This window comes from Humulus lupulus, chromosome 2 (assembly GCF_963169125.1).
Source record: "Humulus lupulus chromosome 2, drHumLupu1.1, whole genome shotgun sequence".
Lineage (NCBI taxonomy): Eukaryota > Viridiplantae > Streptophyta > Magnoliopsida > Rosales > Cannabaceae > Humulus > Humulus lupulus.
Window position 1 is genome coordinate 94,795,003 of NC_084794.1, and position 72,089 is coordinate 94,867,091.

Here is a 72,089-nt window from a genome sequence, read left to right on the forward strand (position 1 = left end):
TTTAATGCAATAATAACAATTATTAAAGCATAAGAATGAATCACTCTAGGAATCATAACTAGAATGAGATCTTTCTCATGCGATATGAATCTGAATAAAAGAAAAATACAAATATCGTTTTGTAGATGTAGAACACCTGTAGATCAAATAGCGTCTTAGCCTCCTAAGGCACCTTCTTCCATACTATGGCTCACACAATGAGAAGGAGACAGGTGGATGTCTATGCTATTTGGTAGGATATACAATAACACATTTTTTAATCTCAACACATGAGAGAGTGTTCTTCTCACAATTCAGAGAGAAAAAGTTCTCTATTGTTCTCTCTTGACAAATAACAAGAAATGGATCTGATGTCTTCTTTTTCTCTTGATGTTATGTTCTATTTATATAACAATAGAAAGAACACCTCATTGGGCCTTATTGTTGGGGTTTTATTAAGACTCAATTTCTTTGTAATCTCATTTATTATCAATAAAAGAATAGAAATCATTTTTTGACTTTGTCATTCATTTTGCTCACATGTTTTATTTTTGTGATTATTTGTTTAATATAAACTTCTACTAAATCCCGAGCATATACCTAATTGTATTTATAGTGATGTAATCACAATGGAATATAAGTATGATTATATGTTCAAATATAAGTTAGTCCTAAGATTAGTCAGTGCACAGGATTTACACTGACTTGCCAATCTACAATATGATCTACTTACACATAATAGTGTTATATTCTTTCGAGAACATTAGCAAAGTGGATAAGATCGGATTTATTTGTTACATCAGACTGGACCGATATTGACAGTAGATGGAATAAGTAAACAAACCATTATTATCTATTCTTGTCAAATCATACAGTTGACCATATGTCAATTCAATCTCAATTCTGAGTGTTTAGTATTCTAACTAAATATATTATTTGAGTTCTTTGACTTGTTCGTTACCAGTTTACCCTACGGACTAGCCCATACTAACATCTTGGGAACTCGGTAGTGTAATTGAGTGGGAGTGTTAATCATAGATATGAACATCTATAGCTTCTGATGAAGAAGTGAAACAATGGTTTCCTTTTAGTTTGGTTCAAGGTGCTAAATGATAGAGATCTTATTTCAGTAATTAATATTAGTTTACTAAAATATCATTTCCAAGGAGCTAAGTGTTTTAAGGATAAAATACAATGAGTGGTAAAAACAGTATTTTATTCCCAAATCATTGTAGACCATCTATAGAGGATTGAATGACAATCATGGTTGTAACAATGAATAATTAATAGCGTATCTATATTTGTTATAGAGTGTTCTATGAATTCAAGGGTGCAATTCTGAGTCTTTAGTGGAGTCACGAGGAATTAATAAGTTAGTAAATTTATTTGTTAGATATGATAACTTATTGGAGCTTGATTTCATAGGCCCATGGTCCCCACTGTACCTTGGATAAAATCATCTAGACAGTCTCAATTAATTGATTTAATTATCCATTAGAATTATCAAAGTTGACCTTGATAGTTTCACAGAGTTATACAATTAATTTGATAAAGGATTTGAATAATTATTTAATTAATTAAATCAATATAAAATAATACAGGCCTTGATTTTAAGTCCAATGGGCTTATAATCAAATGGGAAATTTCACGGGCCTAAAGCCCATGATAATTTTGACCTAGGACTGATTATTGGATATTATTTTATTGATTTGTTAATTAAATAAATGACCTAATTAAGTCTATAAAAGGAATGCTAAGAGAGAGTTGAAATCATAAGTTGAATCACAAGTTTCTGATAGGTTTTAGATTCTCTCTAAACATAAGTCATTTTCTAAGCCTCATTGTTCTTTTCTCTCATTCTCTCTGTATCTATCCCATGTGTTGAGAATTACCCACCCTAGTCTAGGTGATTCTAAGGATACTTTGGAAGGCTGTGAAGAAAATTGAAGATCGGTTCAGTTTCTTGGTAATACTCTGTCGCAGAAAGGATACAGGGGTTAGAGAAACTGAAGGAAGGACTCTTCTGTTCCGCTGCGTATAATGTAAGTATTCTTATCATTATTTCTCTTTGAATTCAATTTTAGAAACATGTTCTAGGCTGTCTCATATTAATTTGTTTAATAATAAATCTACATGAAAATAAATAAAGATCCTGTATAAGTTTTCCTAACACTTATGTCGTGGTCCACAGTCCATTTGGAATGTGGTTGGCGCCAACTGCAGGGCTATGGGCCCTATGGTATTTTATCTCATTAAAATTATGTTTTTTGGGTCTCTATCATATTATTTATGTAGTATACAATTATACAACAAAATTAAATATGATGAAATTAATTTTCAATAAAAAAAATAATTTCATAAAATTATCAATATAATTTTATTTTCCATTAAATATTATCTCATAAATAATAATTCAAATATTATTTCACAAATAATATTAATTTGTAAGATTAAAACTAATACTTTATTATTTTTAATTATTTCCTTTTAATACCAAAATCCAACATCTGTGTTATCGAGCTAGTACGGAGACAGTATGGACTCATAGTTCTAAGCTCCAATAATTTAATTTATTTCACTAACTCTTAGTTTCATTAATTAATTTACTAAATATGAATTATTCCACTAAAAATTCAAAGTTGAACTATCAAAACTATAGTCTTATATTATTAGAAGCTATGACAATAAATTCGTCCATTGATTTAGTCATTGCATGAGTTATGACCATCTGCTAGTTGTTCATAATTAAAGCAAGGCCTTAATGTCTATTAACCTCTCTATTATGTCTTTATCAATTAGTTTCATTGATCCTCTAATGAACATTATTCTATAAATTTAATTACATAATTACATTTTTGTTCTCTAACTGAAATTGAGTGCTCTATGTTCAAGCCCCAAATCATCATAAAAAGGAACAATTAAGTTACTTTCATTTAATTAAGGAGTAGATTCCATATTGTAAAGTATGTTCCCGACAACTTTTCGTTCTATGATTCCAAGTTCTTTCTTTCATCGTGTCCTAGTCCAATACAATCTATATTTTATACAGTACCTCTATCTCTTTATGTCGCTACACTTAACAGTCTAGATGAACTGCTCTGTCTTAAACACAAGATAGATCATACTCATAATCTTTATTAAATAAAGCTCCCTCTTTATTTAGCAATTACGGACAATTTTTATATTATTCTCTTGAATTAAATCATCTTGTGTATATATCGTTATACATATACTTAATTCAAGACCACATCAATAATATCAGATCTTCATGATAAATGACATGTATAATTAAATACAAACATGAGTGCAAAATATTACCTTTATTTAATTAACAATCATCGTTCATACAGAAATACGCTTTAAGGGCACAAATCCCAACACGATAAGACATCGTTCATATCAAAACTCGTAGTAGGCAACGTCTTCGTAAATGGACCAACATCATTGTTTGCTGATTTATTCTTCTGAAAGATTACATCCCCTCTATGTACTGTCTCTCTTATGAGATGGTACTTAAGCTCTGTATGCATGGCTCTCTTATGGCTTCTGTAATGTCCCAAAATTCTTTATGAGGTTTATTGCCTTGATTAGCGTGCCAGGAGGGCACGTGGAGTAATGTTGTGATAATTAAATTGAATAAATATGTGATTATGTGGATTATATGAGTTAGATTATGATATGACTATATATGCATGTTTTATGTGTATTAAATATGCTTAAAGACCCGCTTTTATTTAAAATGGGCATTTTCGTAATTTTGACCCGTTGAGGGTATATTTGTATTTTTATTGTGTTATAGCTTAAGACCACATGATTATGTGGATACCATGAGTCTATTTGTTTGAGCAACGTAGCGGGAAAGTCACAACAGAGATTTATACTCGACTCGGGGTGAGCCAATGGGTATTTTTTGTAATTTTACATATTTTGGGAAAATTCTTGGTAAATGAAATTTATTGGGGGGAAATATTAGTATTTGGAAGATTAGCGAGTTAACTCGGAATTATGTGTAAATTGAGGTTTAGTGAAATTGAGAAAAATTACTAAAATGACCTAGGGTTTCGGTAATGGGGGCTTATGAAGGTAAGGGCATATTGGTCATTTGGGCTTGGGAATAGACCAAAATTCAGCTAAGTGTTGGGTAGCCATCATTCACGTTTATCCTTTCCACCTCTCTTTGCTCTTCAAGTGACCAAGACTCACACACACACATAGGCAAATTGAGAAAAAAAAAATTGGTGGATATGGGGACTTTGAAGGAGATTTAAGTTGTTGGGAAGAGGAATGAATTGCCAAGAATATTTGCTTGCACTTGGGATTTCGAAATTCAGAGGTAAAACTCCTTGTTCTTCCTCTTTAATGCTATTGATAGAAAGTTTACAAATTTTATGGCAATTTTGATTTTCTTGCTTGTATGGGGTGTTTAGGTGGGATAAACGGGTATAGAAATAAGTTTATAAACATTATTGATACTTGGTTGCTATTGGGATCCATAATTGTGAGATGTGATTCTCGGATTTTAGGGATCCATAATTGGGTTTGAGACCCATAAATGCAATTTAGTGATTTGCTGGGTATTTGGTGTTTTTGTGTTATATTGCAATTATATTTAGGTTGTACAAGCTATACTAGGGATTATTATGGCAAAAAACTGTTGGAAAATATGGTTAGATCGAGGTTTTGAGGCCTGATATGCTGGGAAAAGTCGTAACTTTTTAATTAGGGGAAGAACACTTTGAATTCTTGGTAATTTTGGGTTTCTAGCGACCTAGCGCGACTATGCTAGGGTGTGTTGCGACCGCGCTAGTGTCCCAGAAAGTGAGGGATATGAGTTTGATTTTGGGTTTTAAGGCCATTAGCACGACCGCGCCAGGGGTAGACGCGACCACGCTAGTGCCCCAGAAACCAAATATTTCTATGGGCGCGACCATGCTAGGTGTCCCAAATATTTTTTGAATTAAGGCTCGAGGTGTTGGGAATCTATTTTGGCGGCCCACTTGGGGTTTTGAGGGACGTCTTAGTGCCCCGATAATTGGGAACACTAGTTCCAATGGCTAGAGTTTAGATTGGAACTCGAGATCTAGAGTTGATTTCTGATAAGTGTATACTTATGTTGTGATTAGGGTTTCCGCGATGCTCGGGATAGGGATCGCACTCAAGGTCATTTCACTATTCGCGCGGGACGCGAGGTAAGAAAAGTTGACATAGCACATATAGCGGGAATTAGCCCTATTGCATCTTGAAGTGATTATGACTGGACTAACTAAATGAGTTAGATGGTGTATGGTTATTATATACCTTGATTGTTTATGAGTATGCAGTTATTACCGTAATCCTAGTGCTGGGTGACGCACTCTATTAGGCATCGACCCTACTCGTGGTGTTGGTGATGCAGATCACTTGATATTGGTTGTTATACAATGTTATGATGATTATCGATTATATGTGCGGCCATGATTTTTAAATTATGTGAACTGTTATCTATGTTAGTTGTTATATGTTCATGTTGTAATTGTTATGAATGTCTTATGAAACTTTTCTTGCTGGGCGTCAGCTCACGGGTGCTCTATGGTTTAGGTAAGGGCAAGCTAGACATAATTCACCATGAGTTGGAGAGCTTTGGAGCGACGCGTACATATTTAACCAGTTCGGCCACCACAGTCGAGTAGTATGAGGGGCTTAGGTTACCAACCTGATTTCGCCGCTTAGGCTGGCTACTTTTCTAAATTTGAGTGTAATTACATTTCATTTAAAAACTCTTATTAGGATCCCTATAATCGTTTTAAGTTTTAATGGAGAAAGTTTTATCCTTTTTACTGAAACTTTTAATACCTAACCTTTGATTAGTCTTAATTACACTTTTGAGTCCAAATGACTCGCTTAACGAGTTAAGCACTATTTTAAACACACAGTGTTGGATTAATAGGGCATTACAGGTTTTTATTCTCTTGAGTTGGAAACCGCTCTGACATTGTCACAGTGGAGTACGATTGCTTTATCCATATCTAGAACAATTTCCAGGTCACCCAAAAACTTCCTAAGCCATGCAGCCTCCTTAGCTGCTTTGTTTGCAGCTATGTATTCTGCTTACATGGGGGAGTTAGCAATGCAAGCTTGCTTTATACTCCTCCATATTATTGCTCCATCCCTAAGTGTTAAAACAGATCCAGACGTATATTTTCAGGAATCATTGTCAGATTGGAAGTCAGAATTTGAATATCCAATTGAGAATGTGTTTGACTGTTGTTCAGTGATCAAATCCTAGATTTGATTGGTACCTACTAACTATACCCACAACGTAGCAAATGTCCAGTCTAGTACATAACATTGCATACATCAAGCTTTCTACTATGGAGGCATAGGGTATCCTTCTGATTTCCTCTTCCTCTTGGGGTGTCTGAGGACATTGGTTCTTGGAGAGGTGAACACCATGACGAGATGGAAGGTGTCCCTTCTTGGAGTTCTGTATCGCATACTTTTCAAGTATTTTATCTATATAAGATGCTTGAGACAGTGCCAAAACTTCTTATTGCGATCACAAATTAATCGTACCCCAAGGACGTAGCTTGCCTCTTCTAAGTCTTTCATTTGGAATCGATTGGCTAGCCAGAATATTATGTCAGATAATTTATTCACATCATTCCCAATGACTAATATATCACCTACATATAAAACTAGAAAAACCACTTTGTCCTTGTCACTTTTCTTGTATACACAAGGCTCATCGATATTTTGATCAAAACCATAAGATTTAACAACTTGGTCAAATCTTATGTTCCATGATGTGGACACTTACTAAAGTCCATAAATTGAACTTTGATGTTTGTAAAGCTTTTTCTCTTTGTCTTGTTCTATGAAACTCTCTAGTTGTATCATAAAGATACTTTCATTAAGGTTGCCAGTCAAACAAGTCATTTTGACATCCATTTGTCAAATGTCATAGTCAAAATGATTGGCAACGTATAAGAGGATCCAGATGGTTTTTAGGCCACAGGAGAAAATGTTTCTTCATAATCCACACCATCTTTCTGTGTGTAGCCTTTAGCTACTAGCCTCGCGTTGAAAGTCTCTACTTTCCCATTAACTCCTCACTTTCTCTTGTATATCCATTTGCACCCAATGGTTTTTATATCTTGAGGTTGATCTACAAAAGTTCCCAGACTAAGTTGAGTACATTGACTCCATCTCAAGTTTCATAGCTTCAATGTATTGTTCCTTATCAGAATCATTCATCGCTTGACCGAAAGTCAATGAGTTGTCAACATTGTCATCAGATATTACAACTTGTCCTTCTTCGAATCTAGTGTAACGAATGGGTTTTCTTACAACCCTCCCACTATGACAGACTATTGTAGTATCTTGGTTTGGAATTGTGGTATATTTTGTTCCAACTTCTAAATTCAGTTGTGGTGTGATCTTATCATCAAGTAACTCCTCGAGTACAACTTTACTTCGAGATTTGAAGTCCCTCATATAGTCTTCTTCCAAAAAAGTAGCATTTGTCGATACAAATATTTTATTTTTTGTTGGACTACAAAGGTAACCTCCTTTAGTGCCTCTAGGGTATCCAACAAATAAACATACTTTAGATATAGGTTCCAACACCCCGATCTTAACCTTTAGCACATGTGTTGTACATACTCATATATGCACATACCTCAAACTAGGTTTGCAACCTGTCCACAATTCTGAGGGTGTCTTAGCTACATACTTAGAAGGAACTAGGTTTAAGATGTATGCAGTTGTTTGAAAAGCATATCCCCAAAATGATACGGGAAACAATGAGTTACTAAACATTGGTCTCACCATGTCTAGCAAAGTCTTATTCCTCATTTTTGCAGCACCATTTTGTTGCGGAGTACCTGATGCGGTGAACTAAGAAACAGTTTCATGCTCCATCAAGAAATCTTCAAATTCTTTATCAAGGAATTCCCCGACTCGATCTAATTGTAGCATTTTAAGGGTTTTGCCTAACTGATTTTTCAACTTCGGCTCAGAATTCTTGGAACTTTTCAAAGGTTTCTAATTTCCTTTACATCAGGTATACGTAATTGTATCGAGTAGGTGACACAATACTCATAATCACTTCGAGCTTGTACATTCATTGGACCGCAAACTTCTATGTGAATTAACTAGAGAGGTTCTTTGGCTCTAACACCTTTAGAGGAGCTCTTTTGGTCATTTTTTCTTCTACATAAGATTCGCAAACCTGTAGAGTTCCGACCATTAACTTACTTAGAGGAGAAATGTCTTCTGGTCATTTTTCTTCTGAAGTAGTCTTTGAATCTTAAGTTAATTTGACCTAGTCTTAGGTGCCAAAGATACTGTTGACGCAGTTTTTCACCAATAGTAGATTTAGAAATCTAATAAGATATTAGTGCTTAGAACCCTCTCGTACACACACAATTTTATGTGGTTCAGTTGTTAAAATCCACCTAGTTAACAAGACATTATTATTGCCTTTCTCTCATAATTTCTGCAGAGTTTCAGTAATACAAAAAGGTCGTCCCCTTCCCTGTCCATTATCCCTGATATTTATAGTGGAATTTTCTAGACAGGTTTGGGTAACCGTTTGCATAAATATGGTATACATTTAATATAGATAATTCCCATTTATATTGGGATATGATTGAATAAAAGAATATATTCATGCTATCTCAGATAGCAAATGATAAATTAGCAATACAGCCTGGGCATTAATGTGCGTATAAAAAGCTTCCAAGTCTCTCGGGATCCTTCAGTATGCGTTCTGACCAGGTTTCCACAAGCTGACTATCTTCACTGAGCTGGTGATCAAAGATTATCCAATCCTTAGCTCGGATTAACTTCAGAGCGCCCAGAGGAGGATCTGGCCACTATATGTCTCGTACAAGATCGTTATCCTAAGAGGATGCCTGATAATAACCTGAATGTTGTATTTCCAAGTCCCAACTTGAGCTGCTCACATCATCATTAACCAGAGGTTCTACTTGGCTTCTTTTTCATATATTCATCTGCCAACTGTACCCCTAGCTGAGTGAATAAACTCGTGCTAATTTTTAGGGTTCAACATTTTCCCCCCAAGCTCCTACTCGTGCTTGATGTCATCACTTTTTGACACCCACAGTAGGGGCTTTTAGACTTCTGTCATGAAAAATCGTGCCTTCCTACTACTCGAGTGTTGGACACGTGGTCGTCTGTAATTGGCATTTGTTAGGGTTACGAGGAATGTGACAACTGTCCGAAAAGGCTCAAATAGGCTAAAGGAAAATGGCCAGAAGAATTACCACAAGTCCTATGGGTTCTAGGACAATAGCTTGAACCTCAACAGGCCACACTCGAAGCTATGCTATTTGTTGAGGTCAAAATCCCAACAATCAGACGCGAGGCATACGACCAGACCTCAAACCAATCCCAGCTCGAAGAAACTCTGGACCAAATTGAAGAAAGACAAGACGACGCCCAACTTAAAAATGTTGCATATCAGTAAAGATCTACAAGGTACTTCAATAAAAGGGTTCAAGACAGAAAATTTAGATTGGGAGACTTGGTGCTCAGGCGTGTGTTCTTGGCCACATAAGACCCCTCTGCAGGCATGCTCGGGCCTAATTTGGAGGGACACTACAAAATTGAATCCATTACTTGACCTGGTGTTTATAAACTAGCAGTATTAAATGGAGAATTGGTCCCATGAGCTTGGAATGGTGAACATATATGACTTTATTATCAGTAATGTATGAATGATGTTTATTCAGTTGTAACCAAGCTTGTACTTAATTATTGCTTTTCATTAATAAAGCACTAATTTGTATTCCAATTTTATATTTTTATCATTATATTTTTGCAAGCTCTCAAGATTCAATAACCTAAGATTACAGACCATAAGCTCGAAAAAATAACATCAATAAAAATAAAAACAATAGTAGTGTATGGAATGTTAACCAAGCATGAATTAAACAATAGCAGTGTATGGATTGTTAACCAAGCACGAATTAAGCAATAGCAGTGTATGGACTATTAGCCAAACATGGATTAAACAAGTCTGGAACAAACCAGCAAACTCTAATCGACGCGATTGAAAGTTGGAATTATAGATAAACCAACAAAAGTCATGAGACGAGGTAGGAAATTTTGCCAAAAAAGATTCAACCTCGTAACTTCGAGATCATACTTGATAATAAGGAAAAGTTACTATAGTGGAGCAAAATTAACTAGACTAACGAGGTTACATAGCAAATAAGTATCTTTTAAACAAACATACGTTGTAAAAGTAACATTCGATCTTGATAATAACGAAGTAAAAAAAAAGTGCAATTGAATGAACTATGTATGAATACATGGAAGCTCGAGCTTAATCACAACAGTATTTGTATAGATAAACAAATATAAACGCAAGTACTTTGTAGTATGCCAGAAATATTTCGAGCTTGAAATATGACATGCTATTAAGTAAAAATGATAAAGGTAGATAAAATGCATAAAGATTTTGAGAAAGAAATTTGGGCATAAAAAACTACCATTAAAATATAAACCTATCAAATAACTCATACTTCAAGTTATAATTATCTTTGCCCCAAGGGCATTATAAAAAAAAAAAGAAAAAAAGATAATTACAGAGGAAATAAAAAACTATGAGTCACAGCCCATGTGTTGGCCCTCAAGGGTTGGTAGCTCCACCAACAACAATCCCAGTTTACTCAGTGGCTTTCATTGCTTCTTGAGCCTCGAGCCTGGCCGCTTTTTGAGCCTTGAGCCTGGCCTTTTCCTCCAGTCGAGCTTGCCATCTATTAACAAACTCAGTCTCCTTGAAGGACAGGAATCTGGTGTCGAGGTCGGGATGAACTTGATAGTCATCTTCTTGTCCTCTTCCAGCTTTGCATTCAGCTCTTGGATTCTCGTGATCTCCTTTTCCTTGGCCTCCACCCCATGCCGTACCATTTTCAACACCCGCTGGGCTGCTTCCTGCTCTTGCCGAGCATTTTTTTGGTCATCTTCAGCCCTGAGTTGTGCAACCCTAACATGTTGGGCATGCACCTTGCTCGTTGTGACCTCGTAGTTTAGGATATAATTGTGATGAATGAAGGTTTATCCTCGTGAAGAAGGTAATTGAGGGACCGACGACCGTATGGGAGCTTGAGAATTGCTTCCTTGTGGTCTTTCATGTCCTTAGTAGGTTGAGGACAATGATAGTTGGCTAAAAACTCAAATGGAAGGGACAATGTAAGCTCAAAGTATAAAAGTTTTGTTACTAAAGGAGATCAAAACAAATTATGATAAAATACTTACAAATTCTTTGGAAGAAATGAAATCGATCCCGTTAGTCTAGAAAAAGATGGTATTGAAGTTGGGAGGATGGTTTGGGATGTCCTCCCACAACCTCTTCTCCTTCGGGTAGCTCGACATATAATATAACCCGTCCCCGCCATGGGCCTGAGTAGGGTTACTCTTAAGGGAGAAGAGATATAGAATCTTGCGCGCTGAAGGTCTAACACACTTCATCTCGTGGTAGAGCGACCTTAGTACTACCAAGACCCTATAAGAGTTGGACTAGAGTTTGAGCGGGGAAATGTCGACATAGTCGGTGAAGCTCCAGAAGTAGTCCCTCAGAGGTAATAATTTCCCAGCTCGCATATGCTCACGACTTCAGGCCGTGAGTTTGACCTTCCTCTCAGGATTGTTTTCACCCGGAGCGAAGCAACTCCTCTCATTAGAGCTTCCGGGCCGACACACTAGTGTGTCTAATAAATTTAACCCGTGATTGGACAGTGTGTACCCTAATTTCATCACAAGTCTTTCACTCAGCTCGGGTAAACTGGCAAATAAATATGTGGGGGAAATAAACAAGGAATCCATTTATTATCCACGTGGATAACTCAGTTTTCATGGTGATTATGCAAGCTAGTGATGCATAGGTAGTGAAGCACGAGCTTGTGATATTCATACGGCCTCCATAGTACGAGCTCAGAGATATATCCATTTCGTGGTAACTCAAATATATTGCGTACCCACAAATCCCCAAAGACTCGGATATTTTTATACTATTATTTATGGCCAGCCTGTAATATTTAATGTCCTAGATATTAGGAGACCATTTATTTCATGATCAAATCATATCCTAGTATAAATAGGAATATTTTACATTAACTGTAATAAATATTTAAATCTGTGATTAACTCACGCGGTTACCCAAACCTGTCCAAGGAATTTCTCTATAAATACTAAGAATATTGGACAGGGAAGGGGACAATTATTCTGTATTACCGAAACTCTGCCAAAATAGAGAGAGAGAAAAACAGTAATAATATAAACTCGTGGACTAGGTGGATTTTAACCACTGAACCATGTAAAAAGATCTGTCTTTGAGAGTTAATTTCTTATTTCGGTTTATTATCAAGCACTAATCAACCTTGTCATTTTCTTAATTCACTAGTTATTGGATGGAAATTCATCGAAGTGGTAGGTCCGGTATGTCCGAGGGCGATCTAAGGAACCATCTGAGTTTAGCTCAAAGCCATTGGTATAATCCACAGCCTGATCTGCATGATTGCCTAAATTCGCAGAGAAGAAATTCAGCTTGGGATGAAGGAGTCAGTTACACTCGTCAAGAGAGAGCTCCTTCTGAAGTACGTGATAACGAGAATGTCCCACAAAACCAAGCCCGAACTTGGAGGGACAACAACCTGCCAAATGCGTACGATAGGATGGGAGCTGTTTAATAGCCCCATAATAACCTAGGGACCAAGGACCAAACCCTGGAAAGGTTGGCCCATATGGAGGAGCTAATGAAGAAACTTCTATCAGAGAAAGAGAAAGATGAATGTTACTCAGAGGATGAGCATGAGCTTTTCGCCCCGAATATTGCAGCGGCCGCATATCCAGTGGGTTTCATGATGCCACTTTTATCCAAATTTGACAGAGATGGGGATCCGTCTGATCACCCGGGGATATTCAATACCATAATGATGGCCCACAATGTTGAACCCGATCTAAGTTGCCTTATATTCCCCTCGACTCTGATTGGTCCAGCAAGGCACTGGTTCAAACAATACAAGAGGCATTCAATCAGCTCATGAAAGATTTTTTCCACTGATTTTAAGAGAGCATTCAAGGCTTCCTAGGCAGCTCGAATTAAGGCTGACTCATTGGCTAATGTAAAGCAGCAGCCCGGTGAATCATTGAAAGCATATTTAAGTAGGTTTGCCAATGTCGCTGCGCAAGCTAGAGATGCCGACGAAAGCTCCAAGCTCATGGCAATGAGGATGGGAATTCTTGTTGGAGGTGACCTGTGGCAAGAGTTACAGAGGAAAGGAGTTAATACTGTGGACGAGCTCTTGACACGAGCTCAAAGATGGGTTAACCTGGAAGAGGCGCGAGCTTCTGTCGCAGGAACCAACCAAGTCCTTGTGCAGCCCGTTGGAGCAGTAACAGATGTTGCAGCTACGGCTCAAACTGTTGCCCAGAATAACCAAGGGGAAATAATAACAAGAAGGGAAATGGTGAGGGTGACCAGAGCGGAACAAAGAAAAACAAGTCTGCAGAGAAATTTAAACTGGTCTACGCAACATATACCGATCTCACGGGTACAAGAGAGTGCATCTTCTTAGCTAATTCTACTCGCCTTCCATGGAAGAAGCTAGAACCGTTAAAAAAACAAAGAGCGAAGAGAGATCCTTCGAAGTTTGTTGATTCCACAATGATATCAGTCATAATACTGATGGCTGTAGACAGCTGAATGATGAGATAGAGACTCTCATCAGGGCAGTACCTTTGGCCCAATATGCCCGGAATCGAGCGACTCCCAGTCAGTCTATTGGAAAAAACCCTCTATCAGCTCCTGAAGCTCCAATGAATCAAGTCGAAGCTCAGGTAAATCAGGACAATCCTCCTCCAATAATAGGAGGAGATATAGCTACCATTTCGGGAGGACCTCACCTGTCAGGCACGAGCAGAGGTGCCCAGAAGAGGTACATCAACGAACTGAAGTCCCATAACGGAATAGAGTTTATCCCGAAACAACGGTTATCAAAGTAGCAGCGATTGGAGAAGCAACCAATCATTTTTATAGAGAAAGATGCCATTCATGTCTAGTTCTCACATAATGATCCTCTGGTCGTAACTGTTCATCTCGCCAATCGGAGAGTTCGGAGGACACTAGTAGACAACGGGAGTTCTATGAATCTACTTTTTAGGTCCACCTTAGAAAAAATGGGATTTTCTGTAACCGAGCTAAAGGAAACCTCAATGATTCTATATGGGTTTTCTGGTGAAGGATCGGCTGCCATCGGAATGATCATGAGTGAAGATCCATGAACTATCTCCAAGCTACTTGAGTTCGTGGTCATCGATTGTCCAGCCGCGTACAATGCGATTCTGGGCTGACCTGCGTTGATGGCATTTGAAGCCATAACCTCTATCCACCACCTAGCAGTCAAATTCCCCTTATCTGCAGGAATATGCACCATTAGAGGTGATAAGCTCGCTGCCAGGGAATGCTATAGCATTTCTATGAAGGGAAAATCACAACCCGAGCAGCAAGCAATGTCCATAAATGACAAAGGTGAGAAGTCCCAGGAAGTGGAAGTTGCTTGCGGGATGGAAGAACTCAAGAAACAAAGGATAGTGACGTCGCCCCAAGTGATGATATCGACCCACGAATGGGCGAGGACAAATCAGAGCTCCAAGCTATTAAGGAGCTCGAGGAAGTAAACATAGATCCCAAAGACGCTTCAAGAGTCATAAAGATTGGGAAAAATCTTGATGATGAAAGGAAAAAGGACCTGGTTAAATTTTTACAAGGGAATCTAGATGTTTTCACCTGGTCACATGAAGACATGGTGTGAATAAGCCCGAGTGTGATCATGCACACTCTAAACTTGGACAAAAGTGTGCCTGCAAAATCCAAAAAACAGATACATTTGGGAACAATTCAAGCTGAAGCACTGGAGGAAGAAGTAGCTCAGCTATTAAAGTGTGGGTTTATTCGTGAGGCAAAATACCCGATCTGGTTCACGAATCCTGTACTGGTCACGAAGCCAAATGGAAAGTAGAGGACCTGCATCAATTTCTCGGACCTGAGCAAAGCTTGTCCTAAAGATTGCTTTCCACTACCGAGGATTGATTAGTTGGTAGATGCCACCGCGGGACACGAGCTCATGTCCTTCATGGATGCGTATTCTGGATATAACCAGATCGTGATGAATCCTGCGGACCAAGAGCATACTAGCTTCATGACTCCAACTAATGTATATTGTTATAAAGTTATGCCCTTCTGGCTGAAAAATTCCAGAGCTACCTACCAACGGTTAGTCAACAAAATGTTTATTGGTCAAATTGGGAAAAATATGGAAGTGTATGTCAACGATATGCTAGTCAAATCCAAGACTGCCGATAACCATGTATCCGAACTGAATGAATGTTTTGAGATCTTGAGGAGGTATAATATGAGACTGAATCCTCATAAGTGTACTTTCGGAGTGGCATCGGGAAAATTTCTTGGATTCATAGTCAATACAAGGGGGATAGAGGCAAACCCTGATAAAATCATATCATTGTTGGAAATGCCCTCACCTAGGTCGTGTAAAGAAGTTTAGAGTCTGAATGGAAAGGTGGCAGCCCTGAACCGTTTTATTTCAAAGTCCACTGACAAGTGCTTGCCGTTCTACAACTTGCTCAGAGGAAACAAGAAATTTTAGTGGACTGAGGAGTGGGAGCAGGCATTCCTCAACCTAAAAATGCACTTAGCTGAGCCCCCAGTATTGTCTAAGCCTATGTCTAGAGAACCTCTGTTCCTTTATTTGGCTGTGACAGAAAGTGAAGACAGTGTCGTGTTAGTTCGAGAAGAAGATTGCGCGCAAAAACCGATGTATTATATAAGCAAGAGATTTCTCAGAGATGAATCATGGTATCCACTAATAGAAAAGATGACATTCTGTCTAATATTGGCTTCCAAGAAACTCATACCATATTTCCAATCCCATTCAATCCACGTCATGACCGACCAACCTTTAAGGTAGGTACTGCAAAAACCTGAAACGTCGGGACGTCTTTTAAAATGGGCGATTGAACTCAGCCAGTTCGAGATACTGTACGTACCATGGACATTAATAAAAGTTAGGCCCTTGCTGATTTTATGGCTGAATGCACCAGATTTCAAGAGGAGCTTTTGATGGAATCGGTGCAGGAGTTGTGGAAAATATTCATAGATGGGTCATCAAACGAGAACAGATATGGAGCTGGGATCATATTAATCTCGCCAGAAGGGCATCGATTCCATACAGCTCTGAGATTCAGATTCGAAGCATCCAACAATGAAGCTGAATATGAGGCCTTGCTAGCCGGACTTAGAGTGGCAAAGGAGCTGAAAGCAAAGGCCGTCGAGTGCTATAGCGATTCTCAGCTCGTGGTTAATCAGGTGTTGGGAGAGTATCATGCTCGAGGCACCAGGATGGCAGCTTACCTATCTAAAGTGAAGCAGAGCTATCCGAATTCAAGTACAGTACAGTCGAAAAAATACCCCACAAGCAGAATTCCAATGCAGATGCCTTGGCACGACTTGCCACTACCAGGGAAGTAGAGACCTTGAATGTAGTGCCAATAGAGTTCTTGGAGAATCCGAGCATGGCAGAAAAAATGGTAGAGGTCGAGATGATCGATACAAGACCGACCTGGATGACCCCTATAATTGAATACCTCACAACGGGAAGGCTACCTAAGGAGAGAAAGCAAGAAAGTTACTATATCAAGCCCCGAAGTATGTGATAGTGGATGGGACATTATACTGACGTGTTCATTCATTGCCCCTCCTATGTTGTGCTCTGCCTGAAGAGGCTAAAACCATGCCGAAAGAAGTGCATGAAGGCTTTTATGGAGATCATGCTGGGGGGGCAAAACCTAGCACTGAAAATATTGAGGCAGGGCTATTTTTGGCCCACTTTAACAAAATATTCCATCTCGTATTTCCAGAATTACGACAAATGCCAAAGCTTTGCCACAGTTTCCCGAGCTTCTCCGGTCGAGCTAACGATGATCTCATCCCCGTGGCCATTTGCAGCCTGGGGGAATTGACCTAATAGAATCCTTACCTATGGGAAAGGGAGGAGTTCGTTACGTGGTGGTGGCAATCGACTATTTCACGAAGTGGGTAGAGGCTGAGCCTTTGGCAACCATCACTTCAAAGAGGGTCCTGGACTTTGTGGTGAAAAATATTGTCTGTCAGTTTGGACTTCCTAAAAGGATTGTGTCGGATAATTGGAGCCAGTTTGTCAGTGATCTCTTCACTAACTTCTGCGAAAAATACGGGGTTATTAAGAGTTTCTCCTCAGTAGTGTATCCACAAGCCAATGGGCAGGTCGAGGCTGTGAATAAGACCCTAAAGGAGAGCCTTAAAAAAAGGTTAGATGAGGCCAAAGGAGTCTGGCCTGAGCAGCTCCCACAAGTACTTTGGGCATACCAAACTTCCCACAGGACCTCCACATGACACACTCATTTTTCCTTAACTTTTGGAAGTGAGGTCGTCCTTCCAGTCGAAGCTAGGGTGGCAACTCACAGGTAAAAGACATTCAGCCAGGAACGGAATGATGAATTACTTAACGCATCACTCAACCTGATTGATGAGAAACAAGGGGATTCGCAGTTACAGCTCGCCCATTATCAACATAAAATCACTCATTACTTTAATTCTAAGGTCAAGAGACGTAGTTTTGAATTGGGCGACCTAGTTCTTCAAAGGGTCTTTTTGGCAAGCAAGGATTCCAAGGATGGCGTTTTAGGCCCGAACTGGGAAGGACCATATCAGATCGTGGAAGTTTCGCGTGAAGGAACTTTCTGTAATATTATTTTAAATAATATAATGTTAGATTAAATAATGTGACATAATGTGATTTGTCACACCTTGTAACATATTATTGAGAGTCACAAAAATTGGACACATGTGTGTGGCAAATGTGACATATTTTGGAGTTACAGAAAAACAAACTTGTAACTCCTAAATATTACCCAATAATGTGTAGATTAGATATTACACATTTTGATTTGAATTTCTCAAAAGCCATAAGAGATATGGTTGTTAGAGATGTGATTTTAACTCCCATAATGTGTATGGAAGTTACAAAATCAAGTGGGAATGAATTTGGAACGTTTTGGCAAATTTGGAAAATTGGTTGCTTAAAAAATGACTTGAGCCGCTGCCTATGTTTTTCAGGTCGCGGCCCAAGAGGCAGAAAAAATCGTGGGCCGCGACTCATGTTTTTCATGCCGCGGCCTGAGCGGCTGACAGCATTTTCCAAACTTTGGTTTTATCCAAATTTGAACGTTTCCAACAGCTAAGTAACTGCCAACTCTCTATTTTAATTCCATAAACATCCAATTAATCATTGGTAACAGCCATGGGGGTTGGTGGAATTTGAAATTCAAAGGGTGTCTCAAAACTCTATAAATAGGAGTCTAATGCTCACTTATAAGATACACCATTTTCCATCCACAAATCACTTGGCTGGAAAATACACCATAGAGGCTTGATAATTCTAGAGAGCTATTTTCTAGAGAGATCCCTTAGTGCTTAGAGAATATGGGGAAATAAGATTTTGGACAAAGGTTTTGAACCTTGTTCAAGTTGGTGATCCCCACTACTCTACACTTTGGTTGTGTGAGAGTTTGTTCTTTTTATTGGTTTTATTTTCATTCTTTTGATCTTGTTGATCTTATTTACTTGTATTATTATTGTTTTGAGTTTGTAATCTTCTTCTTCTACCTCTTTTATATTTACTTGTATTTTGAGCAGTTGAGTTGTAATGTTTATTTAATCAATTACCTTGCCTATTGTATTTTTTACATAGAGTTGTATTTTGGTTTTTCCATGTTTCCATTGAGTATAAGTATATATTCTCTAACACTTTTAAGTTAGCTCGGCTTAGTGGAGAAACAGTCCCACGGTCCTGGAACGCCATGCACCTAAAAAAGTATTATCAGTAGTACAATCATCCATGTAAGGCTTAATTATAAAAGCCATTTAATTAAATAACAGGGGATTATTGTGTCATTTTTCTTGTTAAAGTGATTTTAACTAATTCTTCTTTATAATTTTTCCTTCTTAGCTCGTGTATTGATGTTTGTAAAAGCAACCAAGAAAGTCTCTACATTCTGGTTTCTTGGGGGGCATATACCCCGAGGTGGATCAGAATAAGGTTTCCATATGAGTTTAAATTACTTAAAATCTTGGATAAAACCAAGTACAAAACTATCCTCGATACAACCAGGTCAGAAACTTAGAAGCTTGGAAAATTGATTATTCGACTGCTTTTTAAAAGCTTGAGATGTCAATAAACCTAGCACGAACTAAGTTTAAATCATTTAAAACCCTGGATACAACTAGGTCCCAAAACTTGGAATTTAGAAAAATTGGATATTCGATGGATTTTTTTAAGAGCTCGAGATGTCAATAGACCTAGCATAAACTCAGTTTTGATCATTTAAAACTCTGGATGCAACCATGTACAAAACTTTGAAAGTTGGGGAAAATTGTTAAAACCAAGGATTTTTTTTTAAAAAAAAAAAAAGCTCGAGATGGCAATAAATCTAACACTAACTAAGTTTAAAATATTTAAAATCCCGGATATAAATGGGTCCAAGGCCTGATTCTTAACAGGTATGATATATATCAACACATTAAGTTTTGATATAACCGAGCTTAAAAAATCTATCCCAATCTAAAAACCGATTCCTAAAATCTCAAATGTGCAAGTCTAAGAAGTCATAAACATGAGAGATAATCAAGGAAAAACAAATAGATTAAAAGCTAGATATATAAATTAAAATTAAATTTTTCCCAAGGAGAAAAACCTCGAACTAAGCCTAAGGGCAATTGTTTACAAAAAAAATATAAAAAACAAAAAAGACTGTCATGGAGCCCCTCCAGGATGCTCTGAGGACGTGACCTCCTTGACTTCATGCTCACCTGCTGTAGAAGCATCCCGCGTTTTTGGTGTATCTAACAGGATCTAGGCCTTGAATTTCTCAAGGTACGGTTCCCACAGCACGGGAGCCATGAAGGAAAAGTTGTCATCCTGGTTAAAAGCCCAGTTATGGTACAACATATCTTCCATGGAGGACAGTGAGGCCGCCTTTTCTTCTTTGACTGCAGCCTCGGCCTCGAGTAGCTTTGCCTTGGCTTCATCAGCCTTGGCTTGGAGCTGAGCATTTTGGGCCTGAAGAGAAGCCAAGGCAATTTTTGCAGCCTGCTCACTTTCCTGAGATGGGGCAAGGGCGAACTTGGCATCATACTCGCTCTTTTGAGCAGCCGGAAAGGCAGCTTTGGTGGCCTGCTCGCCTTCTTGAGCAGCAGTCAGGGCGGTCTTGGCGGCATTGATCTCAGCCTGGAGCTCATCGTTTCTGGCCCTAGCCCGGGTTATGCTGCGGTGTTGAGCCAAGGCAAACTGCAAAATAACAAGGAAAGTTAGGTATATCCTTTGACAATATAAAGAGAAAAATGTCCCCAAGGAATGATAACGTACTGTGAAGGTCATCCCTAAGGCCGACTCCATGACGTTCTTCGGGCTCCTCTCCTCGATCGCCCTCAAGTCCCTCGAGCAGGCTCTGTAAGCATGCCCCACCATGTGGCTCGCCGTCTCGTAGAGGATTCCCCAAAAGGCTTCGGGGATTTCCAGATCCTGAGGATCAACTGGTATGTGACCAGTAGCAGCTGAGGCAGGAGGAGCTGGGGGATCAACTTGTATTACCTGATCCCGAGAAGGCACAAACCGAGGTGGAGGCGGAGGAGGAGGAATCCTCTTCTGGGTAATGGAAGACACCGGAGCTGTCGAGCTCATGATTTTCCCCTTAGCAAGGGATTTTGAGACATTTCCCCCTGCCAGGGAAGCCTTCTTTGTGAATCGGGGCCTCTTCACGACAGGGTCCGAGCCGGATTTCCCGCCCTGGAAAGTCGTACGGAGGTCAGGAGCTCGGGTTGTTCCATCTCATCGCCTGAAAAGAACAAAAAGGGGATTAGTTCACAAGTAAAGTAAAAAACATATACAAAGAAAATAAATAAAGATCCTACCCTCCGGGCTGGGGGAGGAGTCTATTATCACGACCTCCCGCCTGGGGACTACTGGAGGAGAAGGAGAATCTAAGTCTAATATTTCTTGAACCCAAGGAGGTTCGGCCTCAGGTTCTACCTTGAGGCTAGACTTGTCTACATACTGCCTAAATCCCGGGGCAAAGGTGCCCTGGAGTAGGGAAGGCCAGCTCCTACGATTGGTCCCATACACCTCAAAGATGGCGGACCTAAAATTTAAGGTGTTATCTACAACAATGGTGCCCTTAGGTTAGCTGTTGTCATGACGCAACACTAAGTGGTCCACACACTGAAGCAGGGTGACATTACGGTCTGGATTGTTAGGGTGATGATGGGTGAGCTGATTGGGGTTAAATCTAACTAACCTAAAATCGGCAACAACCCTATCTAATGCCCTATAGGGGTATGGGTTACCTTGGCCGGAAGGACCGGCTGCTGCCCCCGATGCAACTTGTTCTAAATTGGGTTCCAAATCAGCCTGGGGAATCCGCCTCTTCCGCACAAGAGGCACCTCGTCCTCTTCCTGCTCCTCGTCTTCGGTGGCCGGTGAGTCCACTTCTTGAGAGTTTGGGAGCTCATGGATTACCAGAAGAGTAGCCCGGGTCCTCTTTAAGGCCAACATCTAACCTGGGCTAATCAAATTACACACCAGCATCATGACATTATTCACGAGCTGACGGTAATCCTTCTTGCTGGGTGGGAGCCCAGACAATGTTTCATACTAACTCCCAAGGGTCACTGACTTCCCTGTCCTCACAAATATGACTGCACAAAAAAATAAACTTAATTAGCACATGCACAAGGAAAATGTCTTGAAAAGAGAAAAATTTTACAAGCTGAGATCAGAGAAAGAAAAACTTATGAGGACGGTTGAAGTATCAGTGCTCACAGTTTCGGAACCCGTTCAACATAAAGAACTGATCTTTGTAGTCGTTGGGGTGGCTTGGGTGCTCGATGACCGAGGCAGAGTTTGGGAATCTGGTGAGGTAGTAGAATCCGTCACCTCGCCCTTTTTGTTCGAGGCTGGCTTTGAGGCAGAAAAAATATAGTATATCTACCGGAGTGGGGACCTCCCACTCATGCTTCAAAAATAAGTATTTCAACCCCGCCAAAAGCCTGTAAGAATTTGGGGGGAGCTGAAAAGGTGCCAACTTCACATAATTTAGAAAGTCGGCAAAATACTGGTCCAGGGGAAAGAAGGCCCTCGCCTTCAAATGTTCATCACTCTAGGCCGCAAAGTCATCCTGGAGAGGGGAACAACTTCGTTCCCCGTTGAACGGAGGTCAGGCAATAAGGACTCCGGTCCCAGCCTCGATGTTATGGCTCAACATAATTTTGTTGACCCTTCCTTGGGTCGTAATCTTGGAAGCGATTGTTTCTGCCTCAAAGAAAGCATTGGGGTCAACCACAACTTCCCTCTCCACCACTGGGCTGAAGTGAGGAAGGGGAGATTCTGAGGCGATCTCTTTCCCTTTGTTCGTTTATTGAGCAGACGAGCTGGGTGTAATCTTTTTTGGTGCGTTCTTCTTGGGAGCCATCAGATCACCTAATGAACAAGAATGACGAGTTAGTTAGTAGGCGACCTAAGAGTTTGTAAAGGTTATGGCACGGAAGTAAGAAGGGGAATGTTGCCTCTGATATACGAGCTGAGTTAGTCTTAGTCCATTGTGTGATGCCACGCGCTACCCTACGCTACGCGCCTCGGTTTCCTAACAGACCCCTGATGTTTAGGGAACCATGTGTCAGAAAATCAAGCCACTACTCTCCTTGGGGGGCCGTTTAGAGCAAAACCACCCAAGAAGCGTGTCCCATAAGAAACTTGGTTTCAAACCCTAAAAACTTTTCATCTTCTATATCCCGAATGGTTATTTCTTAAATTTTTCCATGAATTACCCAGAATTACCCATAAATTACCCAGTTTTATGAAAATCATAGTTCTAGAGATATTTTAAGACCTACTCAGTAAACTTAAGTCGAAGCTTATGTGCCGAAAAATTTTAGAGAACAGCCTAATATCAACTATGGTGAAGTGCGGATGAGAATGATATAAAAAAAACACAGAAATCAGTAAAAGAAAAGTTTCTTCAAAACCAAAAGACTTACAGTGTGTTCTTCGATAAAAGAAGTAGACTTTGTAGGGGAGAGTTCCTGGAAGACTCCCGAGTAACTGGGTTTCTGAGGGTTTTTGCAACATATGGTTTTTGGGTTTTTCTGAGAAAGAAGAAGGGTTTGAAAATGCAGAAGAGAGAAGATGTAGAAAGATTTAGAATAAAAGGTGGTCAACCATAGAAATTGCCTACCCTATTTATACGTAAACGACATAAATTAATTTGCGCCATCCGATTTGGTCAGTACAAAATCCAAGGGCTATGTTTCAAAAGAAAAAACAGAGGCAAAAAGATGACAAGACAATTATTGTAAGTCTCGAAACCCGAACAGACGCCAATTGTAATGTACCACGTGCCCATTACTTAAGTAGTGGACAGGCATGGCTTAATGCATCAGAAGCCTAAAAGTCCCTACTGTGTAGGTCAGAAGGTGACATCATGAACCACGAGCAGGGACTTGGGGGGCAAATGTGTACCCTAATTTCAGCACGAGTCCTTCACTCAGCTTGGGTACATTTGGCAAATAAATATGTGGGGGAAATAACCAAGGAATCCATTTATTATCCACGTGGACAGCTCAGTTTTCATGGTGATTATGCGAGCTAGTGATGCATAGGTTGCGAAGCACGAGCTCATGATATTCATACGACCTCCATAGTACGAGCTCCGAGATATATCAATTTCGTGGTAACTCAAATATATTGCGTACCCACGAATCTCCAAAGACTCGGGTATTTTTATACGATCATTTATGGCCACCCTGTAATATTTAATGTCTGAGATATTAGGAGACCATTTATTTCATGATCAGATCATATCCTAGTATAAACAGGAATATTTTACATTAAATGTAATAAATATGTAGATCCGTGATTGACTCATGCAATTACCCAAACCTGTCCAAGGAATTTCTCTATAAATACTGAGAATATTGGACAGGGAAGGGGACAATTATTTTGTAATACCGAAACTCTGCCAAAATAGAGAGAGAAAAACAATAATAATATAGACTTGTGGACTAGGTGGGATTTAACCACTGAATCACGTAAAAAGATCTATGTATTTGAGAGTTAATTTCTTGTTTCGGTTTATTATCAAGCACTAATCAACCTTGTCATTTTCTTAATTCATTGTTGGCAAAAAACCGCGTCAACAGACAGTAACTCTTAAATCTGCCCACTAGAGGTGACAACACTTTGATAATGTTCAGCCTCGAAGAAAGAACTCTCCGAAACTGGGATGGACAGGGATTTGGTGGCGGTGTGTATGATGAGATGGTTTGAAGTGATCTCCATGAATTCAAATGAGACCTTGCCTGGGGAATAGGCAATGGTGACCCTACACTTGGGATCTAATGGAATTTGCTGGATTTCGAGGTCTGTGTCAAGAAACACGGAAAATCAAAGCCTCTTCCTTTTTTCCTCTTCGACCTCGTCGATCTGACGTCGACAGTGGGCACGGATATCTTCCTATTCGAGACGTTCCTTGTGCTCCTGGATTAACTGATGGTTTTGAGAAAACAGTGACTCAGGTTGAGGAGACGGTGGGTGATAAGGGATCGCAAGATCGGGCCCCCACCGATTCCCTGAAGACTGTGACATCTAACAAGAAAGAAAAAGGTGAGAGCCCATTCTTTAAAAAAGTGGAAAAAATCAAGATTCGATAACTCGAGTTTGCAACCTCAAGATAACGATATCGCATTATCAAGCCTGAAGGCTCGTAATAGCGAGATTAACTTAAGTGTCAAAACCGAGTTATTAAAAGTTTGAGGCATCGAGAGTGAACCCACGCGGGAGTGGGGCGATTACTGTTAGTTAGGAGTATCCTAAGTTTCTAGGAAAAAGTGGAAAGTTACCCAAAAAGAAGATATTATCGGGATACATGCATAAAACCCTAATCCATAACCATTTTTCTTAAGCTACACGAAACCTACTACCTATTACCCCATAACCTAAAAAAATGTTCCATTTTTATCTGTTTTAACCAAACCGTTTGTCTAAACTCATTCCCGATCACTACAAATATACACAAACCAAAAAACTACTTCTTGAAAAAAAAATTCCAATAATGTATTAAGAACGAGAAGAGTTTTCTTATGAACATAAACGTATAAAAAAATGAGAAGCAAAGATCAGAAGACTTACACAAAGATGTTCTTGGAAAAGTTGAAATCGTCGACTGAAGAAGAGGAAGTAGAAATGATCCAATGGAACCAAAGGTGTGAGAGAGCCTTTCATTTTTGGGCTTAGGGAACATATGAAGGAGGAAGAACTGGTCTGAGAGTTTTCTCTAAAGGTTTGGAAAATGAAAAGTGAAAGATGGGGAAGAAGAGATGATGTATACATATAGGTGAGAGGAATGGTAAAAGATGAATAGATCTAGGTCGTTGCACTCGAAATTATAAAGATCTGACTGACTCATTTCAATCATCAAGATGGCGGCAAAAAGAGAATAGGAAAGGACGTGTGCAAATAAAAGGGTACTCGAGTACTCTTGGTAAGCAATCCCCTAGTGATCTGTGTCCACACTCGAGTGTGGTAGGTGGGCACGTTTTCCAAAACTGAAGTTCAAAAGTTCCCTTCTTAGATGATTCGAACCAACACTTTTGAGGAGGCAAAATGTTACACACCCAGATTTTGAGATTAAATAGATAGCCTCGAAATGTAGGCTCGGAAAGGTTAAGCTTGGGATTGACAAGTATTAGCAATACACTTGTACAAATTTTCGAATGGTTCTGGATCTGCTATCATCGCTCGAGCATGAGTTGCAAGCTTGAAGATACCAACCTTCTGCGATGAATGAGTTCGACCAAATTAGTGGATGAGGAGGCAACCGCTGGAATGATGAGCTCAAAGCTTGGCTAGTCTCGAAAGCATGTTAAGAAAACGATCGAGCTCAATGACGTGTCTACCACACGGAAAAACTGTTAGGAAATCCCTATTCCGTAGGGATTCGGTAAAACTGTCTTGAATCCCTATTTTCATGGGATTGTTATTTTAATTAATGCATTTGATTGTATTATTTAATCAGATTTGTATGTTAAATTTAAATATTTGATTGTAACTTCCTTGAATTGGGGGAAGATATTCCTACAACCAGATCTATAAATAGCCTGGAATGAATCATTTGTATTCACGCACAAATTGGTACTAGAAAGAAACTCTGCTGAATTGCTTTCATTTGAAGCTTTGAGAGAGTATTCATAATATCAGTGACTCGTGGACGTAGACAGATTTTAACTGCTGAACCACGTAAAAATCTCTGATTTCTTTTATTCTTTCTATATATATTGTTTATTGTTCTACATAATTAAGTTGACGAAAAAAACATCAACATCTATTAGAAAAGAAATTATTGAACAATTCATGTGTGTTTACATTCAATTTTTTTTTAAAATAAAAAAGTTATATTGATGGTTTAGTTATAACTTTGGAATATAATGGGTTATTTATTTAATAGTTGAATACATAACAAACTAAAACAAAAAACATATTAAAAACCTTTTGCTTGTTATGGTTAAGCATAAAAGAAAACTAAAGATATATCGTAACAACTTGTGGGCGTGGAAGATTTTGTTGAATATGGTTAAGCATAAAAGAAAACTAAAGATATCTGTTAACAATATATTTTTTTTTTCAGCTTGGTTACAAGCAAGCAAGAGAAGCATAAAATTTATAAATTTTAGGCGCGGCATACATTTTCATTTCTTGGGATGTTTGCCAAAATAGTCTCCTTGATACGTCCAAATGACTCGTACGAAGACCCGCCTTCCGAAACAGCCCTCCTGCACTTCTCACTCAACTCCTTCACTCTCTTCCTCACTAAGCCACCATCACCACCGTCCATCAAGCATCTAACGGCCCTCTCTAACTCCTCTCCACTCACAATATCGTCATCACTGCCTCTTCTGTAGTCTATTCTCAGCTCCACAGCCAACTCCAAATCCCGCAACAACTGAAAAGCATTGAGCTGTTGTTCCGCGTACATCGGCCACGTGGCAATCGGTACTCCAAACCACATGCTCTCCAGAATTGAGTTCCAACCACAATGTGACACGAACCCTCCTATGGCCCGATGGGACAAAACTTCCACTTGTCGGGCCCACCCGCACACTCTTCCAATTTCCTTTGTATTCTCCCAAAATCCACGCGGAAGAAGTTCGGTGATACCCGTGTGATCTTCCGATAAAGTTCCCCCTTTTGTTGGGGCTTTGCGTACGGACCATAAGAACCTTTGGCCGCTGCGCTCGAGTCCGACGGCGATCTCTTTCAACTGGGCTTCACAGAAGTACCCGTAGCTTCCAAAGCAGAGAAACACCACTGATTTTGGAGGCTGATCGTCGAGCCACCTCATGATGTGCTCACGTTCGAGCTGATCTGACTGTGTACGGCTCTCACCTTTAAGGTCCAGAAGTGGTCCAACGGTGTAAACCGGCGTAGTTACACCGTCGGATAGTGAGCCGATGGCATGGGATTCAAACTCCAGTACTGTATTGATGATGATGCCCTAGGTCTTCTTAAACTCCCTCGCAAGAGCAGCGAATGCCGCGAACCCACCTTGCTTGTTGAAAGCGAATGAAGGCAAAGCCTTGGCCGGAACTGGGTTGGCGTAACTCGGTATATGGGTCTCGGGATCCGATTCCTCGAACTCTGCTCTGTGGAGTTCCTGGCGGCTATGGACGAAGAGCGTGAATCCGAGGAAGCCAGCCGAAGAGGGGAAAAACAAGTAAGAGGGAACCTCGAGTTCTCTGATAACGTTGTTCATGGAGGAGCAGAACATGTCGACAACCAGTTAAGCCAGACGAAACGACGTCGTGGATGAGAAACGGTTGACTATTATATCTTTGACTTGTGATTTGTGACTCTCAATGTACAGATACATGTAGTTTTCAATGGACTCCTGCGAAAGCTCTAACGGAGGTAGCTGTAAGGGTTTAGGAACGTGGAAGCATTGAATATGGAGTTGGGAATCAAACATGTTAGTGGGCAATGGTAGAGGACCATCCTCAAAGGGTGAGCTTATGAGGAGAAGGCTTACGGAGAATCGATCATCTCGACTCAGTAACTCGTTTGCAAACTCCACAATTGGCACGAGGTGGCCTCTTCCTGGCCCTGGAATGAATACCAGCTCTTCTTTTTCCATGACAATAATACTATCGATTTTACCAGCGGTTAACTGATGATGGGCTAACCTGACAAAAAAACTGATAATTGGCTAAGATAAAGCAATAAGTGACAATAATATTCTATATAAGAGGTACGTGGACCAAATTAAATTCAACAATTGATTCGGATTGGCATCCTGAACCATATAGTTGTTTAGGGGATACAAAGCGACCTCAATTTTGTTTTTCTTCCTATATTCATTATGTTAATTTTTTTTAGTATTATCTAAAATTTGGAAAAGAATAATTGAAAATGAAGTTCCCTATAAAATTAAAATTGGCAGCAACTTCCAAAATATAGCTCCACACTCCATTGCGTGCAAGTTAGGTTTCTACAAAATTCTTGTAGGATCTTATCGGTTTATCCCTACACCAATTCACAACAGTGTTAAACAACTGAGGTCAATGTAGACCTTTACCCCTTATACGTGTGTGGCTCATAATGAACCATAATTTTATAAAGTACTAAAAAATATCAATCTAATCCTAACACAATGTCACTGTCAAGCTGAACAGCCTTCAAAGTTCTCTACAAAACAAAGGCTCTATTAGGGCAAAATAGATCTAAAACAAAAGAGAGAATACACTTAAACAACATAAATATTAGAGGAAGAGATGACAGAGAGATATCGAGGTTTGCCTCAATCAATGAGCTACTTCCTCGTTGAGCTCGCCTTAGGGATGTGGCTCAGTCTTTAGCACTAATCAAGCAAAGTATCTGGTTCAACAATGGAGGATCCAAGTCACAAAGTCGACTGGTAAGCCTCAATTTCTCTTTTTCCTCTCTTGTTTTTCTTTCTAACAATCTCCCTTTTCTTTCTTACACAAAACCTCATGGAATCTCTCTCTCAACTCTGGGGATTCTTGAAGCTTGCTTGAGGATCTTGGAGAACTTTATGAGATGATCGAATAAGTTTCTCAACTCCTTTCCTTTTATATATGTAGATTTGTAAAGACTCTTGAAATTGTTGTAGTTGTATTCAGTTAGAATAGCTGGTAATGTATTTTTTATTTCTTTTAATACTTTGCTGAGTTGTAATGTCGTAAATGTGAGCAACTTATAAGGGGATTTATACGAAAAATTCCACCTAAATTTCCTTATAAGTATGCTAGGTCATAGTGTTAGGTTTCCCTGAGGGTCCTCACTCGATAGTAATGGCTTGCCCTCTATTAATGATACCTAACAAGTTCAGGCAGTGTTTGAACTTAGTTAGGTTTAGTATTTTAGTACCCATGACTGGAGGATTATCCTCTGTAGGAAACTTTTTTATATTAACCACCTATTGTGTAACTTGATCCCTTATAAGATGGTACTTGATTTCTACATGCTTTGTTCTGTCATTGAATACTGGATTCTTGCATAGGTATATACAACTTTGGTTGTCTGAGTATACAATAGGTTTCTCTCTTAGTAGTCTTAGCTCTTCCATTAGGCCCTTGATCCATATAGCCTCCTTTATAGCTTCAGTTACTGCAACATACTTGGATTTTGTAGTAGAGGGCCACTACTAGTTGTAGTTGTACTCTCTAGCTTACACAATTTCCCCCAACTAAGAAGTATGCTGAAGTAGACTTCCTACTGTCCCTATGACTAGCATAGCCTGCATAACTATAACCTTCTACTAATGTACAGTTTAGTTGCTTAGTGAACCTGAGTCCAACTTCAGTTTATCTCAGTAGATATTTGAACACATACTTCATTGCATCCCAGTGTACCTTCCTAGAGTTTTCCATATATTTTCTTAGCACACTTAGAGTATAGGCTAGGTCTAGTCTCGTGCACACCATGAGGTACATTATATATCCAACTGCATTAGAGTAGGGCACTTTATCCATTACTTCCTTTTCAGATTGTGTCTTAGAGCATTGTTCCTTGCTGAGATAGAATTGATTCATCATAGGCTACTTACTTGTCTTGGCATTATTCATTCAGAAGTTTTCAATGATTTTCCTTACATAATTTCCCTGGGATAGGGTAAGCACTCATTTGCCTCTGTCTCTGTGTATACTAATACCTAAGATCTTAGTTTCCAATCCTAAGTCTTTCATCTCAAACTCTGATTTTAGGCAGCCTTTCATGAGGTCTACTGTAGCTCTTTCCTTGCTTGTTATAAGCATATCATCTACATAGAGCAGTAAGTAGATTACATCCTTAATCTAAGATCCCTTGTAGTATAGACATGTGTCATAGTAGCTTCTAGCAAAACATTTCTTACTCATGAAGGCATCAAATCTTTTATTCCATTGCCTTGGTGACTCTTTCAATCCATACAGGGACTTGATTAGCTTCAAAACATATGCTCTTTCCCTTTAACTTCGTATCCTTTTGGCTGTTCCATATAAATATCTTCCTCTAGTTCCCCATGGAGAAAATTCATAGTAACATACATCTGATCAACCTCTAGATCATATTGTGTAGCAATAAAAAACATTATCCTTATAGTCTTGTACTTAACCACTGGTGAAAAATTCTCAGTCTAATCAATCCCCTCTTTCTGTGTAAAACCATTTGCAACAAGTCTAGCCTTGAACTTCACAGGTTCCTCCTTGCTTCTACCCTCCTTTAACTTGTACAACCATTTACATGATACCACATTTTTACCCTTTGGTTTGTTTACCAGTTTCCGGGTTCCATTTTTTATTAATGAGCCCATTTCTTCATTCAAAGCTTTGACCCAATGTGTAGAATCTTTATCTCTTGTAGCTTCCTCATAAATAACAGGTTATGTTATATCTAGCCCAACAACACTTACAAAATCATAAGCCAAAACCTCTTCCCAAGCATTAAAACTGATTTTCTAATTCGTTTTGGGAATTCTTCTTATTCTATCTCTAGTATGCTGATAGTCTGTTAATGATTGTACTGGCTCTTGTACTTCTAGAGTAAGTTCCACTTGACTTGTGTGGTCTCCTTGACTCTATTCATTTTGAGTTGTTTCTTCTTGACCTAATTCTTCTTGGCCTGGTTCAGCTTGCATTAAGTCAGGTTCTGGTTGTGTTGTTCTATGTTGATCCCTTTCTGTTTGATAGTCTATTAAAGTACATGCATGATTAGTATTTAAATCTGCATCTACACTTGAAATAGGGTTAATAATACATGGAAAAACATCTTCATTAAAAATAACATCCCTGCTAAGTATAGTTGTAAGTCCATATTTCTCCTTAACCCATAACCTGTACCCTTTTGTGCCTTCAGTGTATCCTAAGAAAACACACTTTAGTTCCCCAGGTTCTAATTTGCCCATACTTTGGTGTGCATAGGCTTCACAACCAAATACCCTAAGGTTTGATAGGTTTCTTGGTTTTTCCGAACACATTTCCTCTTATGTTTTGCACTCAATGGCACAAGAGGGACACCTATTGACCAAATATGAAGCTATCAAAACAGCTTCCCCCAATAAACCTTTTGCTAACCCTGATTATAGAAATAAGCATCTTACCTGGTTCATTAGGGTTTTATTCATTCTCTCAGCAACACCATTTTGCTGAGGGGTTATGTAACATCCCAAATTACCTAATAAGGCTTAGGGCCTTGATTACGGGGTCAGGATGACAAATTTTGGAAATTATGTGATTATGTGATATAAGTGTGTATCATTATATGATTATGTGAGTTATATTATAATATGTCTTGATATGCATGTTTTGTTGTATTAAATATGCATGCGGGCCCATTTCTGATTAAAATGCCAATTTTCGTAATATGGCCCATTATGGGTATATTTGGAATATATGTGATATATATGCGGGACCACATTATTATGTAGATATATTTGGGTTACTCAGCACGAGACGATTCTAGGGAATAAGCTAGTGGGAAAGTCACAACAGGACCTATACTTGACTCGATGTGAGTCAAGGGGTATTTTGGGTATTTAGTACATTACCGAGATATTGGGTAATGGGAATAAATATTTGATGATACATTTTGAGGATTTTGTACCATTGAGATGATTGGGAACTTTGTTTTTGAGATTTGGGTATGTTTGGATAGGTTTTTGGAAGGATTTAAAGTGGAAAAATCAAAGATTTTGGGCTGTGTCTGTGGTTGGGCCACGACCCTTTTATTGTGTGTCGCGACCCCAGCTTGAAAAAAATTTGGTTTTTTGCTGTTGGGGGCACCTTGGGCCGCGACCCCTTTTTGGTAGGCTGCGGCCCAAAAGGGCAGAAATGGCCAAATGAGTTTTTAGTCATGGAAACTTAAACCTAAGGGCTCGAGATCGATCCTACTACCCATTTTGGTAGGATTCGACGCTCCGGAGGCTAGGACTCGGTCTGGAAGCCTGTGTTTACTCGTTTTTGACGGGATTCTATATTATTGTTGTGACTAGGTTATCACTAGGGGCTCGAAACCGGGACTGTGCTTGAGGGTCGTTTATTGGTAACTTATGCTTGGACCAAAGGTAAGAAAAATGCACCCAGTATGTGATACATGTGATTATGCACTACTACAAATATAGAGTTTCTCTATGCTTTTTTTCAATCTAAAATAAAAAGCGCTGAGAAAAGGATTGGAGGACTCTTAGGAACTATGTTACTGCGGTATTTTAAAAAAAGCGCAATGTAAAGTAGGAAATGTGGGAAGTGGAGGCTTTTTCTCTATGGTTATTTAAGATAACAGCAGAGAAAGAAAGACTTTGCACTGCAGTTTTCTTAAAAATACCACAGAGAAAAGTATTGTAATTTTTCAAAACATTGACCAAGCATAACTTTGTGCTTGGTTGTCTGTTTTGGTTTTTTTTTAACTTTAATATTTTTTCAATATCTATTCAAATAAAATAGTTTTTTTGATAGATCTCGAAAAAATATCAAAGTTAAAAAAAACCCAAAACGGACAACCGAGCACAAAGTTATGCTTGGTCAATGTTTTGAAAAATTACAATACTTTTCTCTGCGGTTTTTTTAAGAAAACTACAGAGAAAAGTCTTTCTTTAAAATCCTTCCCCACAAGGTTTGCAGACCTACTTCATTTCGCGAAAAACTTCTTTAGCAGTGGTGGTATGTCTTGCAACCTTAATCTTAGTATTTTTTTCATCATTTTAGCTAAATCTTAGTTCAAAACTGAAGTAGATGTATGCTATTTGTCTATGTTTAGGTTTTTGGTAGTAAAAATGGTTAAGATTTGGTCGAAAAATTGTCCATTTTCACCATATTTTTTTGCCATACATTGTGTTCTTGAGCTTCAAAATAGGTAATGATCTATATATCTTTGTTTGCATAGTTTTTTGTTTTTTTTCATCATTATTTTTAGAGTTTATTTTGTGTGAAATTGAAAAATAGAAATTCCAATTTTTGAGAGGTTTTTCATAAATCATTGACTTGGTTGCTGAATTTTTTTTCTTCAAATTTTTCGGTGACCAAACCTGAAAAAATGGTTTTTTTTCTTCAGGATTTTAGATTTTCTTTTATGCAGATAGATAGATCTCAAAAAAAAAATATACCAAAATTAAAAAAACACCAAAAAGGGACAATTGAGCACAAAGTTATGCTTTGTCAAAGTTTTGAAAAAATACAATACTTTCTTCTGCGGTTTTTTCAATAAAACTGCGGAGAAAAGTCTTTCTTTCTCTATGGTTGTTTTAAAAAAACCACGGAGAAAAATCTTTCTTTCTCTGCGGTTTTCGTGGACTTTTCTCTGCGCTGGATTACACTGCGGTACCCATTGCTCATAAAAACCGCAATCTATTAAGGAAAAAAAACGCAGAGAAAACCCAATTTTGTAGTAGTGATGGCATGGCCTAAATGTTGAATATAGAATTGATCAGAGCCTGAGTCTTTGTAAATGTGTGTGATTATTATTATTCTTGTGATTCCGAATTGTTGAATAAGATCATGAATAGGACATGAACGTCTAAGTATGTGCATGATTATGATTATTGATTAAGCATGATGAATGCTTTGTATATGGATATTTGACACATGACATATGCATGTTTACACATTATCATATTGAGAAAGGCTTGACTTATTAGTCAAGGACGGCAATAGCGCGCTGAGTGCTGGTTGTTATGGTTATGCTTAGCCAGGAGCGCATCATACGCTTGATCGATCTATTGGTTGGGGAAAACTCAGCACCAGGTACACTGGATTAGCTCCAAAGTTGATTATACAAAGGATAGGGCAATGGGCCCCGGGGTGACTTATTAGACCCATATCCTAAGGCTGGGCCCCAGCACTGACTTATTAGTCAAGGTAGTCCTTAGCACGTTGAGTGCTGATCATAAAGCATTTACTTATTAGTCAAGAACGACATTAGCACAGTGAGTGTTGGTTGTAAAGCATTGACTTATTAGTCAAGGATGACATTAGCATGGGGAGTGCTGGTCGTAAAGCATTGACTTATTATTCAAGGATGGCATTAGCACGCTGAATGTTGGTCATAAAACATTGACTTATTAGTTGAGCATGGCAATGCGCGGAGTGCTGGTCCATATGGTTTAACCTAACTAGGAGCGCATCATACGCTTTACCGATCTATTGGTCGGAGAAAACTTAGCGCCGAGTACGCTAGATCAGCTCCAAAGCTTGTTATACAGGGGACAGGGCAAAGGACCCCAGGTTGACTCTATGGTCATCTATCCAGGGCAGAGGACCCCAGGCTGACTCTATGGTCATCTGATTAAGGCTGCAAGCCCCAGAATGATTCCATAATAATTTATTTGTACCTGTATGCATGCATGAGTAGGGTTATTATTGCTAGGCATGCTTATTATGATTTGGTAACATGTTATTAACTGCTTATGAGCATGTTTAAGTTTTCTTGCTGAGCCTCGGTTCACAGGTGCTATGTGGTGCAGGTAAAGGGGGAAAAGAAAGCTGGACCATCCTTGAGTTGGAGAGCTTAGGTGACGATGTGTACATATATGGCTGCTCGATCACCACGGCTGAGGGTTTTAAAGAGGAGCTAGGGTCAAACCCTATTTTGCCGTTTAGGCCGGCAGGTTGTAACTCTTTTATTGTAATTAACCTTTTAAATGTATTTTGGGATCCCATGTATACAGTAAACGTTTGTATCTTTGACCAAAATTTTTAACCCTAAACCATTAATCACGTTTAGTTACACGATTTTGGCCAAATGACTCGTTTTGCGAGTTTAGCACTATTTAAAATACACAGTGTAACAGTCCTTGGGTAGTAGGGCGTTACAACTCAGTATCAGAGCGTGCCAAGGTTAAGGGTTCCTGAAGACAAGCTGGGCATGTACACTCATCACTAAAGACAAGCTCCACTCAGGGTATGGTGTTTATTTATGTGGTTATGTTTTTAACTGCTTAAATATGATATAAATGCTTTACCTGCATGCCTTATTAGGAAGTATGAGATTTCGATAGGGCCTAACCCTTGACTATTGATATGATTATGTGATTACCTTCTTAGTGAATATATGAATTTGTTATCTGCATGCTAGAGTAAGAGCATGAGATTTTGTTGGCAAGAGCAGGGGTTATTGATTGATACATGAATGTTGTGGGCATATATTTTAGTGCCGCAGTGGTATGTGAATGTGGTACTATGTGATGGTTCCCACGGGGAAGGCTTTTGAATGTTCTCATCATGCTTAATGGGTCAAGTTATTGACTACAGACTCAATCAGAGGTTATGTACCCAAGGCAGTTATTGGGACCCGGTGGTGTTTATACTGAGGCTGGGAATTACAGCCAGGGCCAGAGTCCTCCGCCTGCCCTTCAGAATTGGTAGCACGTGTTTACATATATCCAATTGAGATTGCAGAGGCAAGAGGAAGATATCAAGTGTTTAAAACAGCAGGTTCAGTTAAGGAACACCTCTTCCTTTGTTGTGCCAAGAATGGCACAGCCTAGGATTGAGAATAGGTGGGAATTTCTTTGTAAAAGATTCCAGGAATATTACCCTCAAGTTTTTGAGGAAGGCCTAGATCCATTCAGAGCTGAGCAATGGATGGGCATGATTAGTTCTATCCTCGACAGTATGAGGGTGGTAGGTCACGATAAAGTGATCTATACTACATATGTGTTGTGGGAAGATGTTCGAACATGGTGGGAAGTGGTATCCCAGACACGAGACACAGCTGCAATGAGTTGGGAGAAATTTAGGCAGCTGTTTAATGAGATGTATTATTGTGATGTAGTTAAGACTGCTAAGACAAATGATTTTCTGAACCTGGTTCGGGGAAATGCAACAGTAACAGAGTATGTTAACATATTTGATGGGTTGGCCAAGTTTGCCTTTTCATACGGTACCCACGGATGTGGCTCCGAATGAGCATTTTATCTAGGGATTGAATCCCTGAATAACGCAGGGCATTAGAATCCCTCAGTTCATGAGATCTCTACCTATGCTTAGGTGGTAGGGAGGGCTCTTGTTGTCGAGAGCACAGGAAATGAGATTTGGAGGGAGAGTGTCGGAGAGTGTCGGAGCTCAGGCAGTGATACCTCAGTTTATTGGATTAGGCAGGGGCAGAGGCCCCTGTGATCAGAAAAGAAAACTTATAAATGTATTTGATACCTCTGGATTAGAAAAAAGTTTCTAAAATATTCAGATAGGCCATCAGAGTGAGAACGAGGATTGGAAACTATACCCGAAATGCACCCGGTGTAAGAGATGTCACCTGAGAGAATGTTGAGCAAAGGCATGTTTCTTATATGGGATGGTTGGGCACTTCAAGAGGGATTGCCCAATGCTAAGAAGGATGAGCCAACAGGGGCGGACAACTCGACTCCAACTCGAGTGTTCGCTCTGACACAGTTAGGGCCAGAGACTGAGACTGAGGTTAGTTCCTCAGTAGTGGTAGGTAAGCTTCCTAGTTTTGATTCTTGTATTATGCTAGCTGGTTTTGGTGCCATGTTGCTCTTTGTTTTGTTGCATCTAGAGAGGCATAGACTTGATTTGCAGGTTATGTGGTTATGATGTGATAAAGTTTCTTATGACAGACTTTGATATGATCCTGGATATGGATTGGCTACCCAAGTGTGGGGCAATGATAGATTGTTAGAAAAGATGGTAACCCTTGGGCTTGAGGGTGATAATCCCTTATATTTGTTGGCACTGTGCATGGGGTTTGTTTTTATAGATCAAATAAGAGATTATACACAGCGGAAAAACTATCAAAATTGTTAATTTAACCCCACAAGATTTCTAGATCTACTTCTTCACATACATATATATTGAATCAAAGAGATGAATAGGAAATTACCTCAAGTCCTTCCTTGCTGCTATCTTTTTGTATGACAAAATCCTTGAGATCTCACACCAGGATCTTCCAAAATGTTCTCAACACACAAAGAAAGAGTGTGGGCTCGTTATACAAAACTATAGGCAAAATCTATTTATCAGATGTTCTCAACACATGAGATCTGATAAAGTTTGGACCTAAATTTGTGAAGAACAGTGACCTATGCTTATAGCACTGTTCTATTTCTCTCAGGAAGATTTCACGATATATTTTCTATCTCTGAAAAGTATCGCTCTGAAAAATTGATCTCCTATATTTAATATATCAAATATATTAAAAATAAATAATATTAGTTATTTTAAACAATTTAAAAATAACTAATCAGTTATCAGATTTTTGTTTAAATAATAATATTTTAATCATATTAAAATATCTCATTATTTATTTAATATTTAAATAACTAAAATTGTTGAACCAAGATTCTTCTAGAACCTTCTTGTGCATGTAGCACAGTGACTGTGCACTGTCTTACACGCCTAACTCATACCAGGGAGGGCATGTGATTTTCCCAATTTTCATCATTATTTAAATACCAAAATACCAAAAATAAATTAATTATATATTTTTTAAATCAAATAATTAATTAATTACACATAATTATACAATAATTATGTTTAGTGCATAGAAAAATATTTTACTTATCAAATAAGTCCTTTTTGCCCATTTTTGTATTTATCTTTGTCAGTGTTTGTTTGAGCCATTTCGGGGACCATGGACCTATAACATTAAGGTCCAATAAATTAAAACTAAATAATTAAACTCTTTAATCATAATAGTTAATTTATTAATTCTGATATTTCTCCACTATAAATTCAGAATTAAACTCTTTATGTTATAGATATACTTTTACATAAATCTTATTTTAAGTTGTCCATTGATATAACCATCTTACAATAGTTCAACCCTCTAATTAATTAGTTCATAAATTAGAATGGAAGAATTATCATTTTACCTTTCTAATTTACTTCTTATTCCTTAAGTACCATTAATTCACTAGTGAATAATTAATCTATAATCCAATTATAGATTTGAGCTCAAAATCATTAAGTTCCAGAATTAACCCTTAAGGGAACCAATATACGATTTGTTCGGAAAGATTAGATTCCATATTGTTGATACATGTTCTCAGTCATCCATGATATTAAATCTCCAAAACAAAAGTCATTAGCCTCAATCTATGAGGAGACCTTAACGAATGAATCAAAAGATTTAATAAACATAAACAGGAGTTCATGAACACTCAGGATTTAGGTTGATCTATAAATGATCATCAGTTATGATATGAATTACAAATCTTTATTATTAAATGGTTTTTGGATAAAGACTTTTATTCATATCGGTCCTTGACATATATAATCATATTATATAAAGCACATTTTTCGAGATGTCTTACCACATCAATAATCCGAATCTAGATTATTTGTATCAACATGATACTCAGTAAACCGTACTTACAACCCCAATTAAAGAATTACATAACTTCAATTTGTTGTTGACTATTTTTATTCAGTCATGTGATTTTAATTCTCTCGTACTAATACAAGATCACTCTCAATGATGAATATAAAATTTTTCTTATATTTACAAAAAATTATTCGAACAATAATTTAAAAATCTAAATATAACAATAATAGACCATTGTATTTATTTATTCATTGAAATAATAAATGTCTTTTACATGCTTTTAGGACATACTCCTAACAATCTCCCACTTGTACTTAAAGCAAGTAAGGCATTTCTCTCAATCCCATATTACGTACATGACCCTGAAATTGCTTTGCAGGAAGCGTCTTCGTAAACGGGTCAGTCAGGTTGTGTTCTGATGCGATTTTCATAATGGACACATCTCCTCTATGTACAATTTCTCTGACTAAGTGGTATTTGCGCTCTATATGCTTTCCCCTCTTGTGGCTTCTTGGTTCTTTAGAATTAGCCACTGCTCCACTGTTGTCACAGTAAAGAACAAGTGGTTTCTCCACTTCTAGAACCACTTCCAGATCCGTGTAGTACTTTTTCAGCCAAACTGCTTCTTTAGCTGCTTCACAAGCTGCTATGTATTCAACTTCCATGGTTGAATCAGCTATATTGGATTGCTTTATGCTTCTCCAGACAACTGCTCCACCACCAAGAGTGAATACTGACCCAGAAGTAGATTTTCTACTATCATTGTTTGATTGAAAATCTGAGTCAGTGTATCTAGTAGGTTCAAGGTCTCTACCTGAATATACTAGCATATAGCTCCTCATTCTCTTGAGATACTTGAGAATATGTTTCACTGCAATCTAGTGTTCCAAACCTGGATTTGACTGATAACGACTGACAATCTGTACTGCATAATATATGTCAGGTCTAGTACATAACATTGCATACATTAGGCTCCCTACAGCTGATGCATAGTGATACTTTCTCTTATCCTCTTGCTCTTGTGGTGTCTTTGGACACTGATCTTTGCAACGAGTAATTCCATGTCTGGTCAGCAATTGACCCTTTTTGGAATTTTCCATAGAGAATCTTTCAAGCATTTTATCAATGTAATTTGCATGTGAAAGTTCCAAGAACTTTTTCTTTCTATCTCTTAGAATTTTAATGCCTAAAACATAGCTCGCTTCTCCCAAATCTTTCATTTGGAATTTATCAGCCAACCATTTCTTTACATTTGATAATGTCTCTACATCATTCCCAATGAGTAGGATATCGTCAACGTAAAGAACTAAGAAAACCACAACTTTCCTTTTAATGTATTTATAAACACATGCTTCGTCAACATTTTGTTCGAAGCCATATGTTTTGATAGTTTCATCAAATGTTAAGTTCCAAGATCTTGATGCTTGTTTCAATCCATATATGGATTTCAACAACTTGCATACCTTTTGATATTGATCCTTCTTAATCAACCCTTCTGGTTGTTCCATATATATGGTTTCATCAAGTTGGCCATTTAGAAGCCTGTCTTGACGTCCATTTGCCAGATTTTGTAATCATAGATGGCCGCTATGGATAAAAGTATGTGAATGGACTTAAGAATGGATACAGGAGAAAATGTTCCTTCATAATCTACATCCTCTCTTTGTGTGTAGCCTTTGGCCACAAGCCTTGCTTTATAAGTCTCTACCTTTCCATCGGCACCCATTTTCTTCTTGTAGATCCATTTACATCCAATGGCTTTAACATTGTCAGGCAGATCTACAAGTTCCCAGACAGAATTGGAATACATTGATTCCATTTCTCGATTCATGGCAGCTTGCCACTTATCAACATCAGGGTCTTCCATTGCTTCTTTAAAAGTCAATGAATCGTCCTTTTCAGTATCTGATACAAGAACGTGTGCCTCATGTTCATAGCGAATAGGTTGTCTCACAATCCTCCCACTATGACGTTGCACTGGTTTTTCCTTTTCAGGAATTGTGGTTTCTTTGGTTGTTTTATCATTAACTGATGAAGAAGATGGAGATGAAATTTTATCTGTCATTAGTTCCTGTAAAACTACTTTGCTCCGAGGTTTAAAATCATTCATATAGTCGTGTTCTGAAAAGGTTGCATTCGTCGAAACAAATACCTTTCGATCACTTGGACTATTATAGAAATATCCGCCTCTTGTTTCTGGAGCATAGCCCACAAATATACACACTTCATACCTTGAATCCAGTTTTCCAGATTTTGGTCTTAGCACATGAACAGGACAACCCCAAATACGGAAATGTCATAAACTAAGTTTATTTCCATTCCATAATTCTTGTGGTGTCTTTGTCACAGCTTTGGATGGAACTACATTCAAAATGTAACTAGCTGTTTGAAGTGCATATCCCCAAAACGATAAGGGAAGTGAAGAGTAGCTTAACATAGACCTGACCATGTCCAACAAGGTCCGGTTTCTTCTCTCTGAAACTCCATTTTGTTGTGGTGTTCCAGGTGTAATGAGTTGGGATAGAATACCATGCTCCAGCAAGAAATCTTTGAATTCAGAATCCAAATATTCATGACCACGGTCAAATAGGAGTGTCTTTAAAGATTTACCTAATTGTTTCTCAGCTAAGGCTTTCAAGTCTTTAAACCTATCAAAAGTTTCTGACTTCTTATGCATTAGGTAAACATGACCGTATCTAGAATAGTCATCAGTAAATGTGACAAAATATTTATAACCACCTCGAGCTTGTATGTTAATTGGACCACATACATCGCTATGTATAAGCTCTAGTGGTTCTTTGGCTCTATTTCCCTTTGAAGGGAAATGTCGTTTTGTTAATTTTCCTTCTAAACAGGATTCACAAACCAGTAGGGTTCCAACTGTTAGTTCCCTCAAAGGTCCATCTTTAGTTAACCGGTATATCCTATCTAGACTAATATGACCTAATCTTAAGTGCCAAAGATACGTGTCATTTTCTTTAGAAACCTTTTGTCTTTTGTTACTTTGTGGATTAGCTACTTTGAATAATTCAGAATTATTGAGCGATTTTTCAATTGGATTAAGCATGTACAGTCTGTCCTTTTGTTTTTCATGACAAATATTGTTCCCATTCTTTGAAATAAAAATCACATTATTATAAAAAGAAATGCAAAAATTTTGTTCATGTAACAAAGATAAAGAAATAATTTTTCTAGTAATTTCAGAAATAAAGAGAACATTATTCAAAACTAGAAAATTGTTCTTAAAATTTAAACGGACCGTTCCACATGCTTTAGCTGAAACAAGTGCTCCACTTCCCAATCTCATAGTCATCTCGCCTTGCTCCAACTACTTTGCAGACTCAAGCATCTGCAAACAAAAACAAACATGGTTAGTGGAATCATAATCAACTACCCATGATGATTTATCATGTTCCACCATAAAAGCTTCGAGTACAAGTAAATCTAATTTACCTTTCTTTTTCTCTTTCAGCTTGGCGAGACACTTTGGACAGTTTCTCTTCCAATGATCGTCGACATTAAAATGGAAACACTTTCCTTTGGGTGCCTTTTGTTTGGGGTCATTATTCTTTGTGTTCTCGAGTGCCTAGGATGACTTTTTTTTGTCTTTTTCGGATTGTCCTTTTTATGTTTGCAGTCATTGTTATTGCTTTTCCTTTTCTTCTTAGAAGAAGATGGTTTGGCTTCAACAACATTTGCTTCAGCCTGACTTGAGATTGTGTTGTTCAAAGACTCAAAAGTTTGTAATTCATTCAACAATTGTGTCATGTTAAATTCTAATTTTTTCATGACATAATTTTTTGTGAATGTAGAAAAAGCAGGAGTTAAAGACTCAAGTATAATGCTTACTTATGTCTTTTCATCCATGACTGCTCTGTGCGTCTCAGCTTCATGGAGTACACTGATCATGTTCAAGACATGCTCACGCATAGATTGACATTTCTTCATCTTAGCATTCATGTAGGTTCTAGTAGCCTCATGACGACTTTTATCAGATGGGTGCCCAAACATTTCCTTAAGAGATTCTAGTATCTCAAAAGCAGTTTCCATGGATTCATGCTTTGTTCGTAAGACATCACTCATGCTTACAAGCATATAGCACTTAGCTTTGTTATTGGATTGAATCTATGCATCATATTTGTCCCGAACATGTTTCGGGGCTGTGGCGCCAGGTTCTTCAGGACATTCCTCATTTAGGACAAACTTGTGGTTTTCCCTAACCAACAACATATTCATATTTGATTTCCATTTTGTGAAGTTATCACCAGTTAATTTTTCTTGTGCGATTAAAGCAGTGATTGGATTACCAGAGATATACATATTCTGAATAAAAATATACAAATAATATTATATTTAGAAAAATAAATATCAAAGTTTCGGAAATTAAACGTGATGCATGAGCACAATTAAAACACATAAAATAATGTTTAATTTCCACGATAAAACTTTCTAACAATTAAAGTACTGCCTTAGGGTCGGACAAATTAATCTTAGAGAATTTATAAGACATTCTTATATTTATTGTTTAAAACTTGAAATAACTCATTATTTTCTCTTTTAAACATTAAAGTACATCTTAGTTTGGTCAAGTTATGATTATCCACTGCAAAAGCTTAATCATAACTTTGTGAGTGTAACCCATTATTTCGGAGTTCATGACTTAACTTAGGACATGCCGCCTTAGGCTCGATCAAACCTAAAATACATCATTAGTTCCTATCTTTGTAAGAAATATAACCTTGCTATTGACATGTCTAGACACCTTCCTTAGGGGGACGGAAACAAAGTCGTCGCGAGGTGCTATTCATATCTCACGGTGTTACATTAATAATGGAGACCACGAGTTATGTTGAGTTATCAACCCTCTCCCACTCACTCACTATTTTGAAATAAGTGTTTTTAACCTAATTAATTCCAAATTAATTATAGATTCTTTAAACTTTATGAAAATAATTAAAATTGGTAAGAAAGCATGTTTCTAGGTCCATATCCAATTTTAAATTACCAATTATATTCATCTAAACTTTACTAAAAACCAGTTTTAAAATAAAGTTGGTTTAAAGAAATTAAGTCATAAAGACTCAAGAAAATGGTGTGATATTTTACCAAGTTTTTAAAGAATAAAACTAAGTAATTTATATGCAATTGGTTTCGCAAAACAAATCATATAAACATATAGGACAATCCTAATAATCATGTTTCTACCAATGAGATGCATGATAATAACTGTGTGGGTTTTTTATGTATGGCACAAAATGCATGAACATATTTTCAATCACATAAAAACAATTATTTAATTAAATAAATAATAAATGTTGAACGGGGTGCTTTTGGATATTTCTAATTTTACAACCTCTTTATAAAATTAAAATAAAATAAAATAAAAAACCGCCTAGATCTCCATCGGGCTTCTTCACTTTACTTTCGGTAGGATATGTGTTGTTGGTTCGGAATAATAATAAGAAAATAATTTTCTAATTATCTTGATTAATTAAAACAGAACATTTAAATAATCATAATTTTATTTTCCACTAATTAAAACAACTTTTATTTAAAACAGAAATAAATTTAATTAATATATGTTATTTTAAAAAAAAAAATTTAAATAAGATATTCAAAAAAGTTTGTTAGGATAACAAAAATATCTCATTATTTAAACATCAAATTTCTAACAAATAGGATATTTAACATTTTAAAAATTAAAAAAATAACAGATTAATTTCAGAAAAAATAAAAATAATTCTGGACCAGTAAGACGGGAACACGTGGCACTTAAAAGTGTTGTCGGGGGCCCCTGTACGGAACCGTACAGACTCGTCCGTACGACGTCCCCAGCAGCGGCTCGGAGGATGGCCTCAGAGGAACGGTGGCTGAATTCTGAATCCCGTGCTCTGTTTTGACTTTGTGTGATCGGAATTACAATTTTATGATTTCAAAAACCAAATAAAATTACATAAATCCTATACCCCTTAATGGCTTACACAATGATCTAATCATAAACAAATCCTAACCCAAAATCACCATACAATTAACAATTCAACATTCCCATGCATTCAATCATATTAAGCCATCCATTCATTCATCATAAATAAATAAATGCATAAAACTAAATCCACACAGATTCAATATATATATGTGTGAAGATGTCTTTGGTACCATTTGTTAGTTTTTATAGATTAAATCAGAGATTATACGCAGCGGAACAACAATCAAAATTGTTAATTTAACCACACAAGATTTCTAGATCTACTTCTTCACATACATATATATATATATTGAATCAAAGAGATTAATAGAAAATTACCTCAAGTCTTTCCTTGCTGCTATCTTTTTGTACGACAAAATCCTTGAGATCTCACACCAGGATCTTCCAAAATGTTCTCAACACACAAAGAATGAGTGTGGGCTCGTTATACAAAACAATAGGCAAAACCTATTTATCAGATGTTCTCAACACATGAGATCTGATAAAGTTTGGACCAAAATTTGTGAAGAACAGTGACCTATGCTTGTAGCATTGTTCTATTTCTCTCAGGGAGATTTCACGATATATTTTCTATCTCTGAAAAGTATCGCTCTGAAAAATTGATCTCCTATATTTAATATATCAAATATATTAAAAATAAATAATATTAGTTATTTTAAACAATTTAAAAATAACTAATCAGTTATCAGATTTTTGTTTAAATAATAATATTTTAATCATATTAAAATATCTCATTATTTATTTAATATTTAAATAACTAAAATTGTTGAACCAAGATTCTTCTAGAACCTTCTTGTGCGTGTAGCACAGTGACTGTGCACTGTCTTACACGCCTAACTCATACCAGGGAGGGCATGTGATTTTCCCAATTTTCATCATTATTTAAATACCAAAATACCAAAAATAAATTAATTATATATTTTTTAAATCAAATAATTAATTAATTACACATAATTATACAATAATTATGTTTAGTGCATAGAAAAATATTTTACTTATCAAATAAGTCCTTTTTGCCCATTTTTGTATTTATCTTTGTCAGTGTTTGTTTGAGCCATTTCGGGGACCATGGACCTATAACATTAAGGTCCAATAAATTAAAACTAAATAATTAAACTCTTTAATCATAATAGTTAATTTATTAATTCTGATATTTCTCCACTATAAATTCAGAATTAAACTCTTTATGTTATAGATATACTTTTACATAAATCTTATTTTAAGTTGTCCATTGATATAACCATCTTACAATAGTTCAACCCTCTAATTAATTAGTTCATAAATTAGAATGGAAGAATTACCATTTTACCTTTCTAATTTACTTTTTATTCCTTAAGTATCATTAATTCACTAGTGAATAATTAATCTATAATCTAATTATAGATTTGAGCTCAAAATCATTCATTTCCAGAATTAACCCTTAAGGGAACCAATATACGATTCGTTCAGAAAGATTAGATTCCGTATTGTTGATGCATGTTCTCAGTCATCCATGATATTAAATCTCTAAAACAAAATTCATTAGCCTCAATCTATGAAGAGACCTTAACGAATGAATCAAATGATTTAATAAACATAAACAGGAGTTCATGAACACTCAGGATTTAGGGTGATCTATAAATGATCATCAGTTATGATATGAATTACAAATCTTTATTATTAAATGGTTTTTGGATAAAGACTTTTATTCATATCGGTCCTTGTCATATATAATCATATTATATAAAGCACATTTACCGAGATGTTTTACAACATCAATAATCTGAATCTAGATTATTTGTATCAACATGATACTCACTAAACCGTACTTACAACCCCAATTAAAGAATTCCATAGCTTCAATTTTTTGTTGACTATTTTTATTCATTCATGTGATCTTAATTCTCTCGTACTAATACAAGATCACATTCTTAATGATGAATTTGTTATTTTTCTGATATTTACAAAAAATTATTCAAACAATAATTTAATAATCTAAATATAACAATAATAGACCATTGTATTTATTTATTCATTGAAATAATAAATGTCTTTTACATGCTTTTAAGACATACTCCTAACACATGGACCCCATATATGTATGAAATTTATACCTAGAGCTAGAAATCTATTGTAGGTGGGATGCATAGGATTCTTAGCTAGTGTGGTGGATACCACTTAGGTCATGCTAGTGGGATTAGGATAGACTAGATTAGTCTATGAGTTTTCAGATATGTTCCAGGGAATTTTCCAGGGTTACCTCTGCACAAAGAGTTAGAATAGTGATTATGTTGGTGTCAGGGACGGAACCAGGTCTAGGGCACTGTATTGAATGTCTTCAGCAGAACTGTAGGAACTAAAGGTTCAGTTACAGGGTAATATGGTATTCTCCAAGGTGGATCTTTAATCTGGTTATTACCAGTTGAGGATCAGGGAGAAGGGTATGCAGAAGACTACTTTTCATATCAATGTTGGATATTATGAGTTTTAGTCATGTCTGTTGGATTGGCTAATGCTCTGGTAGCAATTATGGAACATATGAACAGGGTGTCCAAAGATTATTTAAATTGGGTTGTGATTGTCTTTGTCGATGATATTGTGGTATACTCTTAGTTAGAGATTGGCCAAGGCCAAGGAACGCCTCAGAGGTTAGGAGTTTCCTTGGATTGGCATAGTGTTACATGTGTTTTGTGGAAGAGTTCTTGAAGATTGTTACGTCATTGACAGAAAAAGGTGATTGCCTATGCATCATATCAGTTGAATGATTTGAACAGAACTAGAGTAGAGTTACTAGAGGGCAAGTTGGCCAACATTATGCTTGAGTTTACTCTTTTAGAAAGGATCAAAGGAAAAACAGTTGAGTGACCCACAGATGTGAAGGATTGAGGGAAATGTCTTAGCTAGAATATCTAAGGATTATGCAGTGTCTGGCATGAGCTATTGAGGTATAAGGATCGGACTTGGGGTCCGATGGACACTGGGATTTGATGGAAGATTTTGGATGAATCTTATACTACCCTTATTCTCTTCATCCAGGCACCATGAAGATGTACCAGGATCTGAAAACTTTATAGTGGTGGCATGGGATGGAAAGGGACGTAATTGAATACTTAACAGAGTGCCTAACCTGTTAGTAGGTCATGACAGAGTATCAGAAATCAGCAAGGCCATTGTAGCCTTTGTGTATCCCAAAGTAGAAGTGGAAGGACATCATGATGGATTTTGTGGTGGGGTTGCCCATGATAGTGGGCCAATGTGATTCAATTCGAGGTCATTATGGACCGGTATGCAAAGCCAACTTACCTTTTATCAGTGAGGATGTATAATACAACTGAACACTATCCAGATCTCCGTGAGAGAGAGATAGTATGCCTTCTTGGGACTTTGAGGTCTATCCTGATGGATAGGGAACCAATCTTTACTTCCAAGTTTTGGGGAAAGTTACAGAAGGCGATGAGCATACAGCTAAAGTTCAGTACAACTTATTATCCTCATAATGATGGTAAATCAGAGAGAGTTATCTATGTTGGAAAAGCTTATACAAGATCTTTATTTATTTTCATGTATATCTAATATTAAACAAATTAATACGAGATAGCCTAAAACATGTTTCTAAAATTGAATTCAAAGATAAACAAATAATATAATACTTACAGTATACGCAGCGGAATTAAGAGTCCTTCCTTCAGTTTCTCTAACTCTTGTATCCTTTCTGTTGCAGAGTATTATCAAGAAACTGAACCGATCTTCTATTTTCTTCACGATCTTCCAATGTATCCTTAGAACCACCTAGACTAGTGTGGGCAATTCTCAACACATGAGATAGATATAGAGAGAAGAAAAGAAAATAACAAAGAGGTTTAGAAAAGGACTTGTGTTTAGAGAGAATATAAAACTATCAGAAAATCTGACTTGTGACTTATCTGTCGTCTCTAAAATCTTCTCTCTAAGCACTCCTTTTATAGACTCAATTAGGCCATTTAATTTAATTAAAAAATAAATAAAATAACAGCAATTTTGAAGCCCTAGGTCGAAATTATCATGGGCTATAGGCCCGTGAAATTTCCCATCTGATTATAAGCCCATTGGACTTAAAATCAAGGCCTGTATTATTTTCTATTGATTTAATTAATTAAATAATTATTTAAATCCTTTATCAAATTAATTATTTATAATTTGAACCTTGATTTAAATTTATTTATTAATTTAGATACCAATTTATCTTAATTAATAAATCTGCCATAATTTCTCTTTTCTTCTCAAAATTACACAACTCTGTGAAACTATCCAAAATTGACCTCGTCAACTTTGATAATTCTAATTGATGATTAAATCAATTAATTGAGACTATCTAGATGATTTTATCCAAGGTACAATGGGGACCATGGGCCTATGAAATCAAGCTCCAATAAGTTATCATAAATCTAACAAATAAATTTACTAACTTATTAATTCCTCGTGACTCCACTATAGACTTGGAATTGCACTCTTGAATTCATAGAACGCTCTATAACAAATATAGATACGCTATTAATTATCCATTGTTACAACCATAATTTTCACTCAATCCTCTATAGACAGTCTACAATGAGATAGGACTAAAATACCGTTTTACCCCTCATTGTATTTTATCCTTAAAACACTTAGTTCCTTGTAAATGATATTTCACTAAACTAATTTAATTACTGAAATGAGATCTCTATCATTTAACACCTTGAACCAAACTAAAAGGAAACCATCGTTTCACTTCTTCATTAGAAGCTATAGATGTTCATATCTATGATTAACACTCCTACTCAATTATACTACCGAGTTCCCAAGATGTAAGTATGGGCTAGTCCGTAGGGTAAGCTGGTAACGAACAAGTCAAAGAACTCAAATAATACAATCAGTTAGAATACTAACCACTCAGAATTGAGATTGAATTGACCTATGGTCAACTATATGATATGACTAGAATAGATAATAACGGTATGTTTACTTATCTTATCAACTATCAATATCGGTCCTGTCTGATGTAACAAATACATCAGATCTTATCTACTTTGCTAATGTTCTGGAAAGAACATAACACTGTAATGTGTAAGTAGATCATATCGTAGATTGGCAAGTCAGTGTAAATCCGGTGCACTGACTAATCTTAGGACTAACTTATTTTGAACATATAATCATATTTATATTCCACTGTGATTACGTCACTATAAATAAGATTAGCTATATGCTCGGGATTTAATAGAAGTTTATATTAAACAAATAATCATGAAAATAAAACATGTGAGCAAAGTGATTGACCAAGTCAAAAAACGATTTCTATTCTTTTATTGATAATAAAATGAGATTACAAAGAATTTGGGTTTTAATTAGGGCATAAAACCCCAACAATCTAGTTATTGGAGGGGCACCTTATGAGATGCTGTAGGGTAGGAAGTATAGATTGCCCATTCACTGGGATGAGATGGGTGAGAGAAAAAGTAATTGAGCCTGAGGTAATTTAGAGGAACATTGAGGTTATTAAAAATATTAAAGCTCGGATGATTACTTCTAAGAATAGACAGAAAAGTTATGTTAATTTGAAATGCAAGAACGTGGAGTTCGAAGTGGAAGACTATGTCTTCCTTAGAGTTTTACGATGGTAAGGGGTTAGGAGAGTTGGAAAAAGGGCAGGTTGAGCCCTAGATTTGCAGGATTGTTTGAAATCCTGGATAGGATTGGCCAAGTGGCCTATAGATTGGCCTTATCTTCGGCACTAACGGTCGTACACAATGTATTTCATGTTTTCAAGATGAGAAAACATGTGTTAGATGAGACTCATGTGTTGAGTTATGAGGATCTGGAATTGGAGGCTAAGTTATCCTGTGAGTAATAGGTAGTCCAGATATGAGACAGAAAGAACAAGGTTTTGAGGAACAAAGCTATACCTTTGGTTAAGGTATTATACATTAATAGTAATGTTGAGAGAGCGACTTGGGAACTAGAATCAGATATTCAGGTAAAATTTTGAGGACAAAATTTATGTATGGAAGGGATAGTTGTAATGTCCCAAATTACCTAATAAGGCTTAGGGCCTTGATTAAGGGGCCAGGATGGAAAATTATGGAAGTTATGTGATTATGTGATATAAATGTGTATCATTTTATGATTATGTGAGTTTTATTATAATATGACTTGTTAAGCATGTTTTTGTGTATTAAATATGTATACAGACCCATTTATGATTAAAAGGCCAATTTTCGTAATTTTGCCCATTATGGGTATATTTTGCATATATGTGATATATGTGTGGGACCACATTATTATGTGGATATATTTGGGTTACTCGGCGCGAGACGATCCCAGGGAGCAAGCTAGTGGGAAAGTCACAATGGGAACCGTACTTGACTCGGTGTGAGACAAGGGGTATTTTGGGTATTTAGTACATTACCGGGATATTGGGTAATGGGAATCAATATTTGATGATATATTGGGAGTTAGTGAGATCATGGGGGAATTATGAGAATTTTGACTATTTGGCCCCCGGGGGCGTTTTTGGGACCCAAGCATTGGGATTTGCTTGAGGTTACTTAAGCTCGAAGTAACCTATCAGAAACATAAAAAGAACTTTCAGTATGTTCTCTCTCTCCCATTATCCATTTTTACCGTTCGTCGCATTTTCGAAGGAAACTCGTGTTTTAGGACTCATATTCAAGCAAGGATCGAGTCATATCGATTTTAGGAAAGATTAGAAGCTTATTAGTCGTAGGATTTGGTGAGAAACGACATAATCAGAGGTAATTTAAGCTTCGAATTTCTGAGTTTTCGTTTCCTGAAATTTCTTAAGTTTTGAATTTGGATTTTACGTTTTGAGATTTTGAATGATTTGAAACGTGGGTTTTGAGGATTTTGTTCCATTGAGATGATTGGGAACTTTGTTTTTGAGATTTGGGTATGTTTGGATAGGTTTTTGGAAGGATTTAAAGTGAGAAAATTGGAGTTTTTGGGCTGTGTTCGTGGTTGGGCCATGACCCTTTTATTGTGTGTCGCGACCCAGGCTTGAAAAAAAAGTGGTTTTTGGCTGTTGGAGGCACCTTGGCCGCAGCCCACGGCACAGGCAGAGAAAGGGTTAGCCCCTGCTCTTGAGCAGGCCGTGGCTCGGTTCGGAAGCCTGTGTTTACTCGTTTTTGACGAGATTCTATATTATGGTTGTGACTAGGCTATCACTAGGGGCTCGGAACAGGGACTGTGCTCGAGGGTCGTTTATTGGTAACCTGTGCTTGGACCAAAGGTAAGAAAACTGCACCTAATATGTGATACATGTGATTATGGCATGGCCTAAATATTGAATATAGAATTGATCAGAGCTTGAGTCTCTGTAAATGTGCATGATTATTATTATGCTTGTGATTCCGAATTGTTGAATAAGATCATGAATAGGGCATGAACACCTGAGTATGTGCATGATTATGATTATTGATTAAGCATGCTGAATGCTTTGTAGCTGGATATTTGATATATGATATATGTTTGTTTGCATTATCTTATCGAGAAAGGCTTGACTTATTAGTCAAGGACGACAATAGCGCTGTAACGACCCAAAAATCACTAATAAGGCTTAAGGGCCTTGATTAGTATGCCAAGAGGGCATAATTGTGAATTAAGTAGTTTAATGCATGATTCTGTGATAAGCATGCTTGTATGATTATATGAATATATGAAATGCATGTCTACGAGTATTGGTATGCACGTAGGCCCTGTTTAGCTTAAATGGCTATATTTTTAATTTTAGCCCGTTGAGGGCATAAATGTCATTATATGTTATAATTGTGAGGACCACATTATTATGTGGGTATATCTGCAGCATGCGACTTGAGGCGATCCTAGGGAGCCAGCTAGCGGGAAAGTCACAACGGGACCCAATACCTAGCTCAGGGCAAGTCAAGGGGTATTTTGGGTATTAGATTATTATCTGGGTTATTGGGTTATGGAAATAAATAATTGGAGATATATTTGAGGTTAGGAAGCCTAGGTGGGAATACTGGGGAAATTTACTATTTTTCCCTCGGGGATGTTTTTGGTACCCCGAGCCTCGGGATTGACTTAATCAATTAGGGATAGATTAAATAAAACTAAGAAAGTAGTAGAACAAGGCCAAACCGACCCTTTTCTCCCTTCTCTCTCTCTCTCTCAAAGGAACCACAAAAACTAAGAAAAACTTGGCTGGAAACTCAGAGAATTGAGTTGAAGTTTTGGAGATTAACCCAGTAGTAGCTAAGGAATCCAACAAGGAACTGAGGTAAACCTTGAATTATATTTTTGGTCATTTGATTATGTAGCTTTGAGGCTGGATTCTAAGAGTTCTTGGGTTCTAAATTTAAAGTTGAATTAAGGCAGAAGACTTGGGAGTTAGCTCAACAATTATTTGGTGGATTTGTCCTTCAGTAAAGGTAAGCTTGTAATGATAGCTTAGCATCCGAATTCTGTGTTTTATTGGCTGGGTTTTGGTGTTCTTGAGCTTATGGGTTTCAGAGACTAAAATGTAATTTTGATGAGTTTCTAGGCTAGGTTTCTCCTGGGTTATGTTGCTAAAAACATGTTAGAATGTTTGTGATAATTGGAATGTATCATTAGGATGGTTTTGGGTGGATTTGATGAGTGAGGTTTGAGTGTTAAAAATGGTGGATTTTCTGGGTTCGAAGGGATTGGGCCGCGGCTCAGTTCTTGGTGTGTCGTGGCACTTTGATGCAGATAGTTGCTGGGGAAGAAGGGCAGGCCGCGACATGGGGATTGTTGGGTCGCGACCGTGTCTGGTTTTTTGTGAGGCTGGGCCTCTGGTCAGGGGCAAGCCACGACATAGGAAGCTTGGGCCGCAGCCCTTAAAGGCATTTTTTTGGCCTTTTGGAGATTTTAGGCACGGGAACCTAACCTAGGGTGCTCAGGATCAATCCTACTACCGTGTTTGGTGGAATTCGATGTCCCAGAGGCTAGAACTTTATCCGAAAACCTTTTTATAATTATTAATGGAATCCCTTATCTTGGTTGTGACTAGGTATAAGCTAGGGCTCGTGAAACGAATCGTGCTCAAGGGGCATCTCTTGTAATCAGAACACTTGGAAATTAAAGGTATGAGAACTGGACCCGGTTGTGAATTTAAAATGGGACTAAGGGTTCCCTATTCTTGTATGCGTTATGAAAGTTGGTACTATGCCATTAGAATATTAAACCAACGACCTAAGAGTGCTGGAGTTTACATTGGCACACAGAGCGCGACTCAGCCACTGGTAGCTGAGGATAGCTTAATATTCACTAAGCTCAGTTTAAGTGGACTGGAATCAGTGGGGGTAAACAGAGGGTGTGACCTAAGGGCGTCGACCCTGACTATTGTGTGAACTTATTATCATTGTTAACTGTTGAATATGACGTGCTGAATAGCTGAGCATTAGCTTGTGGATTCATGGTTATGTCTATGAGTTATGTGATTAATATGGACTGTTAAGTGTATAAATGTGCTTTAAGAGTTATATGATTATTATCGATGTTTGTGCTATGATGTTATGTTTTCTTGCTAGGCCTTGGCTCACAGTGTAACGCCCTACTTCCTTAGAGCCGTTACCAAGTGAGTTTTAAGACAAAACAGTGTGCAAAGACTCGCTAACCGAGGTTCTTAAAACGAAAGTGTGACTAATTAAAAGTTAAGGCTGTAATCCTTGAAAATGCGTCGTTTCATTAAAAACTTCTAGTATTAAACATTTGGGATCCCAAAATAAAGTTTGAAAACTGTTTACATCTTGAAATAAGTTTACAGTTGATTAGTTATAAAAATCAAAGATTATTACAGCCATTTCTCGAATAAACCCCCAACCAAAGCAGTCGGGCAGGCCAAACATGTACGTGTCGCTTCACGCTCTCCGTACTCATGGCTGGTTGACTCAATCTTTGCCCTTACCTGCAACACAGAGCACCCGTGAGCCGAAGCCCAGCAAGAAAACTCATGCAGCTCATAACATATGCAAATTATACAGTTAATCATATCAGATAGTCCACAGATAAACATGTCAACCATTAGACTAAGCAAGCACGGCCATGCCGCCCCAGAAGCCTTACCAAAGCCTGGGGTCTCGGTCCTCACCGTAAGGATATCTCATGTATCCATTGGGTTCTACCCTGACTGTAAGCATCCCATGTGCTAAGTGGTACTTCCGGCCCCACTGCCGTTCTCGGCCTTTCGCCGTTCTCGGCTCCATTGTCGTTCTCGGCCTTAGCCGTTCATTGCACTATAATCACACATATAATACATTTCCAAATAACCATTCACACATATAATAATTCACTTAAGGTTATACATTAGCACATAATACAATCTAGGGCCATGCCCTGCAATAACACTATGGGCCCATGCCCTATTCTCGGGTGCTACAGTTTTCTTACCTGTATTCCGAGCTTCCTGATGCACTAAAGCCGCGAGCACGGTCCTCTAACCTGAGCTTCACAAAGCCTAGTCACAACACGTACAAAACATCCTTTAATACTAATCAATTCAAAAATCACTTCCCGGAACCAATTCCACACTCTCGGGACTCCCAAATTCCTAAAACAAATCATTGGAAACATCCCCCGAGCCCCCGGGACAAATGCCCAAAATTGCAAAATTTCCCATCCTGAAAAAAGCGTAGCTCCGCGGCGCTACCCGCAAGGGCCGCGGCGCCCAGTGAAGTCAGAAAGTTCACCTGGCTGTAAACAGCCTCGCGCCGCGGCGCCCAAGAACAGGGCCGCGGCGCTCCTTCGCGAACCCAGAATTCTGGGTTTTTCCCTGCGTTTTCCCCGACTTAACACCACTCCAAATCATCCCAAGCAGGTACCCATGTCCCAAAATCAACTCAAAACCCCACATAAACCATCTAACAACTCAGAACTTCATCAAAGAAACCAAAACACACAATCAAATCCCCAATTCACCCATTGGGCACACATCAACTTTCAATCTTCATACTAGCATTCTAAGAGAAAAATCAAGCTTAGAAACTTAACAAAGAAGTGATAAATCCTTACCTCAGAAAGTCTTGGCTTATGATCAAGTTTAATTGCCTCCCACCCCTTGATCCTCCTCCTAGATTCCTCAAGTTTCAGCTCCCTTCTTCTCTTCTTCCTCTCATTGCCCTAGCTTTCCCTCTAGCTTTTCCTCTCTTCCATTTCTATCAAAACCAACATATATGCCAATGCCTAAACTGTGTACCCTATAATCCCAGCTGAAAATTGTCTAAACCCTCTGCCAAATGACCATGTTACCCCTCCAAATAATCCTTTCCTAAGTAAGCCATCAAGGGCACTCTAGTCTTTTCACTTATATTTCAATTCTACCATTTTCCAACTAAACTTGTTACCCACAGCAGTAACTAATGGTTACCCAGGTTACTCAATCACCAATAACCATTACCCGCTAAGTCTCAATTTAACCATAACAATTCCCAAGGTACCCCTAGGCTCCTCCCGAGCCGGGTATAACATCCAGTTGTGACTTTTGAGTAAACTAGCTCTCTAGGACCATCTCGGCACGTGCATCACAATAATAACACCACACTCACGTGGTAAAAATCACATAATACAATTATCACATATATGCCCTCAGCGGGCTAAAATTACCAATTTACCCCTATCATGCAAACGGGGTCCACATGCATATTTATTTCACCTAACATGCATACTAACCACATAGTCATGCATCTCGAATGTTCAATTAGTCATATAACATGCTTTAAATCATAATCATGCATTTACTCATGAAAATCACACATAAATCCCATTATGCCCTCCAGGCACACTAATCAAGGCTCTTAAGCCTTATTAGCGATTTTGGGTCGTTACACACAGGTGCTACGTGGTGCAGGTAAAGGCAAGGGTAAGCTTGGTCAACCCTGATTCAGAGAGCTTTGAAGGTTGAATGTACATGACTAGCTGCTCAACCACCACAGTTGAGGAAGGGACAAGAATAGGAGGACCATAAATGTCTGTTTTTCCTTAGAGTGGCTAGCGGTTGTTTATACCTTGAAATTTTGTAAACTGACTTTCAAACGTTGTTTCTTTTGGGATCCCTTGTACAAAACGTTTAATTATATGAAATGTATCTTTTATGACCAAAACCTTTTTAACCCTAGTTCATTAATTGTTTTAGTGACACGTTTTCAACTAAATGACTTGATTAACAAGTCCTGCACCTTTATAAATACACAGTGTGACAGTCTTGGCTACCCAGGGTGTTACAAGCGCACTGAGTGCTGGTCGTTATGGTTATGCTTAACCAGGAGCGCATCATACGCTTGACCGATCTATTGTTTGGGATAAACAAACCGCCAGGTACGCTAGATTAGCTCCAAAGATGATTATACAGAGGATAGGGCAATGGCCCCGGGGTGACTTATTATTCCCATATCCTAGGGCGGGGCCCCAACATTGAATTATTAGTCAAGGATGCCCTTAGCACATTGAGTGCTGGTCGTAAAGCATTGATTCATTAGTCAAGGACGATATTAGGACGGTGAGTACTAGTCGTAAAACATTGACTTGTTAGTCAAGGTTAACATTAGCTCGCTGAGTGCTGGTCGTAGGGCATTGACTTATTAGTCAAGAATGGAAATAGCGCAGAGCACTGGTCCATATGGTTTAACCTAACCAGGAGTGCAACATACGCTTGACCGATCTATTGGTTAGAGAAAACTTAGCGCCTAGTACGCTAGATCAGCTCCAAAATTGGTTATACAGAGGATAGGGCAAAGGATCCCAGGTTGACTCTATGGTCATCTATTCAGGGCAGAGGACCCCAGGTTGACTCTATGGTCATCTGATTAGGGCTGCAAGCCCCAGAAGGATTCCATAATCATTTATTTGTACCTATATGCATGCATGAGTAGGGTATTACTGCTAGACGTGCTTATTATGATTTCGTAACATGTTATTAACTGCTTATGAGAATGTTTAAGTTTTCTTGCTGAGCCTTGGCTCACGGGTGCTATGTGGTGCAGGTAAAGGGGAAAAGAAAGTTGGACCATCCTTGAGTTGGAGAGCTTAGGTGATGATGTGTACATATGCGGCTGCTCGACCACCACGACCAAGGTTTTTAAAGAGGAACTACGTTCAAACCCTATTTTTCTGCTTTGGTCGACATGTTGTTACTCTTTTATTGCAATTAACCTTTAAAATGTATTTTGGGATCCCATGTATATAGTAAACATTTTAGTGAAGCGTTTGTATCTTTGACCAAAATTTTTAACCCTAAACCGTTAATCATGTTTAGTTATACGATTATGACCAAATGACTTGTTTAGCGAGCCCTATTTAAAATACACAGTGTAATGATCCCTGGGTAGTAGGGCTTTACAGGTTAATCTAACAGTTCAGTGTCTTTGGAATCTAGCTTCTCTGCACTAAGAATCAAATTGGTCATTACAATACTCTAGACCATTGTTTGTTCTTAGAGTTTTAACATTGTGATTTGTGAGGTTTTCCATGAGTGTTTTCCATTGAGTGAACTTTTGAAAAGCTTCACTCTTGTGTTTGAGTAAGAAAATCCAAACTTTCCTAGAGTAGTCATCTATGATTGACATAAAATAAGAACACCCCCCATGTGCAGACACCTTTTTCTGGACCCCAAAAATATGAATGCACATATTCTATAATTTCTTTTGTTTTGTGTGCCAATGTTAAATGTTAGCCTATGATGCTTACCAAGAATACATGATTCGCAGAAGTCAACTTTACTTACTTTCCCCTTACCAAATAAGTTTTGCTTGCTTAAAATTTGTAACCCCTTTTCACTGATATGTCCAAGTCGTCTATGCCACAAGACAACTGTTTATTCTTAATTTTCTTGTGTCACAATATTGTTGCATTATGTCACTGGTTCCTCTTGTAAGTAGTATAAACCTTCATGTGTTGTGTCCTTTTATGATAGTAATAGCCCCTTTACTTAGTCTCATTGTACCTGTCTGAATTTTCCTCACAACACCCATGTCATCTAGAACACAAATTGAAATTAAATTTCTAGCAAGATTAGGAACGAACCTGACACCGTTAAGTGATCTAATAGCCCCATCAAACATTTTGAAACTTAATGTACCTGATCCTTCTATTTGGCATGATTGGTTGTTTCCCAAAAATGAATTTTCGTTCTGTTGATTCCCTAAAATGAGTTAGAAATTGTTTTGTATTAATCAAATGAAAAGTACAACCTGAATTGAGATTCCAATCATCTTTGAATGTTGTGGCTGAAACATAGACTTCTCCACTATCATAACAATCACTTATGTTAGCCTATTCTGATTTATGCTTGAATGAGTGGTAGTGAATTTTGTTTGTCTCTGAATCTTGTCCTCCTATTCTGAACTTGATCTTCCTTGTCAAGAAGTAGCAGTCTCTTTTATAGTGTCCTAGTTTTCCATAATGGTAGCACCTTTCTGATCATTAGGTCCTTAGAACTAGATCTACCTCTGTTATTATTTGGCCTATTTGAGTGTCCTCGGTGTTGACTTCTGCTTGATTATGATGAGATATCTTATGTTGAGGCTTGCCTTGACTAAAGTTTACTTCTCCATTTGATGACCTGAGTCGTTCATTTTTCATTACTTGATCTTTAAACTTGAGAGCTAAGATCACTTCTTCAAGAGTGATCTTCGTTCTTCCGTATTTGATAGCAGTCTTTACCTCCTTGTAGGAATCTGGAAGTGAGTTGAGTATGATGATGTCCTGATTCTCATCACTTAGAGATTCATTCTCGACTGAGTTTGCTAGCTCAATGTGCATCCTTAGGAACTCATCTAAGTTCTGTTCAAGAGTCTTTGTGTGATTCATTTTGTAGCCAAAAATCCTTTCCTTCAAGAAGATATTGTTTGTAAGTGATTCTTGTTAGAAGCGTTCTTCAAGCTTTTTCCATATCTTGGCTGGAGTCTCTACTTTATCCACCAATTAGATTATAGCATCAGATATGTTAAAAATGATTATTCCATTTGAAATTTCCAAGAATTCTTCTTGCTGAATCTTAGAGGTATTCTTAGGCCACTCTATAGGATCTTCAAGAACTCTCAATAACTTTTTTTGTGCGAGAAGTGATCTGATCTTCCTCCTTCATATCTTGTAGTCACCATATCCATCAAATTTTTCAATATCAATCTTGATATTACTCATGTTAGTAAAATATGAATATAAACTAGTTATAGAGTTAGAGTTTTCAGCTGGATCATTCAATGGAACATCCACAAAATCTCCAATATTGAGTACATCCCCTGAAGGATCAAATTCCTCCAATCTTTCTTGATTTCTTGATAACTCTTGTGGACTGAATCATCTATCCGATCCTCGCTGTAATACCACTATAGGATTTTACTAGTTTATCCCTACATCAATTCACAACAGAGTTAAACAACTAAGGTCAAAGTAGACCTTTGCACCTTATATGTGTGTGGCTCATAATGAACCACAATTTTACACAAACAGTACAAAAAATTATCATTCTAATCCTAACACAATGTCACTTTTGAGTTGAACAACCTTCGAAGTTCTCTACAAAACTAAGGCTTTGTTAGGGAAAAATATATCTAAACCAAAAGAGAGACAAAACACTCAAACAATAGAAATATTAGAGGAAGAGATGACACAGGGAGATATCGAGGTTCACCCCAATCAATGGACTACTTCCTCGTCAAGGTCGCCTCAACAATGCGGCTCAGTCTTTAACACTAATTGAGCAAAGTACGTGGTAAAAAAATGGAGGATCCAAGTCATAAAGTCAATTGGTAAGCCTCAATTTCTCTTTTTCCTCCCTTTTTATTATTCTCTCTTGTTTTTTTTTCTAACATTATCCATTTTCTTTCTTACACAAAACCTCACAAAATCACTCTCTCAACTCTGGGGATTCTTGAAGCTTGCTTGAGGATCTTAGAGAACTTTCTGAGATGACTGGATAAGCTTCTCGACTCCTTTCCTTTTATATATATAGACTTGTAAAGACTCTAGAAATTATTGTAACTGTATTATGTTATAATAGCTAGTAATATAGTTTTGATTTATGTTATTACGTTGTTAAGCTGTAATGTCTGTAAATTTGAGCAACTTATAAGGGGATTTAAACAAAAATTTTGTCACATGCCCCGACGAAAAACCAATTTGATACGTGCTTTACCCTTTTTATATATTAATACTACTTAGGTTAGGATTTTGTCTTTTTAACGGGTTGTTAAGAGAGTAATGGTAAGTACTCCAACATTACGACGAGATAGCATATTATTATTAGTGTAATTTAATATGGAATTATACACATTTTAATTTAATAATTATTATAAGATATCGCTAACCAACCATAAAGTATGACTTCATAGGGTGTTAGCACCTTAAAATGTCAATTAGTAACACTATTATTATTAAGAAGACAACATTCTATATTTCATTTGCTATCGATAGATAATAAAAAAAATAGCTTTAATATTCTTCATTATTATAGTTATCAAGAAAGTATACTATAAGTATTTTTATTTTTGAATAAACAGGAGGGTATCCATTAATAATTATCAACAAAGGTTCGGATACAAGAGAGAGGGAAAGGGTCATCCCCGATCCAAACATGATCACTGTCTAAGCCTAAAGCAAATTTAGGAACGTCATGGGCTAATGAGTTTTCCTCTCTATTGACGAAACTAACTTGAGCTTGAGGAAAGGAAGACAAAGATTGTTTAATTACACTAACAAACTCTTCCAGAATTAGATAAGTGGAAGTGGTTCGATGGAGATTATCTACTAGTAATTTACAATAAGATTTAATACATGTAACTTGGAAGAATTCTAAAGCACACCATTGTAGCGCATGAAGGAGTCCTTAGGCTTCCATGACTAAAGGTGGGAATTTTCTAGACGAAAAGGGAGGATATGGCAGCCACTACTCCTCCTTCACTATTCTGAATGACAACACCAAAACCCATTCTGTGAAGTGTGGTGGAATGGGCGACATCAACATTGAGCTTTAGCTGCCCATGGGGAGGGGGCTTCCAAGTGTTTGAGCGGTCTACTTTATTTGAAGGTGGAAACTTCGATGTTGGGTCTTTCACTGCTTGAAATTCCTACAAATAAGAGTCAATCCAGGAGATAACATGCTGTGGAGAAACTTACTTCTTTTTTAAAATGTGATCAACCCTGCATGTCCAAAGCTTCCTCAAGAGACAAAAAAATAAAATAAAACTGGAAATCATCTTTAGAAAAAGAGACAGCAATAAGATGTAAAATGTTAGTGAGGTCTAGATGTTTATTAGACTGCAAAACGGTTTTAAAAATAGTAGATTTCCAATTCTTCTACATTGTAGGACAACTTAGCACAACATGGGTGCTAGACTCAATAGAGTAGCCGCTTCTTTGACATGAGGGAGTAGGCCCGATTGATCTATAGGAGAGGTTGAGGTTTGTTGGAAGGGCATTGTTATAGGCTCGCCAAAGGAAATGCTTTACTTTGGCTAGGATGTTGGAAGATTAGATCTTCTTCCACCAAGATGAGTGAAGGTTTGAGGAAGAGGAAGGATCAACAATAGTAGTGTGGGCTAAGTGGTAGCTAGATTGAACAATGTATATATCGGAGGGTGTGTGATCCCATATAAGTGTGTCATACCGAGTGGTGTTAACTAAAGGGATATAAATGATGTCATTGATAATTTTTTGAGGGAAGAGGTGAGAGAGGAGGGGGATGTTCCATTGCCATTGACTGTTAATGACGTCTGAGACTGATTGAAGAGGTTGAAGAAAAGAAAAAAGAAACATAGGGGGTCTTTGCTTTGGAATCTAGTACTCTTTTTGGGAAGAGATTGATCTTCCATCTCCTACTTGCCAACGAAGTCCTTTTTTAAGAAAAGTTTTGCTCCAGTATATACTGTGCCATACCAGTTAGGGTCTATGACCTAAGCTAGCATCCAGGAATTGATTGTTTTGGTGGTAACAAGCTTTGAGGATGCGACTAACTAGTGAATCAGGCTGGGTCAGAATGCGCCAAGCTTGCTTGGCGAGCATGCCTTGGTTGAAGGACACTAAGGATCAGAACCTAGCCCACCAAGAAACTTAGAGTGATAGAGGGAAGTCCATTTTTTCTAGTGAATTTTCCTATGATCAGATGAGCCCCTCTACCAGAACCTAGCCATAAGTGATTAATTTTGGTGACATAGGGAAAGAGGGAGTTTGAAGTAAGCCATTTCATAGTTAGGAATCGCTTGAATGACAACTTTAATGAGGATTTCTTTGCCTACTTTTGAAAAGAATTTCCAGTTCCAAGTATTAAGGTGATTCCAAACTCTATCTTTGATGAATGCAAAGACTTAATTTCAGGAACGACCAAAACTCTGTTGTAGGCCAAGGTATTTGCCTAAAATGCCATTGATAGGAATGTCCAAAAAATTTGCAATAGCTTGTTTATCCTCTTAAGTGGTATTTGTTGAAATGAAGATGGAGGATTTTTGGAAGTTTATGTATTGGACAGAAGCTAGGCTATAGTCATTGGGAAGAGTCTTGATGGAAAGACATGATTTGTGCGTCGATTGACTAAAGAGGATGTTGTCATCCACAAAGAAAATGTGGGAGATTTGAGGCAGAGCGAGCAATTTTGAAACAAGAAAGTGATTGGTGGGATTCATGCATGCAGACGAGGGAGGATAAACCTTCCAGACATAAGAGGAAAATGTATGGCGAGAGTGGGTCTCCTTGTCTGAGCCCTCTCTATGGTAGGACCTTGCCACCAACTTGATTATTTATTGAGAAAGAATAGTTGGGAGTGGAGATGTAGGCCATGAGAAGCTCAATTAAGGGAGGGGAAAATTTAAACTTTTGTAGAACTTTGCGAAGGAAGACCCACTCTACTCTGTCAAAAGCTTTGGCCATGTCTAACATTATATCCATCCAACCAACTTTGCCATTCTTGCGATGAGTAAGGCAATGGATAAGTTCTTGTACAATGATAGTGTTATTCGAGATAAGTATATCTGTGAGAAAGGAACTTTGGGTGGGAGAGATGATGCGTTGGAGAATTGGTTTGAGTCCGTTGACGAGCATTCTAGAGATAATTTTGTAGAAAGTGGTGCAGAGACTAATAGGCTGGTAATCCTTGAGAGTAATTGGGTTTCTAAGCTTTGGGATGAGCACAGTAAGAGTAGGGTTGATTGAGGAAATGTCTTCTTTGTCTTTGAGGAAACTTAAAGTCGATGCAGTGATAGAATCCTCAATAGTTGCCCAGTTATTTTGATAGAAGGCTCCATTGAAGCCGTCTAAGCCAGGAGATTTATCCGGGGTCATTTGGAAGACTGCAGTGTGAACCTCTTGCTCAGTGAAAGATTGTATTAGTCCTAGGTTCTCATGGTCAGCAACAGTTTCAGTGATGCCTTGCAAGGTGTCATCAATATGGTTTACATTAGATTGTTGTGTATAGAATGGTTTGCAGAAGTAAGTTTCAACTGCTGAAAATAGCTGTCTGAGTTGATATCATTGAGCCATCCTCAAGTGTGATTGATTTAATACAATTTGTGGTTTTCCTATGGTTAGAAATTTGTGGAAGTATTTTGTGTTGCGGTCACCAGATTTCATCCAAGAAATGTGAGATCATTGCTTCCACTAGTTTTCTCCTTATAAAGCAGCTGTTCAACATCCTTTTGGAGTTAAGAGTAGTGTTCGATACCATAAGGAAGAAAGTCATTGAGCTGTCGGGCCTGCAATAGCCGTTTGTGTGCTGTTTGAATTTGATGTGTGAAGTTTAAGTCAGACTGTTTTTTCCAATCATTGAGGGTGATGACACAAAGAGTGAACTTGTCATGAAAGTTGTTGATTGAATTTTCATGATCAAGGGAAGTTCCCCAAATAGATCGAACTATGGATGCACAGGCTGGTTCAGTGAGCCAAATATTTTCAAAATGAAATTAAACGGGTCTCAATGTTAGAGATTGGTCATCAGTATTACAGAGGGTGAGTTTGAGGGCTCTATGATCAAATCCATAAAATTTAAGATGATAAATTTTAGATGGGGGGAACAAAGCGTCCCAATGTTGATTGACCATCGCCCAATCAAGGTTTTCTTTGATATTTCAGGGGTTTGGTTGAGTGTTTGTCCAAGTAAAGAGATCTCCTTGAAAATCGAGTGGTCGGAGTTAAAATTTTTCCAAAAATTCACAAATTTTATTGGAGACTCCTCTATTGCTAACCCCTCCATGTTTGTCTTAATTGTAAGCAAAAGAATTGAAATCTCTTATTATAAGCCAAGGGTTATGAGGACTTTGTGAACCAATACGATCAAGAAGTTGCCAAGTTAAATGACGAGAATTTTCATTTGGGGCCCCATAGAAATAAGTTAAATGAAAACTAATATTATCTGGTAAACTAATATAGAAGTAAAAATGATTAGTATTATAAGATTTAAGATTTACATTAATGTTTTTTTCCAAAAGAGTAACAGGCCTCCGCAAAAATTAAGCCTAGGAACTTCTAAACCATGAGGAAATGTATTCCTAGACTTGAAGCCTTCAAGATCACCTTTTGGAAGTCTAGATTCAATAAGAAACAAAATGTTGGGGTTGTGCTGTTTGAGGAGCAGTGAGAGGTTTTGGAATGCTTGGTCGCTCCCGAGTCCATGATCATTCCAACTGATAATGCTTATTCATGCTGGCGGGTGTGTGAGCATCACCCGCCTCATCAGAGCTTGAGTCAGGAATAGCAGCAGAACGACCTTTGGTTTGTTTGAGCACACCTCGGGCTTTGCCTTCATGGATGATAGATTGGCATTTGAAGGATTTTCTTGGTTGTGGCTGTTCCTTTGGAAGAACCATCAGTTTTGGAGATGGTGGTAGTAGTCCCGATTAAGAATTGAGGTAGGTGGTGCGCTCCTAGGTCAGCAAGGAGCTGAGAGAGAAGGTGGGATACTCTTATGGTGGTTGGGACATGGGTGATTTCAACATGATGGGAGTGGATAAGGGCAGTCAGTTGGCTACCCGCCTTGGAGTAGGTTGGTTTAGCAGCAAAATTCATGTTGCATAGGGCTGGTGCTAGTCTTGGGACAAGCATTATGGTGATGGTGTTGGTGGGAGTAGGGTCAGACCGAGTGGTAACATTTGGGATAGTCATAGAGTGATTGTGTTGGGGAGACATGTAGAGTCCAGTAGAGTCAGTGGCTGCATTATTGAGGAATTGTAAGACATAATCAGAGGGTGGTGAATTGAAAAGGCATGTTTCCCCAAGAATGGATGTCTCTCCAATGGATACGAGAGAGAAAGAGACCGGGGTCGGGTTATCTATGGATGGCCTAAGCTTTATGCGACTGTTGGCTATGTAAAAAGGGTTGGAAGTGATTCTAACTTTGGCTTTGAGAGTTTGGTCATATCTCATGGGAGGAGGGTTTGTTAAGTCATCACATTTCTTGAGGAAATCAACACAGTAGTTGACTACATGGCCAAGAGAGCCACAATAGTGGCAAAAGGCAGGGAGATTCTCAAACTTGAATTCTAACAAGATAGGTTTTGTCATACCAGGAAAAAGAAAACATGTGCCTCTTGGTACGGATTGGGTTACATCAAGCTGGACACAGAAGCAAAGGTAAGGTCCCCAAGATTCCTTCAAGGAAGTAAAGTCGACTTCTATGAATGCGTCCAAGACAGATCCTAATTTTTGGGCTAGGGCAAGGGACCTATGAAGGAAAGGAATGCCATAAACCTGCAGCCAAAAAGGAGTGTTAGTGAGAATATCAGGGGATAGAGTCGTTGTTGAATTCGGGGCCGGGGCCACCATGAGGATGAGGTTATGATCAAAATGCCAAGGTTGGCCATTGAGAACTCTCATACGATCTCTTTCACAGCCAAACTGAACAAGATAGAAGTTTGGTTCATTTTCATAAATGTTAATGGTGAAATGTCCTTACCACAGAGATCTGACCCCGTCAAGGAAAGCATTCTTGTTGAAGGGTTGGTTTGTGAAGACTTTGACAGCAAGGTAGAAAGTAGGTGATGGGGATCTGACCATGAACACTACTTGAAGAGGAAACAAGGCTATGCTATTTTTTGGGTAAACCAGGGGAACAAACTAGAGAAGTGAAAACGATAGATGTAAAAGCATACTAGAAAAGATCAAACATGTTCGATTTATAATGCTGAAGACTACTTAAATTTAAATTGCTACATCCCATCTATTTATGAGAAACACACACACACACCAATAAATCATCATGAGAAAACTTTGCGGGAAGTGAGATGGGAGATCAATCCTGTCCAAAAAACAACTAGAAAATAAAAAATTGCAGCTATTACAATGAGCAATAATGAATGCCCATGGTGGAAAAGGAGGAGATGGTACCTGATGATCCTTGACTCTATTAAGAAAAAAATTTAAAGAGCTAGATTTCATTCAAACTCCTATAATTAGTAATCTAGCTTCTGCGAGTGTTATTATGAGAAGATTTAAATTTTTGAGAAGATGGAGATAAGATTTGATTGTGTTCTTACCTCTAATAACTCGGGCATTAATGGTAGAGAGAGAATCTCCATCAGCAGCCCCAAACTGCGTGGGTGTAGGTCTTTTGGAGAAGGAAAATAGGGAACTACAACCGAGTACATAAAGGGTGGGGCAGACACTCATGGTTAACGACATAATGACCAGTACACAACGGGATCTGAGGAGAAAGGGAATAAAAGTTGAGGAAGGCGAAGAAACCCTAGCAGAGCTTAAGAGTCGAACTATCTAGAAAATTTATTTACTAGAGGGGGTTTGTAAGAAATATGATAATAACGAAGGTACGTTGTGAGACAAGGGTAAGATAATTATCCCTACTCTAATTATTACATTAATTTACATAGAAAAGTTATCTCATCTTAGAATTATACTTATTCTGTCATTCATCTCAATTAAAAATTAATTTCAGTCCTACCACTTTGCATTGAATATGCACATAGTTAGTTGTTTGGTTCATTTAATTCATTTCCATTACTTAACATCAGTATCTTTCTAAACACAGTTAAAAAAAAATAAGTATAAAATATTTAAATTAATTAATACGATAAAATAAAATTTAAAATTTTAATTTTTTTCAGCTGCGGTCCCAATTCATTATACTTTGTAACACTTAGGTCCCAAAAATTGATTTTGTATCAGTTAGGTCCCCAACTTTTTTTAAATCGTATCATTTGGGTCCCTAAATGCTATTTTTATTTATTTTTCTTACATAAAAAAATACAAAACAAATGGTGAATTATTCTTAAAATATTTGGACATTTAGTTTATGACAATAACAAATATGACATGAGAAAAAATATATTTTCATGGTATTTTTAAAAATATTTAATATTTTTAAAAGTTAAATTAATGTTTTATTAAAAAAAAATATTCTTAGCTACATTGTTATTTTATAATTAATATTTATAATTATATTATCTCAATTATTTTGATATTATCAAATTTTATTAAGTTTATGCTTTTATTTCATACATTTTTTTTAAAACTTAATAATATATATAAATTTATTTATGTGCATATATATTTAGTCATAAGTTGCATTATAGAAAAATATTACAAAATAGAAAATAAATATGTACATGATAAATATTGATAATCCTCTGAGAGTTCAATTATTAATATTAAAAAAATATATAGGTAGCAATTTTTTAAATGAAAAATTAATTTAATTTATAAAACTATTAAATATTTTTAAAAATATCATGAAATTTTTATTTTCAATGTCATGTTTGGTATTTTCATAAATTAAGTGGTCCATATTTTTTTTAAGATTGATTCACCATTTTTAATATTTTATTTATGTATTTTAAAATAAAAAAGAAATAAAAATAGCATTTATGGGCTTAAATGATATGATTTGAAAATGTTGGGGACCTAACTGATACAAAATCAACTTTCGGGACCTCAGTGTTACAAAGTGTAAAGAATGGGGAATGTAGCTGAAAAAAATCCCTTTATTAATTAAATAATTTTAAAAAAAATTATAATAAGGAAAAATACTATTTTGACCCCTGTATTTTTTTTTGAATGCACGTCGACTCCTGTGTTGTTAAATGACCATTTGGTCCCACTACTACAAAAATAGTCTTTTAGGACATTTTTTAAGGGCACTCACCTAGATGCGAGCCCTAAAAACAGCTCCTGGACTTTTTAGGATATTCATTGAGAGTCCTTAAAGAATTTCTTTTAGGACACACAGTGCGAGCCCTAAAAACTAATGCGTGTCCTAAAAGTTTGATTTTTTTTAACAAAATTTCCTGGATTTTTTAGGACACTCATTCATAGTCCTTAAAAAACACATTTTAGGACTTGCAATGAGTGTCCTAAAAATATATGTGGGTCCTAACAAACCTGAATAGAAAATTTAAGTGTTTAATATGAGTGGTGACTTTTAAGGGCTCGCTTTAGGTGTCCTAAAAGAGTATTAAGGGCTCCCAAAGCGTGTCCTAAAAAATTTTAAGTAAAAAAGGACAAAAATTTCTATTATTTTTGAATTAGACTATATTAGGTCATCATTTTTCATCGGCACACAAAGAAAGAAGAAAACAAGGAGCCGCCTCTTTCCCTTTAGATCTCTTTCACGCCTACGTCAATATGAGCCCCTGACCGCCGCCCTGCCAATGTCCACCATCTACACGCACCGTAACATTGGATGTAGAAGGTCGCCGACCTTCGACCCCCGCGAGCCCAGCCCCACACGCATCGTCCTCCGTCGCCTAGAGTCGTTAGAAGTCGCGATTGTGCTAAGTTTCCCAAACACTTCCTAGTTTTTTCCTACCACCTCAAGCCACCTCGACCAAAACGACCACCACCACTGCATTCCTTGTGACTTGGGCATCAAGACCCACCAAAGGATTGAACTCAACAGTCATCGAAATTGGAAGTCAATGTTCGCCGGAATCCATGGAGGTCCGAGAAATCATAGTCCAAATCCGGTCATTCTAGGTCTTTCCAAGAAGAACCACCACCACCATGACGCTCCCCGAGATTTGGGGCTTTGATGCCCAGTCATTGTTTTCCCGAACCACCACCATGGGGTGGTGGCGCCGCAGTCAACATCGGAGCTCCGGTGGGAGCTTTGGCTACCATTTAATTTTTTTAAAAATTAAAAATAAAACTTTTTAGGGCTCGCACATTCTTTTAGGACTCGCAACGCGAGTTTGCGAGTCTTAAAAAACCTCACTTTTTAAGGCTCTCAAATAGAGGACTCGCGCCCTGTGAGTCCTAAAAACTTTTTTAGACGAGCCCAAAAAAGCCTTTTTTGTAGTAGTGTCCCTTTGTTTTACAAAATGGATCAAAATAGTACCCTTGTCCTGATTTGAGTCAAAATATTTTCAATTATAAGATTAGTTATTGGGTCACTGGCGATGCGATGGGTTCAGAGAAGCGGAGAAGGTGATCGAGGAGTTGAGAATGAAAGATTATATTTGAAAATATTTTGAACAAAATTGGTCTAGGGTGCTATTTTGATCGGTTTTGTAAAATATAGGGTCTGAATTATTAGTTAACAAAATATAGGGGTCGATCGTGTATTTAGGAAAAACACAGAAGTCAAATTGATATTTTCTCAATTAATAAATAAATCTATTAAATATATAATAAAATTAATTAAAATAAGGAAGGAATTAATAATATTTGAAATAAAAAAATTTCTTTTCATGTGCCATTTTTCCGCACATGAAAGGTCAAAGTGTCAACTATCATGACCCACACAAGTAGGAAGTGAAAAGGTTTTAATGACACACATGTAGAGATTTAAATGACCCTTTTTGTAGTAGTGAAATTTTCTTTTTTAAATCTGTGAAAAACTGGTTACCACTAAAAACATATCAAACTATCTTGAAGGCACCCTGGGCTTTCCCCCACTCCCACATAATGAAAGGAAATTATTTCTGCTAGACAAGAAATTGATGGCCTAAGGAGGAGTCACCAAGGTTGTAAATGAAGATTTACCCACACATGATGAATAGGGTAGTATGTCGTCCCCTACCCCGTATGCTCATGATGACGTAAATTGGCTAACAACGATAAAGGGAATCATGGAGAAGTTGAAGAACGTCATGAGAACAATGCATTAGTTGCAAGGTGTTCAAATTAACCTACCACCTATAAGGATTCCACCTCCAAGGCAATAGGCAATCAGTTGGTTAGCGGCCAAAATGGCACACACAAAACCCTCCTCAAAATTTGCTAGTTGATGGTGCTCGAAGGAATTCTCCCTTTGAGGTTATCCCTCTAGTGGCACCTGTTTTAATATATGTGATTTTTTATTTAATTAATTCATGAAATTAATTATGTGATGAAGTTGTTTTTAGTAATTAAAATTATATTGAATATATTATTTTAATTAATGACAATGTGTGTGAATCGCTTAGATAGTGTTTTTTTTTTTGGAGACTTTATACTAAATATATATATATATATAAGTGTAGATTATTTCTATTTTTAAGTGTATAGTTTATGGTGGTATCTCATTACTAGACTCTTAGAATAATTTTTAGAAATTTTTTGGGTATCTTAGAATGACATCGAGAGACTTTGGACTATGATTTATATGTTGAAGAGAAGCATTAGTCATGAATTATATATTTGGACTATTCTTTATGGGGTAGCCAAATAATGAAGTATTATTTGAGGATTTAGGCTATAGTTGTAAGTTTTTATTTATTTTAATGGTGTAATGAGACATTATTGGAGATGATGGGTAGTTAGTGGTGGTTATTTGATGATTAGTGAAGCCAATTAAGTGTGTTAGTGGCTTAAGTGCATTTTAAGCAAATAAAATGTCAAAATATGACATTAAGGCTTCGTCCACTTGGTGTTTTGGAGGGAAAGGTTGAATCAAATTGAAAGGGTGGATCCCAAGTGAAGAGCAGGTGAGCGGTTTTGGCAAAGGGAAGATAGATCACAAGGGTAAGATTTGTTTCATTTTCTTGATGATCTTGGTTTTGGATTGTTTCTTAGGGAGTCTTTGTTTGGTTTATAGAATTTAGTGATCAAGAAAGGAAAAAGAGCATTGGGAGTGTGGCCATTGAAGGTAATAGAACATTCTTGGATATTTTTTTTAATTAAAAATCATGATTTGGTTTATCTTCATTAGTTCATATAATTTGATGATAGTTATTTTAAGTTGGATGGTTTAAAGAGGGATTTGATTAAAGATAGATTGTCTCATAGTGATAGAGTTTTGGATCTAAGTTTGGTGATGATACTTGAGGTAGCTACTCTTGGTGATGGGG

The 72,089-nt window shown here is 37.5% G+C and overlaps 2 protein-coding genes and 1 pseudogene across 11 annotated transcripts; all 3 read right to left on the reverse strand.

Annotated features, from left to right (window-relative positions):
• Positions 1-19,729: 19,729 nt before the first annotated feature.
• LOC133818242 (uncharacterized) lies at positions 19,730-21,787 on the reverse strand. Of its 2 annotated transcripts, none has more exons than XM_062250997.1 (3): positions 21,443-21,787; positions 20,466-20,934; positions 19,730-20,387 (listed from the first exon to the last, which is right to left on the reverse strand). In XM_062250997.1, the coding sequence occupies exons 2-3, from the start codon at positions 20,778-20,780 to the stop codon at positions 19,953-19,955; spliced, it is 750 nt and encodes a 249-aa protein (XP_062106981.1). In that variant the 5' UTR covers positions 20,781-20,934; positions 21,443-21,787; the 3' UTR covers positions 19,730-19,952. The 2 variants fall into 2 exon arrangements, with proteins under 2 accessions (XP_062106981.1, XP_062106982.1); XM_062250998.1 differs by lacking the exon at positions 21,443-21,787 and adding an exon at positions 21,011-21,430.
• Positions 21,788-26,690: 4,903 nt separating this feature from the next.
• Positions 26,691-28,560, reverse strand: LOC133818244 (anthocyanidin 3-O-glucosyltransferase 2-like; annotated as a pseudogene).
• Positions 28,561-54,661: 26,101 nt separating this feature from the next.
• LOC133818245 (uncharacterized) lies at positions 54,662-67,604 on the reverse strand. 9 transcript variants are annotated; one of them, XR_009885845.1, is made up of 3 exons: positions 67,344-67,604; positions 66,764-66,869; positions 54,671-54,799 (listed from the first exon to the last, which is right to left on the reverse strand). XR_009885845.1 is itself a non-coding variant. In XM_062251000.1 (3 exons), the coding sequence occupies exons 1-3, from the start codon at positions 67,452-67,454 to the stop codon at positions 61,743-61,745; spliced, it is 414 nt and encodes a 137-aa protein (XP_062106984.1). In that variant the 5' UTR covers positions 67,455-67,604; the 3' UTR covers positions 61,349-61,742. The 9 variants fall into 9 exon arrangements, 2 of the variants coding, with proteins under 2 accessions (XP_062106984.1, XP_062106985.1); XR_009885844.1 differs by having other exon boundaries at positions 66,764-66,872; XR_009885842.1 differs by lacking the exon at positions 54,671-54,799 and adding an exon at positions 61,349-61,952.
• Between the last annotated feature and the right edge of the window lie 4,485 nt (positions 67,605-72,089).

What these genes read in the sequence shown, in the direction of transcription:
- LOC133818242 (XM_062250997.1), bottom strand. Translation starts at nt 20,780, where the DNA reads ATGAGCTCGACAGCTCCGGTGTCTTCCATTACCCAGAAGAGGATTCCT. An exon ending in CCTTAGGGATGACCTTCACA is followed by an intron (nt 20,388 to 20,465) that starts GTACGTTATCAT and finishes GTTATTTTGCAG; the next exon opens with TTTGCCTTGGCTCAACACCG.
- LOC133818245 (XM_062251000.1), bottom strand. Translation starts at nt 67,454, where the DNA reads ATGTACTCGGTTGTAGTTCCCTATTTTCCTTCTCCAAAAGACCTACAC. An exon ending in TAATGCCCGAGTTATTAGAG is followed by an intron (nt 66,870 to 67,343) that starts GTAAGAACACAA and finishes CTCTTCAAGTAG; the next exon opens with TGTTCATGGTCAGATCCCCA. An exon ending in GACGGGGTCAGATCTCTGTG is followed by an intron (nt 61,940 to 66,763) that starts GTAAGGACATTT and finishes AATTTCAAGCAG; the next exon opens with TGAAAGACCCAACATCGAAG.